This window comes from Citrus clementina, unplaced genomic scaffold, assembly GCF_000493195.1.
Source record: "Citrus clementina cultivar Clemenules unplaced genomic scaffold, Citrus_clementina_v1.0 scaffold_6, whole genome shotgun sequence".
Lineage (NCBI taxonomy): Eukaryota > Viridiplantae > Streptophyta > Magnoliopsida > Sapindales > Rutaceae > Citrus > Citrus x clementina.
In genome coordinates, this window is record NW_006262139.1 from 21918970 (window position 1) to 21988507 (window position 69538).

Here is a 69538-nt window from a genome sequence, read left to right on the forward strand (position 1 = left end):
AAAAATTTTAAAAAAGACATGAAAAGGAAAGTCTCCATTAATATGGCCCATCAACGATTGTGAAAGTGGCTTTTGAAATTAGATTTAGTAGTGAACTGGAAGAAACTAGAAAGAACAGCTGTGCGAGTCAGAGAGGCTTTGTGCCTGTGCCATAAATTGTTTTGTTTGCCCCCACGTGGCCACGTTTACAGCTCCAAGCCAATAATAGGCACACACTCACTACTCTCCACAACTGATTAACAATAATAATAATCTGCCAATAAAATAACTGGGGTGAGCTAAACCAGATAGAAGGCATGCTTCAATTGTATTTAACTAATAACCCATAAAATATCTCTCACATGCCAAGTTTTTTTTTTTTTTTTTTGGAACTGTACATGCCAAGTTCAAAGCAAGCACTCAAATATATTCTTCTTCCTAGTTTCAAGTTGTCAGCAATATATTATTTCTTAATATAACTCGAGGCAGAAGCATGCATAAAGTTCTAGCAAAACATGCTGCCACATACATCATTAAGTGTTTCACTAGTGCTTTTACCTGTTAGTCGAGATAAGTTTGGTACGAATGCAAAGTGATCAGGTGCTCGAAGAAGGTGGTGATAGCAGTAAACCTCCAAAATTCAGGGTTGCAGATGAACCGACAGCAGGCACCCGATTATCGATGGCTGAAAATTTAAGGCTAAAGGAGAATTAAAGGAGATTTAAAATCAAAATGCTAAGACATTAAATCTATGATTAAAAATCAACCCACAAAAGCAGAATCAAACATATGTATGTTGTGGAAACTATGTGTGCTTTGAGCAAATTCTCCCCCATCAATCAGCCACTAAACGTCTCGTATGGCAGGTTCTATGAGGATGGTCTTCCAAGTAAAGAAGCACATGTTTTCTAAAACCCCAAAAAAAAGAAAAAAAAAATGACCCTATGGAGAACATTTTGGAAGGAGAGTCAACGTTCATGCCAAGATATCGATCTTTCGAAGAGTTTAAGCAACTTTATGTCTTCTTCAGTGAACAAGATCCTTCTTTCATAGGTAAGTTTCCAGAAAGTTAAAAAGATGATAATGGTAACTGAAAATACTGCAGCATACATTCTGACCTCATTGAGGTAATAAGGTATTTGCTTAACCAAAATATCCGATTTAACAAAAACTATAACAGGAAGACAAAATCATACACCATTTACTGAGGATTACAATGGTAATAAGTAGCTCAATTAAATACTTGTGCACTTACTATAATTCTCATTCCCTAACTAGGATCTCCACTCCGTAATATTCTTCATTTCACTTCCTGCCCAGATTGAAAAATTTGTAAATTATGGAGAGCATTGAACACAGTTTACTAAAGATAACTCCTCGGAAAATTCAGAAACGTATTAACTGAAGAAGACATTCTGCTTTTGCCATTTCACATTTAAGAAATTCAACAACAGCGATGTAGCAACAAATATGTTAAAAGATTGAGATATTTCAATGTTCATGGGGCATGAATTGAATTTAGCATTCTCATAACATCAGAATTGCTCTGAAGATAACCCCTCAGATCAAGGGACTACAAGTCTTCTATGCGGTCACACAATGTACAACAAGTAAAACACCTCTACATAACACTGGACTAAGAAATAGAAGAGACTTCTAACAAAAGAGATTTTTGGATATTGCCAATAAACTCAGAGCCAAATGTGGAAATCAAGGATAGAAAACCGCCGTAACTAGATTTCTAGAGATCATAAAACAGAACCTGCGATCATTATTTATCTTCACCAGCAAGCTCAAAATTCAGTCAATTTGTTGCTCCAGCAAATCCACCACCAATGACGTTAAGAATCTGTTCCTGGTATGAAGACTCTGACATAAGAAAATGCAGCCGGTTCCCCCAACTACTGTGGCGCAAAGCAACTTCTAAGTAACCAAACTGATAACACATCACACGACCGTAACGATTGCTGCCGTTGCCGCCATAGAAAAGCTTAGAGGCATTCTTGTTGCCTAGAGTGACATCATGGTCATTATCCGTCACCAGAAGCTGACAGGGGACACAATAGACTCCTACTGACAAGGTAATTACACATGTAGAAGCCTTGCAGAATCGAAGGATATGACAATACCACAATCCTCTGCAAATCCTAATCAACATCACTAACAATGGATAACGTAATATACCCAAATGATAAGAGAACCAGAACAGATAAGTTTTTGGATCTGAAGATGCAAATCATCAATTTAGGCCCTCAAAACTATTGACTACTACCGAGATTAGTACCCATAGGCAATAATTAACAGCAACAGTGACAAACAATAAAACTAACCACCAAGTCCAATTACACAATGACCCAAAAGCTGAACACTGAAACAGAGAAAAGTATTAAATAAAAATTAACACCAATTCAATCATCCCCAGTTGGAAACAAAGTGAGAACCTTCCTGCCCCCGTTTGCAGACTCCAAATCCTCCACATAACTAGAAGGCACCGTACTGTGCACGGGTGCCCCCATCCTGTGGACTTGCTGCGGCTGAGCCTGCCTAGCAAATAAATGATGCTCAAATTGCCCGTTAGCGGGCGACCCAAAATGACTCATCTGCCTATGATACTGATGACCCTGCAAATGAGGATTCCCCACGGCAGCCGCCACTGCCATCTGCTGTTGGTGGAGTGCCGCCACAGGCACATACGGCAAGAAATGATCAGAATTCCCCCGAGCACCAGGGTGCAAGAAATGAGCCGGAACCGGTGAGCTTGCAAACAAGTGGTCAGTAGCCGGATCCGCGTTGACCCCAGCAGCACCGGAACCGCCACCGTTGACCCCACCGGCTCCGCCACCACCTCCGCCGGACAATCCCTGCATTCTTTTAAGATAAAGCCGGTATTTCTGTAGATGACTAGCAACGTTCTCCCTCGTCAACCCATCAACACTCATCAATTGCATTATAGTTTTGGGAACGGCATTCTTGATCCCCAAGTGAGCCACAGCGTCCACGAATCTTTTATGGAGCTGCGGCGTCCAGACGAGGCGGGGCCGTTTCAGGGTACGAGCGGGCTCGTCGCCACCCGCGCCACCTGAGCCCATCTCGGCCGAGTTCTCGGCAGCAAAATCAGACTGCCCAAGTGGGTTGTTGTTGTTGCTATTGCTGTTGTTGTTATTGTTGGTCGGAGTGAGTGGTTGTTGCTGTTGAAGTTGCTGGTGCTGCGAAAGGGCGTTGCCGTTGCCGTTGCCGTTGCCGTTGACGGGGTTTCGGATATCGAAAGCAACAGCGAGATCAGGACTGATTAGGGTTTGAGAGAGAGGTATAAGCTCTTCATAGGAGGGAAGATCTTCTTCCCATCTTGCGAACCAATTTGAGTCGTCCTCTCTCATTATTTGTGACACTCTTTTTATCTCGAAATTCAAAACTCAATTCAATTAACTTTTTCTCTGATTTATTTACTAAAAAGAAAAAGAAAATTAAAACAAAAACTGATGCATCAAAAATCAGCTAAAATGGTGAAAAGGGTTGGTTATCGTTACGGTGGTGGCGGTGGTGGCGGGGAGGAATTGAGAGAGTGGAGAGAGGATCGAGGTGGATCTTGTATTCTTCTTTTCAGCTTTTATTGAGGGCTACTGTTGCTGATGCTTTTATTTTTTTTTTCATTTTTTTCATTTTCCCGTTTCTGATGATTTTTATGTTCAAATTTATTTTATTTTTAATTTCCGGGATTTGGGGGTCTTATGTTATATATTACTTGAGAGTGAGTGTTGCAAAGATTTTTTAGATTTTCTCTTTTTCGTATGATTAATCATATCACACGGATTTTCCAATGCGCGTGGCGAACACGCCATGTCCTATTCAACATCTGCTGTCCGGTTCTGTACGATTCTGTGTTGGGTGCTGTTACAAGTACCCCGATATAATTTGATTCATGATTCCCCCAATTCATTCATGAACTTCAAAATGCAGGTGTACTTCGTTCACGGACTGACTGCGCGTGTAGGGCACTCGCTCCAGGGAGGGTGTGTGGCTGGAATTTATCGGAATAAGGATGAGTTTGTAGTCTGTACGGGGATAGGGTGGGGATTAGACAGAGAGAGAGAGAGAGAGAGAGAGAGGGGTGCAAAGTTTGGTGACTTTGTGGGTATTATTATTTTTAGTGTGTTTGATGGGGAATCAACCGAGTTAGTGTTTAGTTTTCAGGATAACTTTTCTTCTTTTGGGTGGAGAATAACTGGAATAAGAGTAACCATGGGCTTCAAGTTACTTTAATTATAATTTTTCTCAACAAATTCATGCAATCACCTTTGACTTTGAGCAGCCAAACATTAAATCATACCTAAAGAACATTTGTATTGTGGATGAGCTTCCAAGTGGACTAATGACATTTGCTTGTGAAAGAAACCATGATATGTGTATTTTTCATATGTAAAAATAAAAATTTTCATAATACAATGTGATTTTCTTAACATCGAATCTATAACTCCAAAAAAAAAATTGATTTTTTTATATAATTATGATAGATTTTTTGGTTAACTTTTTAATGTCAGTAAAATAACACATATAAATTATAGGGAATAAATGATAAAACTCGAAAATATTGGGGGGATCTCATCTTAGCAAAGTTGAACCAAGAACACAAAAAAGTCAAGAAGAAAAAATCAAGAAGACAAACTAGAAATGAGAACCTAGGGGTTGATTGATTACTTGTTTGGTTTAAAAACATGATATAGGGCAAGTAATTCTAAAAGGAAAGGGGAGGAGGTTGTTGCTGTTGTTGTTTTCCTAGGTTCGGCCAAAGAATATGCACAATTATTGCTTACATAAAGGGCATGTTTTGTTGTTGTGCTCCCTTTGTGAATATTGAATAGAATACTAACAACTCAGTAATAATATCAATAACTATTGAAAGGACTTGGTAGATTATGTGATCTCCATGTCTTTCTGGCTTATCCCCCAAACTAAATTGGCCCCCTCTTGCTGATTACATAAGATATGGGGTTATTCAATGCTTCATTAATGATTAAACCTATGTTTCTTGCTGATTACATAAGATATGGGGTTATTCAATGCTTCATTAATGATTAAACCTATGATTCTTTCTAATTTAAAATTCATGGGTATTCTTATAATTTCATAAAATTACGGGGAAGCTATTTCTGACCTTTCTATCAAATCTTGATTAGTCTCCTAAACATATTGACCTAATCAGATGTCTTAGATCATGAGAACCGTTAACCAAAAGTGGAAGGAAAAGGAAAAAGAAAATATATCAGAGCGTGATAATGTTGAGAGTCAAAGAGGAAATGATTCGCTTGTCCTATCCCAAAAGACCAAAACTAAATTGGGAAACGACATTATGGGCACCTAAATCCAGGTACAGACACAGCAGGCACTTTAAAGAAGATCCACTACTTTTTAAGGACCAATCCTGGCAAGCATCTCTCATTATCATTGATTGTTGATCATTGATTATTGATCATTTGATCATCAAACCATAAGATAACTTGTCAAGTGAATGATGAATTTTGTCATAACATGATGGTAATAATTCCTGATCAAAAATCAACAGTACCAAAAATTCAGGAAGTGACTGTACAAAGTGAGGGAGGAGGATCAAGACAAAATTCCTCGGATGAGTCAAGAAAGGCTTAGCCCCACATCCCACTTACCACTTACAGCGTCATCCTCTACTCACAAGCAAACTCAAGCGCTAAGTTCTGAGTGGGACCCGGAACAACCCATCGGGGACGTGTTGTTTCACCATGTTAGGGAAGGGCTCCCACTAAGTTTAGGCTCTATCTGTTTCACTTGGCAATGGGGCATCCAGGCACAAAGCTGGGGTATATTGAGGAAACTAACTCCACTTTCAAGAATCTTTACAAGATTCCAGCCTCTTTGCCAAGCTTTGGTTGATCAGGCAGAATCATGCATATCTTCTGAAACTAATCCCCTGGAGCTGCTGGTAATGTATTAGGAACACCGTATAAACTAACAGGACAACTTTAGCTACCCGCTTGAACCAGACTCTGATTGTGAGAGGCCTGCTGGGAAGCGACATAGGAACAGTGCAATGGATTTTATTAGGGACCTGCCACATCACAGTAATGGGAAAAAAATATTAAATATTTACACAAAAAAAAAGAAGCATTCTAAAAATAGAAGAGTCTCCATGGTGGATCTTCCATGTCTAGTTCAGCAAATCAATAGAGATTGTTGAAGGTTAAGATGATTAACAAAAATAGATGATAATGTGTGAGAATTGTTTACCACATATTCAATCCGATTGATTTACTCGGGCGCAGCTGATATCCTGATTCATCAGCCTCTGCATTAGAGTGTACAAGCCTTTGGAACTTAGCTGAGAGCTCCTTGTAAGAATGAATCTCCGATGGTTGTACGTGTCTAATTGCAGTCTTCAAGTGTTGCATTGTTATTCTTGATGCATCGAGGTTCTCCTAATAGCATCGCAAATAACAAATTAGTTAGAAACAAAAAGCTTAAATCAAGAAAGAAATTTCGGAATTCAACAAACCTCAATGGCTGAAATGGCTGCCTCTCGGCAGATTAATGATATATCAGCCCCAGTACAGCCTTCTGAGAGGCAAGCCAGTTCTCTTATGTTTACATCAGAGCTGCAAGGAATTTTACGCAAATGAATTCGGAATATTTCTTCTCGGTCAGTCTCATTTGGAGGTCCCACATACAGAAGCCTGTCAAAGCGTCCTGCACAATGTTTTATCATTATTTTCAAAGTTATCACGTTTGCTGTAGTAGACATAGTATAACAAGCGGGTGCATGAATATGTGTGTGTGTCTTGAAGAGAAAGGGTAGGGGTACCTGGTCGCAACAGGGCAGGATCAATCTTGTCTGGTCGATTTGTAGCAGCAATAACAGTAACATTAACTCTTTGATGCAGGCCTATAGTCGGCAAAAATAATTATCCAAGTGGATGATCAGATACTGATGACAAAATTCCTAGAATTCAGAAATAGAAGAGTTTTTACTATCCCGGCATTGCTAAGTTTTAGCACACACCATAGATGCTTAAAAATTCTATTAACTATATAAATTGAAGCAACTTATATGATATCAATTACTTGAAACTAATTACTAACCATCCAATTCAACAAGAAGTTGACTCATAACCCGATCAGAAACAGAAACCCCATCACTTTCCTTCCCACGAATGGCAGCAAGACCATCAATTTCATCAAAAAATATGATTGATGGAGCATTGGCCCTAGCCTTTGCAAACAGCGATCGCACTGCTTTCTCGGATTCACCAACCCATTTGCTAAAAAGCTCTGGACCCTTCACTGCAAGGAAGTTCAGCCCTGCTTCTGAAGCTACTGCACGTGCCATGAGGGTTTTGCTACAACCGGGAGGACCAAACATCAAAATCCCAGTTGGAGGGCGAGTGCCAATACGCTTGAATGCTTCTTGGTGCTTTTGAGGCCATTCTACTGCTTCCATCAACTGGGTTTTGACCTCCCTCTGGCCACCAACATCTTCCCATTTGACCTTTGGAACCTCAAGTATTACCTAGAAGTTGATACAACTGGTTAAAAAGGGATGAATTTGGACAAATAGCAACTACAGCATAATCGTGCTTTGTTCATATAAGTAGATAATACTTCCAGAATGCAAATAACATCAAACTCGTTAGATGAGGTGGCAAAAAGAAACGAAATCAAGAGAGTTCAATTCCTATAGAGCACAGAAGCTGTAACTCCTAATCTAGCAGGACTAATTTGTACCAAAATTAAAGAAAAACTAGTGTAATAAAGCTTATAGGTCAAACTTATAACCCCAAACAGCGGATTGTTAATACAGTAAAACCTCTCTACAACAATACTCTATATAGAAATAACCTCCATATAGTCACAAAAATTCTAGTCCCAATTTGAGTTAGTTATAAATAAGAATAAGCTTCATATTATAGTAAGTTATAATTTTTATAGATCTCATGTAAAGAAACTTGCCTCCACATAATAATAATTATCTGTTTATTGCAAAATATACATGTTTTGTTATATTAAAGGTTAAGAACGGAGAAAATATTTTTCTAAAGTTGTTTGAAATAATGATTTATTCTTTAGAGTTGTTACCAAATCATTATATAGAATTTATAAAATTTACATTGAGAGAAAAAACATTAAAGAAAATGAGAGTGATGCTTTTGTAATAAACCGTGAGACGAAGGTATACTCCAGGTCGTCCAATGTATCGGGCATTGATAATATTGGACATGACCAATCATTTTATAATTATTGGATTTTTTGGAGTGCAGCCCCAGTGTTGAATAATCCCAATTATGTAACCCCAAATTTGGGAATCTAAGAATAAAAAATTATGAAAGTTCAGAATCATGTGATATAAGCTTATTTGAGAGCTAGTGTTTTGTAACCCTAAGTATGACAGTTGAACCCAAGATATTCACGGTAGCAGGTCGTATGGAAAAGCTAATACTGAGGAAAAATTATACATTAAGGCCTAATATGGTTGATCAAATAATGTCCTAAACAATATTGATGTATGAATTATACCTCTCGCATAGCACTGGGCCTCACTTTCATCCTGGACTTTTCAAAGTCAACAAGCTCCAATTTCAATGCACATCCTTTTTCTGACATAAACATCCCTCCAGAACTATCACTAACACCATTGTGAAAATTATCTGCAATTTCCGAAACTGTTCCTCTCAAGGGCAAAGATGATGAAAGCAATGAAGTTGGTAAATCTGAGGTACATGGAGATGCAGAGTCCAAACAATCCCTAGAACTTTCTGTTATATTTCTTGAGCAATCAGAGTCTTGCAGCATAGTATCAGAATGGCCTTCAAATTCAAAAAGTGTTCCAGTTGAGTGCAAGACATCAGAAGACGTTTGAATCTTAGAATAGCGCCTAAGACATACCAAGGCTGCCTCATTGCAAAGGGCAGCTAGATCAGCACCTACAAAACCATGTGTAGCCATGGACAGGTATTCAACTTCTGAGTCTAAAAGAGAGTGTTCCATGCCGCTGAGAAGTGCATGCAGTATCTCCAGTCGCTGCGCGGGCGAAGGCACAGCTGCAGGTGAATTTTTCAATAAAGAGAAGAGAAACGACATATCTGGAAAAATGATACAACCTCTGTGCCTCTCTGAGCATTTGAACCACTTGAGTGTGTGAAAGGAAGAACAAAAAACTTTAGCAGTCTACTTTTCCAACTTAAAGTACTGTTCTACACCTTTTCTAAGCTTAATGCACTTCTTCTGCATGAATATGAGATTTGTTATCACTTTCCATATTCATACAATCTTAATTGTTTCCTCCCATTTGAACTTCTGGTCTAAACACACACTCTACCTGATACATGCATGTGTTTTTCTCAGTCTTCTACACGTGTTTTTTCTCAGTCTCCTATTAAGTTGTCACTGAAGAAAATACATATATTCAAATATTTCCATCAAGTCACTTCATATTGGAATCCAACCAACAGGCTTCTAGACGATTACTCATCATGGACAAATTGCGTGTTGTTTCCATAATTTTTCCCTAAACAAATTTGAAACGAAAAAGACTCTTCAATTCTATTCAGTGCGCTTTCAGCTTACTGAAAACAAATTTCCGAGGCCAAGAATTTAGTGAGAGAAAAATTCTTTTTTTCTACCTTGAATCTATCACTCCTGATAAGAAGAATACTGGGCATGCAGACCCACTACTATGAACACCTGAAAAAGTTAAACTAGCAAAAGAATGAATAACAAAGAACAAAACTCTCACACTACCTATCTCAATTTCTCTGTCAAGTCTTCCTGGCCGCCTGAGTGCAGGTTCAATACTATCAGGTCTATTGGTAGCAGCAATCACAAGAACTCCATCAGTTCTACAAACCCCATCCATCAAATTCAACAATGTAGCAACCATTCTCTGAGATAGCTCTTCACCTCCATCTTTACGAGCAGGTGCTATGGCATCCAACTCATCAATGAACACCTGGAAAAGAAAGATCACTAAGCAGGAGACCTGGTAATAAACAACCAGAATATCTAACCAAGAAGAAAGGGGGGGGGGGAACTTTGCAGCAAAAAGAATTAGGTTTGGAGAGATTCAGACTAAAGCTAAATATGAAATGTTAGTATAATATCTGATACAGAAGACGAGTCCTAACATTATAAATTAACTTATAGACTAGGAATAGTGAGGATAAAACCCAGAAAAAGTAATCAATTCCAACCATTATGTGAATTTCAGAAGGTATAAATAAAGATTGAAACTTGAGTTAGTGTGCATCTGCAACATCTGACAAATGGTATTATTATTTGCAAATCAAAACCAAAATATATGCACTGTCAGATAATGATAATGACCATTCAGATGAAGAAGAAGAAGAAGAAGAAAATATGCAGAAAAGCATCAAGAACTAAGGCTTCTGAGAGAGAAGGCAGCTTACCACAGCAGGGGCAGACTGGCTAGCTGAATCAAAAACTTCATGCAATGCCTGCTCACTTTCTCCATAATTTTGACTGACAACCTCAGGTCCATTTACAGTGAAAAGGTTGACACCAGAATCATGAGCACACAGTCGAGCCAATGAAGTCTTTCCTGTTCCAGGCGGGCCATGAAGAAGCACTCCCTTCGTAGGTCGTAAACCAAGACTAACATAGGTACATCAGTAATCAACATTTAATGTTTAATACATAAAACCATATGTAATTAACTTTTTCCTTTTAAGAGAAACTGTATAGCCTTTGTGGAATGTATTTTAATTAGTCGATGGCAAGAAGTATTGACTAGTTACTGCAAAAACTTACATCACATAAAGAGTCACTCATTTCCATCTTGAGGGCCATATGTTAATTCTTATCCTCACTGAAGGATGTTGAACTATTTAAAAAATTGAATGAAATCCATAAAGTTACCCTAAATTAAGTTCATGAATTATTTGAAGATCTTGGTTAAGATCTGCACAATGACCAAACTCCTGACAGAAAATTCTTAGACATAATACAAGCACATTGTAACAGCCCGTATATAACATACACATTGAATTCATTAAATATAAAGATCTAGAAAACCATGAAGAAACTTCATGAGATAAACTCTATATGACACCAAATTCTAAGCACATTTATTTACAATTGCTAAGTACTTGATATCTATATTGAGATTTGAAAAACAATCCAAACAGAAAATCATAACTCCAATACCAAGTCATCCAAATATTTCTTATGATAATTAGTAAACTAATCCTGAATATTCGAACATCATAACCCCAATTATTAATCAGTCACCCAAAAATTTCTTATGATACTTAATATACTAATCCTGAATATGCCAATATAATACATTCTAAATTAGTAGATAATTATTAGTATTCCAAAATAGTTTGCCCAGAATAAATAGTGAAAAGTAATCAAAAGAATTCTCATCCAATTTACTGCAATCAATGCAAAATTCATAAATACATACCTTGACAAAGTACTCTTCACAGATGAGGAAATAATTATATCCTTCAAAATTGCATATTCTTTGGATAGACCACCCAATTTCGAAATATCTTGTTCTACAGTGGCTTGCACATTTTGAAATTCAATTTGTGCATTTGGCAAAGTTCCTTCTCGTAGAGACTTAGAAACTGCATTCAACGGTGGATACAAATATACCTTCGTCTCATGGTTTATTACAAAAGCATTACTCTCATGATCCATTGATTCAGTTACTTGAGGCTGACTTCTTTCATTTGTCAAATCTGCTGGCAACTTATTAGCACCTATCACGAGGAATATTGAAATCTCCGAAAGCATTGGAACAGCCACAAGATTTCCACAGAGTAAACTACGAGAATACAACCACGAAGCAGCACAAGTCTGCAGAAGTTTTTTAGCGCTTTCATCTTCTAAGACTTCTTTAATATCAAATGCATCAACATTTAGACTATTCCAATTGAGTGATTTCGAAACTGAATCTTCAGATACTGGGGAAGCTAACTGATTAACACTTTGTGAGCTAAGCCTTGGCTGATACATTGGTGTCTTAGGAGAAGAATCTATCCCATTTCCAAGTTGATCACGACTTCTTTCTGCAGAAACTTTCATTTTAGAGAATGCAGCACCATTCATTTTCAATCTGCTCCTTAAAGGAACTAGCTCCAAGTGCAATTCTTGGCAGGTGCGGACTGAGAAATGATTAGCTTCCCCGTTATATGGTTTATTACTCCCATTTACTAGACCAGTAAGGAATTGACTTTGTATAGTGTAAACAAACACAGTCCTGCCTGAAAGTGGACAACCCATTGTGTATGAAAGACTTGAAGACAATCGCACTTCATTCTTCAAAACCTGAAAAAAGGGGTAAATTTGGCTACAATCTCTATGATACGACAGATCACTATTGCCAGCTTGTACAAAGAAAGGAGTTTGATTTAAGAACACCATCATGTAGTAGCATAAAATATAAAACCAAAATGGTGACACAAAGAATATGGAACTGGTCTAAACGAACGAAATGGGAGAAAAGTTAAAAGATGTGGAAAATTATTTGTTGGTGAATGTGCAAAGGAGGAATGCCCAAGATCCTAAGTTTTTCAACCTCAACAGAGGCTGAAAACAGTTATTCAGTCTACTAAATCAACATCACTAAAATTAATTTTGAAAGAGTGTAATATCATATGAGGACAATTATTCCATTCCAAGAAGGTGCCTAGACCAAGCCTTGGAGCAAAAGATCATATCTCGAAAGCCAAAGGAATTGTCAATCACTCAAAGTATTTTTCTCTTTCACTTTTTGGAATGCTTATTAGCTAAGAGTTGTGAAAGAGAGTGCTAAGGCGTGCTGAAGCCAAATGCTACTTTGTTGATGGTTCATAAAAGCTTCTGCTTCTTTTGGGACCCTCTTTTTCCCACTAATTTCATCATGACTGACAAATGTAAATTCTAGCAAAAGAAAAAAAAAATGCTATTTAGTAATAAAATTATTATTCAAACCTTACAAGAAGGAAACACTGTGGCAAGAGCAAAGTAGCTCCCCACTTGATTTGCAGTTTGATCCAAAGATTCATTCCCAAATTGTTGAACACATTCATCTACTAGTGAGCTGAGAGGAAAACCATTTGAAAATCTCTTGCCTGAAACAGGAAGTGACACCTGCCATTGGAATTACAATTAAAAGTACAGAAGCAGAAATTGATAAACAAAACTCACTCTCTCTCTTTTTTTTTTTTTTTTTTGGTCACAAGCAAAACTGGAAAACGAAATAAAATTTCTGAAAAATGAGGGTCATAAATAAATTTACCGAAACTAAGGAACCAGGGGCAAGAGAAGAAGCAAGCATGGAAGACTCGGAAAGCCAAATTTTACAGCCCCTGGAGTCGGTCTCGATGCCAGTGATTTGGCCAATAAAAGCAGATTTACCAATCAAAGTAGGGTATCGAGTCGAAGCATCTTCAAGGCTGCTCCGAAAATCTTCCTCCGAATCCCAAGCAGCGGACGTCAACGACGGCGTCCTAGGGGATGCAGACAGGTCAGAATTTGACAGCCTGGACGGCGCCTTAGACTGCTTCTTCGACTTTGAAGGCATCTCTTCCTCTACAATTCAAAATCTGCAGAATTAATTAATGAAACTTCAGTTTTTTTTTTTTCCCCTCCAGCGAAAACACTTGCAACCCGCACTTTTAAAACAGGCACAATTTACATAAATAAATATCTTCAGGCTTTTCATGAAGGCATTTCATCAAACAAGTAGTTGAACTGAGAAAAGCTACTTACCTTTCACCGATTAACTTCAGTAATACAATAACCAAATAATTCTGTTTGTGAAGAGAGCAGGATGCGTCAAGGACTTGTTAAACCCTTGAACAAGGTTTTATTGAACTGCCCCACTTTCATTTTATAAACCAAAAAACCTCCCGCAGTCCCGCTCCCATCGCATGCATGTTCTTAGATTGGGCTCAGAATGTTTGGCCCAATAACATTTGGATCCAACATCGTCACTGAACAGTTGAATTTGGCAACAATATTTGGATTTAGGAATTTACTCAGGGCTCAATCAAAGACCGTCTAGGTAGACCAAACTAATAATATTCAACATTAAAAAACATGAACCATTTGCCGGTATATTTATCTAATTAAATTTGAGTGTCCTTTTTCCCTTGAATTTATATGTATTTCCGATGTCATTAATGACACACCATTGCGATCAACTTGAGATAAAACGAGTCAAGAAAGCACAGTTTCATTGGGCATTACCAAATAGAACTAACAATTTAATATTCTCTGTATAACAAATATCTTAGTTTTATTGAACTACAAATGCAACATCAAAAGATATCTGTTTCCTGCTTAGAGAGAGAAAGACAATATGACGAATGAGGCACCCCACCATTTGCCTGAATCATATCCCATGGTCGGAGGAGACCTCCATCTCAGCATAGCTAAGCATTCCTCCTTTCAGGTACCATTAGCATTTATTTCATTTAATATTTTTAATATGTGGTTAATTTTATAAGCTTATTTTGACTTGGTAGCGCACTACTTCAATTTCATTAGTGTGTTTGTACGACCCAAGCCTTGTGGCTATATATGTATATTTAGGAAAGGGTAGTAATGGGTGTTACAGAAGAATAGATACATGATGCCATTGAAAAGCTTGCTTGGGAAATTTTTGATAGCCCCAGCGGCAAATTTCAAGTAGCAGACTTGGGTTTCTCTATTGGACCTAACACTTTCACTGTTGTGCAATATATCAGAGAAGCTGTAGAGCAAAATACCAAGCTGATCAACACCAACACTCTTCAAGCGTAGAATTCCAAGTGTTCTTTAATGATCACATTGATAATGACTTCAATACTCTGTTTAAAACCCTCCCATCTTCAAGAAACTACTTTCCTGCTGGAGTCGCAGGTTCTATTCATAGCCGATTATTTCCGAAATCCAGTCTACATTTTATACCCTCATCACATGCAGCACACTGGCTCTCCAAGGTCCCAAAAGAAGTTGTGGATGGTGAATCCACCGTATGGAATAATAAAGGCAGTATAACAAGCATAGGATTTGTGAAAGAAGTTGCTAAAGCATATTCGAATCAATTCAAGAATGACACGAAGTCCTTTTTGAATGCTAGAGCAGAAGAACTTGTGCCTGGAGGGTTGTCGGTCATTCTATTACCTAGTTTACCAAATGCAGTAGCTGTATCTCACACCAGTGAGGGTAAACTTTTTGATCTTCTGGAATCTTGCCTTGTCGACTGGGCCAAATTGGTAGTGTTGATGCGAGATTCTGGTTGTCCTCATTCTACGACCAGGGTCTCTGCTCGATCAACTTCACCACGACCAGGATCTCTCCTCGTAAAGCTTCTTTTCCAGAGGTTCCTGCGCACACAGACAGGTCAGAGTACGCCGGTTGTTTTCCCGGCGCAAACCCTCCGACGCTCAAGTCAGATATGAAGGTTCGGGGAACGCTTGCCATAGATCTTATAGCTTTTGGGTAGTTTTCTCTTCTTTAGAATTTTTTTTATCTCTCTCCTAATCTCAAAATTGCTAACCCTTTTACCTTTGTTGGCTACCTTTTTATAGGCTTCCTCTGAATCCCAGTTTTTCGCAGTCTACGCTCGTTATCCTCCCACCTCTCGAACGTGGATTCCCCATTTCCGTAGTCGTGGGTAGTTGCGTGGCCTTCGTGCCTAGATTCTCGGGCTGGAGAGCTTGCCTCGCTAACTGTTGACCGGGTCTCCTCGAATCAACCCTTAGCAAGAATACAGCAGGAATGGCTTTATGCTTCTTACAGGAAATTGGCCTCGCGGATGACGTGCTCGTGGATGAGCAGGATATTCCTGCCCCTGTTCCCCTGCTACCTGGCTCTTACAGGACACACCTGCTCGCAGACTTCTGCCACCAAACATCTGCTCATCACGTCTGGTCTCGTCGGAGTATTTCCCTCAAACACCGATCCCCCAGTTTCTGGTGTTGGGTAATGTAATGGACCAGCAGTAGAAACTTAGCGGTTCTTGGTTGCGTGGGACTGGAAAGGGAAATTCTTTTTTGCTGGGGGTCCTTGGGGTCAAGTTGCACAAATAGACGGGAAGGATTGTCGCGTCCCACCCCGTTTCACGGTCCCAGGTTGCCTGCTCGCTTTAGATGTCTTGTATCCATAATTGTTCTTGCTTTATTGGCTTGTCTCTAACCAAGTGTCTGTTTGTGTTGTAGTTTCTTGGGGTGTTCACTTCCCGCTCTAACCTAACCAGCTCAAACAGGTCGAGGCTGTACTCGCCAATTCCTGCTCGAGCCGAGAACTGCTAACTACTTACAACTTGCTCGAGTCTCGCTTGATACTTCCTGGTCATAAGATGGAGGACGCTGTGATTGGGGCTCTGAACAGGAAACGTTCTCGACCTCAAACCACGAAGAATGACCAGAATAAGGACGCCCCTACTGCAAAGCGGGCCAACATCGTGCAGCAGGTCTCTCCTTTGAAGACTTTACCTCCTACTCCTGCCAAAGTCGGGGAAACTAGTGGAGCAGCCATCGATCCTGCTTCTTCTTCTCCTCCTGTCGGGCCTTGATCTCGCTTACCTGACAGCCGAGCAGAACACTTGGTCCCCTATCTCAATGAGTTATCTAAACTCGTGAGCAAGAAGGACCTGGAGGACTTTGATGGCTGCACTCTGGGCGAGCTGGTGGGAGCCATGCAGTATATCGCTTTCCATCTCAGCTGCATGACCACCTACTATAAGGCCAAGGTCGGCCGTTATGACAGGAAGATGAAGGAGGACATTCAGTCAGCGATGACCAGAGCTGACGGCGCAGAGAAGAAAGCAGGAGCGCTGAATGTCGAGAACCTGAAGCTGATAGAGCAAGAATCTCTTGCTCAAGCGAAAGCCATTACCCTCGAGGAGGAGCTGACCAAGGTCAAGGAGGATCTTCAAAGGCAGAAGGCTATGTATGAGGCTCAGCTCGAATCTCTCCATGATTCCCACCGGGTTCAGGTCGAGAACTTAGAGAAAGAGGCTTACAACCAGTACGACCAGGGACTTCGGCATTCTTATCGTTGCATCATGGCCGTCCTCGGGAAGCAACACCCTGATCTGAAGATGGATGACCTTGCAGCTGGTGTTGCTCAACATATGGACGAGGAGGCGGCCAAGGAAGACGCTGAAGGGGTAGAGCCGATCGTGATTGAAGAGGAAAACTCTCCTCCTCGTGCAGTACCTGCTGATGTTGGCGAGGCGAGCACCCCCCCGGACGCAACTGGTGATACCCCCCTGCACCTGAGGAGGTCCAGCCAACCGATGCTGCTCCGCTTACTGATCCACCATCTTCTTGATATATTTCTTGTATTGTAATGAACAATGTTTGTGAAGATTATCTCCTCCTGTTAATTATTAACAAATTAATAAAGATGTTTTTGATTACTTTCTTGTGTTGTAATCATGAGTTATTTTTCGTTTGAGAATCTGCTCGTCTTTGTCTGGTCGAGCAGGTTCTGGCTTGGCACATGGTTTTGCCACATGCCTTTGAAAATTCTTCAATGCTTGGGATTCTGCTCGCCTTCGCGTGGTCGAGCAGATCCTGGCATGCTTGACTTCTGGTCTCGCCATAAGACAGGCTTTGAGACTTGGTGAGCCTTTGCATGCCTTAGGAATTTTTTCGAATGCTTTGGAGTCTGCTCGCCTTCTCGTGGTTGAGTAGATCCTGGCACGCTTGGCTTCTGTCTCGCCATAAAACAGGCTTTGAGACTTGGTGAGCCTTTGCATGCCTTCAATTCTTCAAGGATCGGGATTCTGCTCGCCTTCTCGTGGTCGAGCGGATCCTGGCACGCTTGGGTTCTGTCTCGCCATAAAACAGGCTTTGAGACTTGACGAGCCTTTGCATGCCTTTGATTCTTCAAGGATTGAGATTCTGCTCGTCTTCTCGTGGTTGAGCAGATCCTGGCACGCTTGGCTTCTGTCTCGCCATAAAACAGGCTTTGAGACTTGATGAGCCTTTGCATGCCTTTGATTCTTCAAGGATTGGGATTCTGCTCGCCTTCTCGTGGTCGAGCAGATCCTGGCACGCTTGGCTTCTGTCTCGCCATAAAACAGGCTTTGAGACTTTGTGAGCCTTTGCATGCCTTCAATTCTTCAAGGATTGGGATTCTGCTCGCCTTCTCGTGGTCGAGCGAATCCTGGCACACTTGGCTTCTGTCTCGCCATAAAATAGGCTTTGAGACTTGATGAGCATTTGCATGCCTTTGATTCTTCAAGGATTGGGATTCTGCTCGCCTTCTCGTGGTCGAGCAGATCCTGGCACGCTTGGCTTCTGTCTCGCCATAAAACAGGCTTTGAGACTTGATGAGCCTTTGCATGCCTTAGGAATTTTTTCAAATGCTTTGGAGTCTACTCGCCTTCTCGTGGTCGAGCATATCCTGGCACGCTTGGCTTATGTCTCGCCATAAAACATGCTTTGAGACCTGCTGAGCCTTTGCATGCCTTAGGAAATTTTCACAGTTTCAAGCGAATGAAATTCCTCGATGTTCCATTAATTGCAGGATTTGATTTTACATGAACTTGCTTTGACATAAAACATAAAAAATGAAAGATAAAGAGCACGAGCAGAAATTGCTTTAAAATGTGAACAAGTCTTACTGGAAGTATTTTCGGAGGTGTGCTGCGTTCCACGGGCGTTTCACCTCGTGGCCGTCCGTGCGAACCAGCTTGTAAGCTCCGGGTCCTACTATCTGCTTGACTCTATATGGCCCTTCCCAATTCGGTCCCAGGCATACTGTCTCCAGATCCTCTACAGGCTCTTGTCTGTCATTCTTGTTTTCCACTCGGGTATCAAGCGATGTTATCTGCATTGCATCCCTTGCTGCCGAGGAGTAGCAGCTTCTCGCAATCCTCTGGTCTCCTCGTACCACTCCAACTACCCTATTTACCCGGTACTTCAGAGCCAGATAATGGTTGGACAGTACAGCTTTGCTCATCCTCAGAAATGGCCGACCTAGGATCATCTGGTAAGGACCTTCCTCATCCACTACCACAAAGTCCAGTATCATTGTCCTTTCTGTCGGGGAGCCCCCAATCGTGATAGGCAGCTCGACCACGCCCAGAGGGACCAACTTTCCTCCTCCAAACCTCTTCAAGGAGGTATTGGTGTAATCCAACTTCAGGTCTGCTATTCTCATCTCGTCCAGGGTTGACTTAAACAACACATCAACTGAACTCCCTGTGTCAACCAGTATCCTGTCAAACTTCTTGCTAGCAACAGTGGCCTTGATGACCAAAGCATCCTCGTGGGGGTATAGAATCCCTTCCTCATCCTCATCTGTCCACATAATTGGCACTTGCCTGACTCTTGCACGTTTGGCTGCTGGGGTGTTGAAGAATACCTCTTTGCTGGTCATGGCGTATCTAGCATAATTCTTCCTCGACCTGTTGGAATCTCCAGCCAATGTTGAGCCCCCAGTTATCACCCTTATTGTAGGCTGCTCGCGCCTCAAGTTCCTGTCACTCTGCTCCCCCTCACTTGTCGAGGCTACCATTGGGAAGGTCCCATCTATAAACTCGTCCAGATACCGATTTCTCACCAAATCCTCGACCTGGGTCTTGAGATCCCTGCAATCTGCTGTGGTGTGGCCATGGGTGCCATGGAACTTACAATAGCGCCCCTTATCCCTCCTGCTGGGCAGCTTTGTTATTGGGGCAGGGAGGTACAGCAGCCCTCGATCCTTTATGGCCTCGTACACCTCATCCAGGGACATCTTCAAGGAAGTATACCGCCCATAGTCCTGGTTCTGGTCGATCAGGTGCACTGATCTTTCTCTGTTTGCTCCGTTTTGAGTTGGGGGCGGTGGCAGTACTTCTGGTCTGCTCCCTCTGCTACCGTGGGAATGTTGATGAGGGCCACTATATGCCGAATCATGCCTTCTCCAAGGCTCCCTAGCTGGGGAACGAGGAGGTTGCGCCCTGCTGCGCTGATACTGTGGTGGCCTCTGATGAGGCTGGTAAGCAGTTACCCGACCTCCTGCTCCACTACCCGAGGCCTGGTGGTCCCTCCTCCTGATCGGGCCATTCCCCGGTAATACTTTCTTCTCTTTCCTCCCCAACCCTTCTAACTGGTCTGTCTTAATCCGTGCTGCCTTCTCCTCTTCAATCTCAATGTCTCTCTTAGCCTGCTCGTATGCGGCCGCGTACGTCTGAATAACTGGGCTTCTCAAGTTGTACCACAGCCTTCCTATCTTCACCCCTTCTTTCAATCCCCTTAACGCCTGAGGGTGGTTGAAGGCTCCCAAGTCGAGGACAGCACGATGAAACCTCTTGATGAATTCCCGAAGGGTTTCTTGCTCCCCCTGTTTCATGCTTTTCAGCTCCATCATGTCATCTTCTGGTGCCATTGCCCCACTAAACTGCTCTGCAAATTCCTGGTACATCTGCTCGAAGGTTTTAATGCTGCCCCGAGGAAGCTTCATGTACCACTCTCGTGCACGTCCCTCAAGGGATAGTGGGAACACCCTGCACCTTTGGGATTGAGATAATCCTTGTACCCCAGTTATGTCGTTGAAGCGCTCTATGCGCACCAGCGGATCAGTTCTTCCCGAGTATCTAAGGTTTGGGAGGCGGAAGTCTCTCGGAATAATTGCCCTCATGATCTCTGCTGCGAGCGGTGATTCTCCGTCCAGCATTATCCTCCAACCAGGAGCTCTGCTCCTTCCTTGCATGTCGTCAATTATCTGCGCTAGTCTGCGCACTTCCTCCTCCAGCTGCACTGCACGACCAGGGTCACGTGCTGCAACTTGATCCCTCTCTTGCTCCACATCATGCAAGTGTTGCCTCAACTCTGTTTCCTCTGCATTCGCCACCCCGTCGTCCTCGTCAAAAATCTGTCTTACTGGGGATTGCTCTTCCTCTCTATGAAAGTCTCCCCGCAGAGGTATGTTACCTCTCTCACCACCAAATCTCCCGGTGGTTTGACTTCTCCTCGTACTATCGGGACCTGGAGCCACTCCCCTAACTCTCATCCTTTCCTCCTAGGTTACCCTTCGTTCACTCCGCAGCTCATGCAGGATGGTTGTCAGGGTCTCCATCTGCTTTTCCATCCGTTTCATCCGGTCGAACATGGCTTTTTCCCGTGCTTCACTGGCTATCTCCCTCAGAGTCACGGAATCGTTGAGCCTCATATCACCCCCTTGTGCACTACTTCCTCCCGTCTCCATTGCTTTTCACTTGCTTCACTCCTCTTCTTGCTATCAACAGAAGCTTTTTGATCAGCTCCCCACAGACGGCGCCAAAATATTGATGCGGGATTCTGGTTGTCCTCATTCTACGACCAGGGTCTCTGCTCGATCAACTTCACCACGACCAGGATCTCTCCTCGTAAAGCTTCTTCTCCAGAGGTTCCTGCGCACACAGACAGGTAAGAGTACGCCGGTTGTTTTCCCGGCGCAAACCCTCCGACGCTCAAGTCAGATATGAAGGTTCGGGGAACGCTTGCCACAGATCTTATAGCTTTTGGGTAGTTTTCTCTTCTTTAGAATTTCTTTTATCTCTCTCCTAATCTCAAAATTGCTAACCCTTTTACCTTCGTTGGCTACCTTTTTATAGGCTTCCTCTGAATCTCAGTTTTTCGCAGTCTACGCCCGTTATCCTCCCACCTCTCGAACGTGGATTCCCCATTTCTGTAGTCGTGGGTGGTTGCGTGGCCTTCGTGCCTAGATTCTCGGGCTGGAGAACTTGCCTCACTAACTGTCGTTGACCGGGTCTCCTCGAATCAACCCTTAGCAAGAATACAGCATGAATGGCTTTATGCTTCTTACAGGAAATTGGCCTCGCGGATGACGCTCGTGGATGAGCAGGATATTCCTGCCCCTGTTCCCCTACTACCTGGCTCTTACAGGACACACCTGCTCGCAGACTTCTGCCACCAAACATCTGCTCATCACGTCTGGTCTCGTCGGAGTATTTCCCTCAAACAGGTAGGAACAAAAGATTGTTTTGCTGACAAAGACCCTAGCAAGATATCTTTGCTGACAAAGCTTCCGAAGAATTCCATCACGATATCTTTGCTGACAAAGACCCTACCTTAATAACTTGGTTCCTGCCACTCAAAGCGCATCAACTGATCACTAGACCTATTTTTAAATTTGCTTCAAGTCCATCAATTTCTTTGACGTAATGAAAAAATAACTAAATAATTATCCCTCCCAAAATAATTACATTTCCTAAAATAACATCAACCTAATTAGCTTCTAATTGAATGCTTAACGTGCTCTGCGGTTGAATTTTGGAAGAGCATTGATGTTGTGGCAATCTAATCATCGTGCTCTTCTTCATCTTCACAATAACTAAAAGGTAGTGGTACTGATTTAAATGCCCGATACTTCCCGACATTGTTCAAATGTTCATTCTCCAACCTGCCCAGCCAACACAACGATAAGATCATAACATAGTTTTAGAGTATTAAATCTTGTTACTGTCACCATAATTCATATCTAATCAGGTCATATGTAACATATTCTTAATCATAAAAGCTAACTTCGCGCTTAAAATTAACCTGAAGAAATTCCAAATGCCGTGACGAATAATCTCCAGGCTTGCTACAATTGTTATTAAAGTTGGTCTACGTATGAATCTGAACCTTATGTTACAACACAGTCTGCAACCAGTCAAATCTCAGCAACACATTCAAGATCTGCATTTTTCAATCAATTTTGTTAGAAACTGCTGTGGCTGCTGGTTTCCTAACAGCCAACTAAATTCCAATATCTGTTAGTAGTTTATTAAATATTACTAAAAATACTTTGCTTCTGAGGTAACAAGATAGAAGAAAGACACATGGAGAATGTGTCACGTGCACAATTTGGACAAGCACGTGACTTATACTTAAAACAAAATCCAACTCAATAGCCGTCAAATTGATCCTGTGCCTAAAAAATTACAGTCAGATATTCCGAAATATTTTATTAACTTTTCCCCATATTTTTATTTCTTGTTTTATTTCAATCTGTCCAAATGTTAACTTGAACAGTTGTAAAGAGAAGAGAGATTCCACGATAAGAAAGCATACTACTTTCATCACTATGAAGGACCCTTGTTTTTAAAGGATGCTTTATTCAAATTTCATTTTAATTCTATGATCAAGAGTGCTCTAATAACACCTTATTTAATTTCCCACCTACCATGGCTGAAAACTACACACTTTTTCTGGGAACCAGTAGTTTGTCTCTCAGCCAGCGGTTCCTAGATTGGCGTTGCAGTAGTCCCCAGTCGACAACAAGGTCCCAGTAGGTGCCATAAATTGTTGCAATGGCTGAGAATATCCCGGATATAAGTTTCCATCTGAATCCCCTGTACAGAGTGCAAGCAGTCCTTGTGCTAATGGCTATGATTGTCACAAAGTATTTTAGCCCATTATATCCTTGCATTGGATCTTTCTCTTCGTAGAGGCGCCGAAGACACTGCAAACAGTTTTTTTATTTTAGTATGAAGCTCACACCAAATTAATCTTAATGTTGGGTAACCGAAAGAGCATTTAATGTGGCACCTGAAGGAAGCGAAACCAGTATGGAATCACAGCAACAATGAAATAGAAAGTGTTGTATACATCATCCGAGTGGCAAGTGTTTCGTCGGCGTTTAAAGTCTCCCCAACCATAATAGCAAATGTAGATCCCCAGGCTTCTGATGGCTTGGACCTGCGCGCGCGCACACAAACAATATAATGATGGATGCTCATTATCTTCACATCTATTTTAGTACTATCCTCACATCTTGTTTATCTTTCTGTAAATGAGGCATTTGTGTGCTTATTTTACAAACCTGGCTAGTTAACTGATCTGCCATGAAGAAATCTTGGAGGGTGACCTGAATTAGATAAAGAGAAACGTGCACAATAAATATATGCATCCCATCGTTTGTTCATTTCATTTGAGTATTTTTCCATTTTGGTAGTACTTGAATGTGTTTTAGACCTTGTGGAGAGGAGCAGCGATGCAATGAAACAGGCTTGCAAGAAAAAAGAAGCGACTTGATCGAAATATGATGTTGAATGGGCAGATCAATATGACAATTACAAGCTGCAAATTAAGATACAAAGTTGAGCATCATTTTTAGTTCATGTTTCAGAAGTTGGATTGGCAAAAAATGTTGTGGAAGTTGAACAATTGTCTACCAAAACTAAGCCTAAAGGGAGAAGCTCGGTCAGCGCTTTGTATTCTTTTATTTTGGGATCCATCTCCATGTCGAGATTGGAAAGCACACTTGTTAGGGCTAATGTTGCAAGGCCAAAGCTGACGAGAAGAACTTCCCTGTATCCCAGCTCTGTTCCTTGCTCGATATTAAAAATGAATGGATAATTGACTCGACACCGCCTCCAGAAGTATACATTCACAGCATACATTAGCATGCGTAGCACAATGAATGCAAATAAGCTGCAAAAGTTTAACACGACATGTCAAATAAAAGCTAGATGATTTTTCTCTTCTGCAATATGAAAAGCTGGAGCAATTTCTGTCACCTATAAAGGGGAAACATGTTTTCCATGTATTGGGCTTGTCCTTTCTTACCCATAAGATTTCGTTTAGATTTTTAGATTTTTCCTCCTGAAGGTCTCCTCTGTCTGTCCAGGAACATTGACAAGATTGTTAATGATTGAACTGGGAGTCTCAAAAGTTTCGTTAAGCTTCACTGTCTAAGTATTTGTAATGGAACTGCTTTAATGCTCCTGATAATAGTCGTCGGCTTCTGTTCTTCAAACTTTGGTTCACAATCTAATTCATCTGATGGCCCTTGCAATATCTCGGCTTGTAACCGAAAAGCAATCAAAGTATCCATTTGCTTACTCAGACTTTCAGCCTCAGCAATCGCTTCTTTTACTTTAGTTCTAGAAAACTTCTCAACTTTATTGAATTCCTCATCAAGCTTCCTAAAATACTCCTGCTCACACTCCCCTCCTTCCGCGGCAACCTGTAGAAACGTGATCTCATAACTTTCAAAGCCATTTTCAGTCACGGAATTTACAAGAATGTATTGGCTTTCAATGTCTTTTTTAGATGGACTAATGGGGTTGTTGTTCTGTCCCTGAACTAGACCACTGAAGGCTCGGCAAAGTGTCATTGCTCTGTTTACTCCAGCATTTTGCTTGTTTCTCTGCTTTATCCGTCGGACCTCCTTCAAAAGGGTCTTCAAGTTATCATAATTCATGAAAGCTTCTTGCCATTCGGGCACCATTTGGGATGCATATTCCTTCCCAAACTTAATCTCTCCTTCGATTTCTGGATATTAATTGCTTCAGCACCAAGTACAAGGAAAAGGACAGAGTAAGAAAAATCTTATTGTTTTGATGATCATTTTGATGATCATAAATATACACATGCACATACAAACAAACGTGCTATAGAATGAGGTGCTACAGTTTTTCTTATACAAAGCATTCAGAATTGGCCACCTGAACTTATGTAACAGTGAAAACATAACCCCTTTGGAATGTACTTATTTGTTCTCTTTTTTAACTGTTTCATTTCTTTATTTTCCTTTAATTAGTTTCCAAGTCATTTGACTGCTTCCTTAGCCACAGATCCACAACAGTGTACTAGTTGCCACCTAACGGTAGTGGAAAAATGGTTCTCTCATTTATTAAAATGCGGACATAGTTAAGAGGGAAAAAAATAAAATAAAATTGTATTAATGGATAAAAGAACACAGAATTGGAATGTCTTTATTATCTTTCAATTTACATCTCACTTTATTTAAAAGAGCTCCCTCATTAGATAATTATCTCTGAGTCAAGCTACAGTGCAGCATTTGTAATCTGTTTGAATTTGAACCTATTTGTACAGGTATACATACAAAATAATGCAACTCTGAATGGAAGAAGCAATTAAACCCCCTTTTTGTTTGGTTCAATTAAGCATTTTCACTTTTATGTTTCAAAATTCACAATAACCTTTAATTCTTTTTATGCTTGAATGTTGTCTGTGGTTGTGCAGGGTGTAGTTAACGAAGTAAAAGTCGATTCATTCAACTTTCCTTCATACTATCCAATCTCAAAGGTATTGGAGAATAACAAAGAGAGAAAAAATGGATATTTCAATGTTGAGACTTGAGAAAGTGAAATTCACAGCCCTGTTGATGACTTCTGATGTAGGAGCCGTGTTTTGAGAATGAGAGAGCATGCAAAATCCTTTTTCCATATAAAATGATATTCCTTAATCCTAATAATAAAATCTTCTGTTAAATCTCAATATATTAAATTCTTTTGAATTTCTCAGATTCATTGCAATTAGCATACGATGCCAATTCTCCAAAAATGCAAAAAGAAAACAAATAAACAAAAATGGACATGGGAGATATGCCATTAGAATCATAAAATACATATACAAAAAATGTTTAATAGATAAATCTCATAAGTAAGGTTACCTTGTCACAACCCCACATCTCGGAACAAACAGATATAACTGATTAAACCACCAAACACCACGCACCCGCCATAATTAAGAGTCTGCAATCAAGTAAGGGTATCCACTTTATAGTTCTGAGACCGTGACTCTGTCAATTTAATTCTAGAACATATCATCACTGGCATTATTACTCTTCTTCTTTTAAAACCTAGACTTAAGCATCCGAGGATTATCGCTCGACAAAAATATTTTTCTTTCCAGAGCAGGAGAGATTCGTCAGATAACTAACAGAGGTTACCTAGGTCAGGGACCAAGCCGAGGCCAACCTGATTTTTATGCTCTGCGGTACATAGAGTTCTAGTAGAGCATTAATTATCAATTATCATGGTCGTTTGCAGCTTCATGGTAAGTGAATGGTAATGGCACCGATTTAAACGCACGAAACTTGCCAACATTGTTCAAATGCTCATTCTCCAACCTGCCCAACCAAGACAACAATATGATCAGAAAATATAACATATGCATGTAAAAATTATTCTCAATCATAAAATTGCAAAAAGCTAAATTCATAGTCATTAGTTAATTACCTGAAGAAATTCCATATGCCGCGACGAATAATCTCCAGGCTTGCAACAATCGTGATTAGAGTTTCTTTATGTATGAATGAGACTCGTATGTTCAGCACAGTCTGCAACCAGGCAAGTCTCAGCAAGACATTCACCACCTGCATTTTTTCAGTCAACTTTTTTTTTAACAACCAGCTAAATTAACTCTGCTATTTATTTGTTTGAAAATTTCATGCTAATTATATGTTATTTAGTTTCCCAGTTACCATCGCTACAAAATAAACGCTTTTGTTAGGGACAAGTAGTTTGTCTCTCAGCCAGGGGTTCTTAGATTGGCGTTGCAGTAGTCCCCAGTCCATAATGAGGTCCCAATAGGTACCATAAATTGTTGCGATGATTGAGAATATCCAGGACGTAATCTGCCAATTGAATCCCTTGTAAAGACTGTAAGCAGTTCTTGAACTAATAGCTATGATGGCCACAAAGTATTTTAGTCCATTATATCCTTGCATCGGATCCCTTTCTTCCACGAGGCGCCGGAAGCACTGCAAACGAGGGAGTTAAAGATTTTGATTTAGTAAGAAGCGAACACCATATCTGTCCATCGTAACTAATGTTGGGTAGTTGAAATAACATTGAATGGTGTTTACCTGAAGGAAGCGAGACCAATAAGGAATGATAGCGACAACGAAATAGAAAAATTTGTATACACTGCTCGATTTGCAATGGTTTTCTCGGTGTTTAAAGTCTCCCCAGCCAAAATAGCAAATGTAGAACTCCAGGCTTCTGAAGGCTTGGACCTGGCTAGTGAGTTGATCTGCCAAGAAGAAGTCTTGGAGTGTGACCTACAATATAGAGATTAAAGAATGTGAATTATGCATAATTAATAAACATAATGTTCATTTCATTCGAGTCCTCTTTTTTTTAAAAAAAATTAAGTAGTATTTCAATATGTTTCATACCTTGTAGAAAGGAGCTGCTATGCAACGAAACAAGCAGACAAGAAAAAAGAAACGACTAGAGCGATAGATGATGTTGAATGGGCAGATCATTATGACAGTTACAAGCTGGAAGAAAAAAAAGGGAAAAAGAAAAAAGATCATTTTTAGTGCATATTTCAGAAGCTGTGTAGGCCTAAAATTTAGTGGAATTTGGAGAATTGTTTACCAAAACTAAGCCTAGAGGGAGAAGCTCAGTCAGTGCTTCGTATTCTTCTGTTTCAGGATTCATCTCCATATCGAGATTCGAAATCACACTTGTTAGGGCCAGTGTTGCAAGACCAAAGCTGACAAGGAGAACTTCCCTGTATCCCAGCTCCGTTCCTTGCTTAAAACCAAAAATGAAGGGGTAATTTACTCGATACAGACGCCAGAAATATACATTGCCAGCATACATTAGCATGTGTAGCACAACGAATGCAAAAAAGCTGCAAAGGTTTAACATGACTTGTCAGATAAAAGCTAGATATTTTGCTCTTCAGAAATATGAAGAGGTGGAGCAATTTTTTGTTACCTGTAAAGGGGAAACATGTTTTCCATGTATTGAGCTTGTCCTTTCTTATCCAAGAGCTTGCGGGCTTGTATGATGAGGATAAGGCCTAGAACTAGAGCTATTGAGCAGCCAACAAATAGGCCTGGAAGATAATTAATAAAAAGATTCAGACGAGTCAAAACAAGAACTGCATTGGGGACGTAAATGAAGCTGCATTGGATATTTATAGAAGTATGTCTCACCAATGCAAAATGATATCCTATGCCTTTCTATCTTAGTCTTTGGTCTTAAAATGTTCATGCCTTTTCTTCGGTTTGAATTGGCGAAATGCTTGATGAATGTAGCTTCAACTCTTTCCATAAGCTTGGTTACCTTCATTGTAACATGTCAGATCAATTGAAAGTGACTAAAGCTTCAGACAAAGCCTTCTCCTGATAAGAAATTTCAGAATTCTTACTTCATTAGAGCTGCCAAGATAGGATTTATCCACCATCTTCATGTAAGAATCCGATGCCTTCGTTGAGGTGATCTTCATCAATGATAAAGAAAGAAATATTAGTAAGAAAATTGCGAATCAAATTGCCCAAGATAAAAAAATACGAGGGATGTCACATAATTAATTGAATTGCAAATAGTTCAACAGGGAATGTACCTTATCATATTTCTTCATGATTTTTGAAAATGCTAAGATATTCAAGAAGCTGTTTTGACATACAAGCAAGAATCATGAGCAAAAGAACTTAAGAACTTTCACTATACAAATTGAAAACATTGTCTAGAAACTTATACCTGTAACTCTTAAGATGCCGGAGCCTGAGATAAAACTCAGCAAACGCCTCGTTAAGTTGCTTTTCAACTTTCTTTACATTCTCCTTAATGTAGTCCTCCTCTGTCATCCTAGAAGCATAGACAACGTTTCTAACCATAGAAGCCGGAGTTGCGAAAGTTTGGTTAACCTTTACCTGGCCAATAATATCTAATGGAACCGTTTTATTGGCATTAACAGTCTTCAGCTTCCGTTCTTCAAATTTTGGCTCAGAAACATCTGATTCACCTGATTGCCCTTGCAATATGTCAGCTTTTAGCCGAAAAGCAATCAAAGCATCCATTTGCTTACTCAGATTTTCAGCCTCATCCATCACTTCTTCCACCTTACTTTTATAAAACTTTTCAACTTTATTGAACTCCTCATCAAGCTTCCTAAAATACTCCTTCTCACATTCCGCTCCTTCCTCAGGAAGCGGTAAATACGTAGCATCATAACTTCTATCTCCATTTTCATTCATAGAATTTACAAAAATGTGTTGGCTTTCAGATTCTTTTCTAGATGGGTTGATGGGGAAGTTGTGTCTTTGTACTAGACCACTGAAAGCTCGGTAAAGTGTCATTGTTCTCTTTACTCCAGCATTTTGCTTCCTTGTCTGCCTTATCTGTTGGATATTCTTCAAAAGAGTCTTCAAATCATCGTAATTCATGTAAGCTTCTTGCCATTCAGGCACCATTTGGGATTCATATTCCTCTTTGAATTTCATCCCTCTTTTGATTTCTAGATATTAATTGGTTCAACCCCAAGTACAAGGAAGAACAAACTCACCTTCTATAGAATTAGGTCCAGTTTTTTTCTGGAAGTTTTCATACAAATTAAGCTCTCTCAGAACATACGTTTTAAATTTTTTATTCCTTTTTTTTCTTTAATTAGTTCCAACCTTTTTGACTCTTTCCTTAGCCACAGGTCCGCAATAGCGTTTGTTGCCACCTAATACTAATGTTTGGTTCTTGATTAATTTCATAATTATAAACATTACCGCAACAAAAACAAAACAAAATCATGGAAGGTACATACCTACCTAATTCATTCTAGTCTTGATTGTAGGTTCAATCTTCTTCTTTTTTTCTTCTTATGACAGAGCTGATATAAGAACCATAACGATCACCAGTCAGCCACAAACAGCTCAAATTTTAATAGTATAAATAGATGCTGCATTTTTAGAAAATATGTTTTGATATTAACTTTAATTATTCCGTAAATTGGGGAGGTTTTCAGAGTTTCTTTGCCTGTTTCTGTTTTTTCCTCCGTTCAGCCGTGGAATCAAAACAGCATGGAAAGTGATTATCATATTTTGAGCTCTCTGCTGTAATTTCTTGTGAATAATGCTAAAGCTGTAAATCAAACTGAAAGTCGGTAGTAATTTTCTAGAAAATTTGCAAATGATCATACCAAAGGCATAACAATCATATTAAATCTCATTGAAGCAACATTAGCCTTCCAAAAAAAAAAAAGTCAATGGACCTAATCATTTGGGGAGGGGGGACTATGTAATTAATTAATTATTAATTTATATGAAATTTTAGAAAACTACTAGAAATTTTATTTACTTTACCTTGTCTTTCAGTTAGTTGGTGTGGTGGATACAAATTTTGGGCATCACCACCACTCTTGACTCGGGCTTTTTGCAAACATGACCGAGCATTAAACTTAAAAGAGTAATATTAAAGTCACAAGGTAATTTTTGATAGATTGAGGTAGCATATTATATTATTGTATAGTTGTTTCTTTTGTTTTGATCGGCAGGGAAATATAAGGGGAAATTTACATCAATAACCATAAACATTTTGACTTTTTCCATCTTAACCCGCCAAACAAACTTCTATCAACATTAACCATAAAAAGACCTTTGAGACTAAAATACCCCTCTCTCTTATCTCTCCCCCAACAATCTCTCTTTCTTCCATCTCTCCCAAACCGAAGAACCTCCCATCATCGGCAGCCGTCGCTGGGCAACAGCGGGTACACGCGCGCCCGTGCAGTCGCACCAGTTCTGTAGTGATCTTCCTAACAAGGCTGGGCCTCATTTCTGCAGTGATCTTCCTGTCGATGCCAAAAACATTGTTGTTCATATTACCATCATTTGTTCTATTCAGGAAGCCGAGATATTGAGATGCAGCAGCGCCTTGGATGCCTGCGGAAAGCATGAAGATGAAGACCAGCCATGGCCTGCAATTCTAAGTTGGCTAGCAGTCTGGCAATATATAGCTGCTGCTGCAGCAATAAATCGAAATTTTCTTCAAACATTAAATCCCAAACTAGAGAGTTAAGGCCCCATTTGCCCCAGTTTCTAACTTGGCTGCTGCATGGGAAGAAATGAAAGTTGACTAGTAGATAATTAAATACGTTTTGAATGGTAAGAGAATACCAGAACTAAAATTGTTAGCATGATAAAGTATGTATCAAGCTTAAAGGCTCGTAGGGATCAACACGATACTTGGCAACTTCAGCAAGGGATATCCAACACATTCCTCCTATTAATCACATAATAAGATACTGTCGTTTCTCCAAAATAATTTATGGCTAATAGTGAGCTCCACAAGAATGGCCCATAACGTAGAAATTACAGTTGCCGAGTGGAAAGAAAAATACAAGTGATGAATTGCAAATAGATTTTTCAAGTTTTGGTGCGACAGGCACCTGTCGCACCAAGCTTTGTGCGACAGGCAGCCTGTCGCCAAATTCACCCACGATTCGCAGTTCATTGAAACTCTCGAGTAAGTTCAGAAAATAATTCATACTACTATGTGATGCCGATTAGTGTTGGATTCGGATAAATTATGTTCGGATTTCATTTTTATCGTTACCTTTTGCCGTCGTCGTTGGTTGATGATTCAAGAGTGGAAAGCTGGCTTTGGTTTGACGAAAGAGGAGAAAGAAAGTTGCTTTTAGTTTGTAAAAAAAGATAATTTGGAGAGAAAAGCGTGTGTTTAGCTAATGTTGATAGAAAAAAGTTGAGAGGATTAATTGTGAAAATAGCAAAAGTTTTATGGTTATTTTCGTAAATTTCCCAAATATAAGACATGTCCAAATGATATAACGCCGATTTGTATAAAATGCATACAAGAGTTTATATTTATTTATATATATGTAGAGAGAGAAAAATGTTCCATTTCAAAATTTTAAAGTGTGCGATTAAATTGTATTTAGCAGAGCATTGATGAAGTATATCATTCTATTCATTATGGTCTTCGTCTTCTTCACAATACGTAAATGGCAGTGGTACTGATTTAAATGCCCGATATTTCCCAACATTGTTTAAATGTTCATTCTCCAACCTGCAACAAACGAACGTTACAGTATATAAAAACCAAACAGAAGATTCATGAGAGAAATTATAAATCATAGAAGCAAAATTCGTAGTAATTACCTGAAGAAATTCCAAATGCCGCGACGAATAATCTCCAGGCTTGCAACAATTGTAATTAAAGTTTGTCTATGTAAGAATGAGAACTGTATGTTCAACACAGTCTGCAACCAGGCAAATCTTAGCAACACATTCAAGACCTGCAACAAGTTTTCATTCAATCAACTTTGTGACAGAAACAACAACGTCCCTTTGTTATTACAGTATTCATTTATTCAATTTTCACCCACTTACAATGGCTGCAAAATAAACACTTTTACTAGAGATAAGTAGTTTGTCTCTGAGCCAGCGGTTTTTAGATTGGCGTTGCAGTAGTCCCCAGTCGACAACAAGGTCCCAATAGGTACCATAAATTGTTGCAATGGCTGAGAATATCCCGGATATAATTTTCCAGCTGAATCCCATGTAGAGACTGTAAGCAGTTCTTGTGGTAATGGCTATGATTGTTGCCAAGTATTTTAGCCCATTATATCCTTGCATTGGATCTTTCTCTTCACAGAGGCGCCTTAGGCACTGCAAATGAGAAAGTGGGTAGCTGTTGATTTAGTGCGAAGGTAAAGCAACATGGATCTTAATGTTATGTAATTGAATGATGTACCTGAAGGAAGCGAGACCAGTATGGAATAACCGCAACAATGAAATAGAAAGTGTTGTATACACCACTTGATTTGCAAGTGTTTTGTCGTTGTTTATAGTCTCCCCAACCATAATAGCATATGTAAAACTCCAGGCTTCTGATGGCTTGGACCTGCAAACCCAGAATATAATGATGGATGCTTATTATCTTCACATCTTGTTTATTTTTGGGGAAAAGGAGGCATGTGTAGTTCTTTAACAAACCTGGCTAGTTAACTGATCTGCCAAGAAGAAATCTCGGAGCGCGACCTGTGTTAGATAAGATAAATATGCATAATTAATGTATTCATCCATAAATGTTCATTTTGTTTTGAGTGTGTGTTTGTAATATTACGATACGTTTTATACCTTGTAGAGAGGAGCACAGATGCAATGAAACAAGGAGGCGAGGAAAAAGAAGCGACTTGATCGATATATGATGTTGAATGGGCAGATCAATACGATTATTACAAGCTGAAAATTAAGGTGCAAAGATAAGCATCAGCTTTAATGCATATTTCATAAGCTTTGTGTGGGCGAAAAATGTTTGTGGAATTTGAATAATTTTTTACCAAAACTAAGCCTAAAGGGAGAAGCTCAGTCAGCGCTTCATATTCTTTTGTTTTGGGATTCATCTCCATGTCGAGATTCGAAAGCACACTTGTTAGGGCTAATGCTGCAAGGCAAAAGCTGACAAGAAGAACTTCCCTGTATCCCAGCTCTGTTCCTTGCTTGAAACCAAAAATGAAGGGGTAATTGACCCTATACTGCCTCCAGAAGCATATATTGGCAGCATACATAAGCATGTGTAGCACAACAAATGCAAAGAGGCTGCAAAAGTTTAACATGACTTATCAACCAAACTCCAAATATTTTTCTTCTGAAATATGAAAAAGTGGAGCATTTTCTGTTACCTGTAAAGGGGAAACATGTTTTCCATGTATTGTGTTTTCCCTCTCTTATCCAAGAGACCGCGGGCATGTATGATGAGGATAAGGGCTAGAATAAGTGCTGCTGAGCAGCCAACAAAGAGACCTGAAAGATTACTTATATACTGATTCAGATGAATGGAACCAAGAACTACACTGGGGGCTAAAAAGAAGCTAGATTGGAAATACATCTCACCAAGGGAAAATGAAATTCTATGCCTTTCCTTCTTAGTCTTTGGTCTTAAATTGTTCATGCCTTTTCTGCGGTTTGAATTGGAGAAATGTTTGATGAATGTATCTTCAACTCTCTCCATAAGCTTGGTTACCTGCTAAGAAACATGTCCGATCAATTAAAATGAATAGAAGCATAGGATGAAGAGGTTTCTCAGCAAGAATCACAGATTGCTTACTTCATCAGAGATGCTGAGGTAGGAGTTATCCACCATTCTCATGTAAGATGTTGACGCCCTTCTTGAAGTGATCTGCAACACAAGACAGAAACGCAAGTGAAAAGAAGACCATAATTAAACTTTGTCCAAGATAAAACAATAAGAGGTATGTCACATAATTTAGCAGGGGGCATACCTTATCATATTTCTTCATGATTTTTGAAAATGCTAAGATATTCAAGAAGCTGTTTTCAAATGCAAGCAAGAATCATGAGTCAAAAACTTAAGAACTCTCTTCTTATAATTACAAATGCTGTCTAGAAATTTTACCTGTAGCTCTTAAGATGCCGAAGCTTGAGATAAAACTCAACAAACGCCATCTTAAGTTGTTTTTCGACTTTCTTTAGATTTTCCCTACTGAAGGTCTCTGTCTGTCCAGCAACATTGACAAAATTTTGAATGATTGAACCAGGAGTCTCAAACGTTTTATTAAGCTTCACATGGCCAAGAATTTCCAATGGAACTGATTTAATGCCGCTGCTGGTGGTCTCCTGTTTCTGCTCTACGGGCTCGGATTGAGTAGAATCCTGAAGAACTCCTTGCAGTTTCTCAACTTTTATCCGGAATGCAATCAAAGCATCCATTTGCTGACTCAAACTTTGAGCCTCAGCAATAACTTCTTTCACTTAAGTCCTGTAAAACTTGTCAACTTTATTGAACTCATCATCAAGCCTTCTAAAATACTCCTGCTCGCATTCCCCTCCTTCCTCAGCGACCTTCAGAAATGTAGTCTCGTAACTTTCAGACCCATTTTTGCTCACAGAATTTACAAGAATGTACTGGCTTTCAATGTCTTTTTTAGATGGACTAATGGGGGTTTTTTCCTGACCCTGCACTAGGCCGCTGAAAGCTCGGTATAGTGTCATTGCTCTTGTTAACCCACCATTTTGCCTGCTTCTCTGCTTCATCCGTTGGATATCCTTCAAAATGGTCTTCAAAGAATCATAATTCATGTAAGCTTCTTGCCATTCAGGCACCATTTGGGATGCATATTCCTTCCCAAACTTCATTCTCGAGTTCTGGATATTTCTTGAACACCAACAGATTATGAGTGGTCTTGAATTGATAAAAGGTGTATATATTGTATTATATGCAAACATACCAGTTCACGTGCTATAGAAATTAGGTACAGTTTCTTTTTGAATGAACGTACGTTTTCCATGTGAAGCATTCAGAATTGGCAACCCGAAGGCTGAACTTAATCAACTTATATGATCTATAATGAAAATATAATTAAGTTTTGGATGTTGTTATGTTATAATTCCTCTTCTAAGTGAATCATTCTTTATTTTTTATTTTTAACTAGCTTTCTATTCACTTTCCGTAACCAGAATTGTGTAGTAGGGTTGTCAATGGAATGAGATGGGATGAGATTTACTAATCTCAGTCCTATCCCGTATATATAAATAGGATGAAAAAACGTCACAGTTTCGTCTTTATATTTTTTTAAGATAAAAATATATTTTAATCTCGTCTCAAAAGAGATAAAATCCTGCGGGATAGTTCAATTTTTATTGCTCCACTTTATATTCCAACCATATATAGTTCAATTTTTATTAAACAAAAGCATTAAAAAAGAAAAGGAGAATGAATTAAAAAATTTAAGTTTTGCATGATTATCACGTTATATGGCACATAAGAGTCTTAGAGACAAAAGTACATAGATTATAGCGCCGTTTAGTTGGTAATTATCACTTAGCCACAAGTATTTATAAAGTATAACTGATATGTCCAGCTAATCTATACAGGCTAGCCTATATCATATGCTAGGACGAAAAACACTTCGGCGGAACAAATCAGCCTTTTAATAAAGCTTCCTTGTCATTTTCCTCGTAAGGTCCTTATCATCATTATTAAAAGCGCGGAAGTGGGCAAGTGGCCGCCCAATTTTGTGTCCACCATTATGCGTGTGGGCTGGCCGCCACTCAATCACTGACCCTATTCAGTTTTGACGCTTTGGGCAATTTACGGGTCTTACATTGTTTGTAATTTACACCAACTCAAAGTTAATATTTTTTAATGACTGATTTGTTATTTATCAAACAATTAAAAAATCATGAGAAATTATTTTTTGGGACAATTACAAATTCCAGGTAATACAACTTAACAATAACAAACATCTTTTCGGGATTATTATATTATAGTATAATATTATTGTGCAGATATTCAGTGGTGCAACTACTTTATGCTTGGGGCTGCGCAAAATTTTAGATTTTTTTTTTAGTACTTTATATTTTAAAGTAAAAGTTGGAATAATAATAATAATAATAATAACCGGTAGTCCTTAAACTTCGAAAACACTTTAATAACTTTTCTCTATTATAATTCTTATTTTTTTATTTATACAAAAAGAAAATTATCTAATCTTTTTCTATCCCATCAAAGAGGCGTAACGGTATCTTAAGTTCTCAAGATTTAAAATCGACATATTCGTCTTTTACTACTTTTTTTTTAAAATTTATTTGACATAACATAACTAAATGAATCAGTTAACTTCCTTATTTTTTTTTAATTTTGTTATATACAGATTGTTACTGATATTATATCAGACATTACAATTATAATATTTACAATCGTACTAAACAACTGGGACCACCGTCATACATTAACCCATTGAAATACTTGTCCAAATACTTTAAACCATTTCTAATATTTGAGAGGTGCCTACTCCACTCACATTTCGTAAGGGAGAGACTGTCTCCACTCAATTAGTTGATAACTGAGGAAGAACTGAAACTAACCTTCATAATGCTCTTATGGAGGCTCGAACCATTACACTCAATATTATAAGTGCAAGACTTCTCCCATTAGACCAAAAGTCCATTGGTTCCTTGTTAAGTTTTTTTATTATCTCCCGAAAGGACTGCAACCACCAACTGTACCTCAATATTCAAGAGTATAAAATTCATTTTAAATATATGATTGAATTAGACACTGTAACGTACAATTATTTTGTAGTTTCAATAATTTAAGATTTGAGTAACACATATTTTATTTTTGCTACAATATTTTTATATGCATTTCGAAGAGCCCAAATCAAAATGCAGGTTGCGCCCTTTGCAAACATTTCTCAATATTAATGAAAAAATAATAAAAAAATTATTTATACACAAAAAATATATGTATGGGTTATTATTCTAAAGTAGGGTACATCCGTTCATGCATTAATGCAATAGTGTACTCTCAAAACTATTTTAGAAAGATGTTCCGAAATTGTGCTTTAAAAAAGATGTCTGTGTTTCGTAATAATCTATTGAATGTAGTTAAATTCTGAAACTAAAAATAGTAAATACGTATTTCGAGTTGTTCTAAAAATAAACTAATCAGTGGTTTAATTGTTGGGGAAAAAAAAAGACAATCTCATTTAGAGAGTTTTTTAAAATACTATTTACTTATACATTTTTTTAAAGGATAAATAAAATCTCATTTGAAGTATCTTTAGGTGATGCTCTAAGCATCTAAATTTTTTCCAATTAATAGGTACGGACAGAAAAAAATTTTAAAAGAAAAAAAAAAGTATAATTTTGACAGAAGAAGCATTTAAAAGAAAAAAAAAATAATTTTGACAATATGTACAGTCTGTGTTATGTATAACTCCAAAAGTTGATTGCAACTCAACTAATTGAGATGATTTTTCAAAGTTTGCACCAAAGGCAATAGATGATGAAAGGAAAAGGGAATTTCATTATAAACCTCTCACCAATTTTCAATTTATCCAATTACGGTTAAATCTTTAATTTTTCATTGATTTGACCATCAACATATTTAATAAACAAACATATCTTACAATCTGTGGTTAATCCTTCACTATTCTCTCTAATTCATTCGTTGTTGTCCAAGAAGGACGAGTGATGAGCAAAGAAAAAAGTCAACAACTGAAGGGGAAAAAATTTAGAAGAAAGATGATTACGGTAGAATGAGAGTTAATTAGGTTGCGAATGAAAGAAGGGTTGTTTTTGGAGTTTTGAAGGGTGTATAGAGTAAAATTTTACTTTTAAAATCTATTTCATCGATTTGTTGCGTAACTAGTTATAGAGGTAAAAATTACGGGTTTAAAAAATTGAAATTACATCCGATCTAATTTGTTACCATATATATATATATATTTTTCTGAGGGTTAGGCCTTTGCCTTATTAAGATCCAAGGTTAACGATGACAAGGCCCAAGCAACAAACTACAGAGGTCAAAGCCCTCAATAGTTTAGTCAAAGTTGCTTGCCTGGTCAACTCAGTCAATATCCACTCCTTTGTTGTGTAATAGTCATATTATTCAACAAGTTATAGCACGTAACATGATTTTTACGGTGGGTGGGGGAAGGGAATGTAAAATACCGGGACTTGCGGATCATTCGGCAGCGCGTAATTATAGTCTTCTTAGATTTTATGTGTGTGAGATAAGATAAGTCACTTTATTTTATCTTTTTAGCGCTAAGTATAAATTAGAGAAGTGAATATTTATTATTAGAGTAATAATATAGTTATAAATTTTTGTATAAACTGATGTGACATGATAAAATTGGTTGAATTAAATATCTATAGACCCACATGATCTATTTTTATTATTTTATATTTTCATTCAACCAATGAATTAATGTCAAATCAGTTTGTACAAGATAAATTTGTATAAGAGTTTGTGGCTGTATCACCACTCTTATTATTAATATTTAAAAACCACTTGAAAAATGTATTTATAATCTACTTTGACACACGGTTTGTCTAAGATTTGTCCCGCTTATTTCAGCGTTGATCATCGCTAAAGTAGACGGACATTACCAGGACTTGACGGCTGCTTAAGAAACATGCTACACATGGGTTAGAAAAGTAGACGTGTTATATGTGTCTTTTGATATTTGTGTCCCAGATTAATAAAGTCACATTATCACATCCGCTAGTTCCAGGTTTGAAGATGAATAAATGAATATACATTGATGAATTCTTTTCAGTTTATTTATAGTGTTTTTCTTTTTCCCCCATTTCTGAGTTTATTCATGGGAAGCAAGAGCATTTGGTATTCATGGGTGTGTGCAAGTGTATACTTTTGTATCTGTTTTCAAAGACGTGGTATTTTATTGGCATTTATTAAAATTTTAAACAAATTACAATTGTTTACAGCTCTATAACTCAAAAATTAAAAATAAAAATAAAAATTGTTCCCCCTACATTCTTGCAGGTGACTCTTAACTGTAAGCCAGCTTCTTCTGGAAAGCAATGCCTGAACAAATTGAATGATACACCAGACAAAGTAAATAATATCTACAACAACAACAAGAAATGTACCGCTGGAAAGAAAAGTTTTGCAAAGATAATTTAAGCAGCAAGCCATGTGTATGTGCATCAATCAGCTGCTCACCACGATTATCTTGCATTGAGACTGGTCCAAATTGCAGATCTTCTCTGCAATGCTCTGTAACATCTTGTATTAGCTGAGGGTCTTGATGCAAAAGCGGTTCATGACTGTTACAGAATGTTTGGTTGGTTCCACCATTCGAAGCTATCCCACAGTGTGCTGCTTGCAACCTTTGGGTCCATAATGCTGCGTGCTGCGCCTCACAATCTTTTTGCACAAATAACAGTAGTGAATTTGGCATGCCCAGCAGAACATGTGATTGTTATTGCCAACCTGTTTTGCAGAAAAAAAGTACAAAAGCCTATGTTAGGTTAAGCGAGGCAACTCATAAAATCATGAATTAACACAGAGAGACTGGGTACATTTTGTTTACATTTTATTTTTGAAAAGAAAATTTTGTCCTCTCAACTTGGAGATGTGTTCACCTAAGGTATTTGTTGAACAGTTCCCTAGAAAACTGTATCTAATATCCTGTTCTGAATAAAACTTGTACCTTGTTTTTAGGTGCTTTTAAAACTGGTTTTGAAAGTCCAATAAGAAGATAACCAAAAGATATCAATTTGTATAAAAGATATAAAGCAGCAGCAGAGAAACCTGATACTAAGAGATATACAGGTGCTTAGAAACATAAGAAATCAAACAAATCCTAAAATGATCTAGTATTTAAATATACATCACAAATATCTGATATCCTCGACATATCTAATCTTACACTCACCTTTGCATTGAATTGACGACAATTAGGGCACGAGAGACCATGTTCATCAAACATATCAGCTTGAATCTGAGCCACAACCTGACGGGCATTAAGTCGCTCCTCCCAGTCCCGAATCATTTCTAGTGGGAACAGCTCACATGTTCCCGTTCTACGTTAATGCAAGATAATCAGATCCATTTATAGTTGGCAAACAGACATAGAGGAAGGAAGAAAACATCAACGGCCTTAGGCAGCAGATCACAAACCTGAAATGATCATAACCATCAATCGCCTTGTTACATCGATAGCAAAAGTACTGCCCGCAGTTGTTACATACAATCTTGTTACAACCTTCGGTTCTTGAGATTGCCATCTTACAAGATGGGCATTGCTTAGCATCACGAAGTATTTCCTTCACACTAAGAAGCTCATTGATCATTTCACGTTCCCTTTGTTTTTGCCCTTCCTTTACTTGCGATGAATTTTGGCGCTCCTGCCAAACGGAAAATTAAGGGCATTGAACTCATAAGAAACCAGGAAAATTTCTATGGTCCAAGAATAAAGTTCCTAAATCACTAATGAAGAGGCTTCCATGAAATATCTCTGAAAATAGAGCAACATTTTTGGTAAGTCAAACACACACAATGTTATGCGAATAGGCAAAACATCAACAACACTAAAGCCCCAGATTACAGAAGATGATCCTAGCAATCCTAAACTACACCAGAACAATAATATAAACCTTAAGGGCTACTGAAATTAGACTGACATAATGTACCTCCCCTCACAGGCCAACAGAGATTACAGATGACTTAATTAAGTAATCTTTTGAACTTCAATTTTGTGAATTATATACTTTTTGCACTTAAAAAGCAAAATTATTAGGAAAACTACCACAATAATATATTATAGTGGACTGTCTAGCTTCAACACATAGGTATCAATTTATGGTAAATTTAAGGATACTTGCCTCTTTTCCAATTAAAAAGTAGGACTATGTTGTTTTGATTGCTTTTTTACTTGCTAAAGGTTATTTCTTCTAAATTGGGAGAACATGCATAAGCATTTGCTTTTTCAAGAGGCTGGATGGAGCAGTCCTTTAGAATTACCATTGCCTTAGTCAGTATGTATCAAGCACCAATCCCATCCTCACCCATGGCTAAGGAATGTATGAAGAGCCATTAACTGCACAGGTTGTATTGTGATGATACTAGTTCGCTAGTAAAGCAATACAATAACACTGTAGTCTCAATATTTTCTCACTACCTATATGGCTCTTTCTCTCTCTACTAGCATTCCCATACACCCCAATAGATGAAGCAAAAAGGATGCCAAAGGCCAAAGAATATCAAAGATGCATCTACGAAGTTTTACCTGCAAGATGTGAAGCTTTATCTCAGGTGTCATACATACTACGCCAACATGACGCCGCTCCCTACAAAGTGTACAGAAGCTATAGAAGCACTTAGAGCACTGTGCATGCTGTTCTTCATCCTCAATACAAGGTGTTTCACATCGTGGGCAATATGCAACATCAGACATTGATTCGAGTGTTTTCTGTAACATTAAGGACTCCCAGCGTTCGAACTCCTCATCACCAAGTAGTTTTTTCAACAAACTAGGAGGAACCATACCTCCACATTTTGCATCCGGACACTGAAGCTTGCTAACAGTGCCTTCAGATATATGTATATCCAAGTAAGTCTTCATGCACTTCCAGCAAAAGAAATGATGGCATGGCAGTCTAACAAAGTCAGTACCTGGCAAGATAGGAGAGCAACCTTGTAATCAGCAAAATGGTCCACTAGTGGTGCACCATAGTAAATGCTGGTCACAAGACCTTCTGCATACAGACAGCAGCTAACGTATTGAGATTATCATGACAACAATGATTAGGATGACACAAGAAAAGCAATGCTACAAGAACTTAGAGATCCTCTAAAGTCTGTTGAAATAAAAAAGAGGCACTAAGTTCTACATCCACCATAACACTCATGTAATGATAGTCACTCAACATTATAGATATATACCAGAAAAAGCTTCCACAACTCCCTTTGAAGTTTACAACAATCTTCGGGTAGTTTACAAAACTTTCTTACAGAAAGCAAAACATTCAGATAAAGCTAAGAACATAGCTCTGAGTTTTATATATGTAGGAAGGAAAAATGTTTTTCCAACTGTAAAAATTATAATTATGCATGAGAGATATTTGAGATTGCAGAAAGCGCCTGGGACTACCAGAAACACCAAAGAAGTTTTTACTTGATAATCCTCAACAGCAATTACCTGCCAACTCGCTGAAACAGATGCGGCATTCATGAAAGCTTTTCAGAAAGTTCTCATGGCATCTCTCATCATTGTAACTCCTAATTGAAGGAATATCAACATCGGGAGAGACACTCTCTGAGATTGCACGCCTATCTCCAATACGTGCAACACCATAAGGACCAAGCACTATTTCCTCACTGAACCCAAGATAAGAAAGAGAGGAATTCTGTAGCCACTCTATCCACTGATATAAAATTTCTTGCCCAGGTTGGTCGATCCATATTGATTCCAGCATAGAGCAAAGATTGGAAATCTTTGTGGAATTCAACCACCGAGCAGAGATGGTAAAATAAGGAGGGAGATGGCTTGGGTATGATTTAGGTAATAAGCAGGTTAACACAATTGGTGGAAGATACTGGACTTTGAAAGAGTACGAAAAGTCATCTGAACTTTCACTTCTGGCATCAAGATCAGTTGATGAATTAAGCTTAGCAGTTACAGTAAGTCCATCAAGAGTTTCAACATGTACATGAATCTGCAAAATGACACACATGTGAGACAGTTCACTTCCTTACGAAAGAATAAAAGTCAAGTGATTGGATAATTGAGTTACCTGACAAGATCGTAGGTCTCTTTGTCTGTCGAGGATGAAGACATTGTCCCCATAAATTGACTCCAGTGCAAGCAACTGAAAAGCAAATTAAAGACGAGAACACAGAAGGTAAGAACAGTAAAAGGTTTCCCAACTCACAGACAATGGCTGCACATCATTTTTTTCAGTTGAAGAATTTATCAAAAGTCTTTATTTGGTGACTACGCCAAAGAATTCATTTTTTTATTAGGCACCATTTTGATGGAACATTTTGCAGTTATGGCCATCTTTGAGGAGTTGTGGCTAGAGAGAATAGAAGAATTTTTGAGGATTTTGCAGTGGAAGAAAAGCAAAAAGAGAGATGCTACTTTGATTTCAAATTTTTATCTATATTTCATACCTCGTATACCAGCAATTCAACCATAACCAGAGGATGAGCAGTAAAACAGTATCATAGCAAACAAAAAGTGTTTCCATGCTAACCCAAAAATTAAACAAGATTAACACAGCTACCTATAATTCAACATTTTGTGGCACAAAGTAGCTGCTCTGCTATAAGGATTTGAACCCAGCCTAAAACTTATAATTCACTACACATACAACATTATCCAAAGAATATAAAACTAAAAGATTAGAAGTTTAGAACAACAGAAGGCGAATTCCAATTCGAGATTATTAGAATTACCTCATCCCCTTGTGATTGATCATTTATCCTTAGCTGCTCAGCTTCCAACTCCGGCTCTTCAAAACTTGAATTCAATTCTCTCAGTATGCTCTCCACATCATTAACATTACTGTTTGAAGGCAAGCCCTCTTCTTCATCTTGCTTCTCCTTCACTTCCTCCCCAATACTCAAAGACCCCACTTCATCATTCAACAATTTCTCTTCACGCGACTCAGTTTTCTTGACAAATTTGGGTTTTGCGACGCGGGCACGTCTTCTTCGCGACACCCACCTGAGATTTCCCTGGTATTTTGGGATTGGTTCATTGTTTGGTTGATCAGAAGTTGATGGAGAATCGAGACTGTGCTGTTGATGTCGTTTTTGCTGTGATGGTGGTACTGCCGGCGGCGCATCGTTGAGAGGTTTGACAGTCATATCTTCGTCGTTTTGGAGGTGGTTCCGTGGTCTACCTCCTCCTCTTCTGGTTCTTCTCATGGCGATTGGCATCGCTGATGCTGCATGCAGTTGGCTCACGGTGGACTATTGATATTTATTTATGGGATTTTAATTTTATTTTTTTTTTTTCAAGTCGGTGTCATGGACTTTAAATAAAAAAGAAAAATATTAATATGCAATATTTTAATTGAATTTTTACGTAACAAATATTTATATTGAATATTTGAATGATTATACTGTTCAAGTCGAGTGATCATAGAGTTGAGGTTATTTAACTAAAACCTTTTACAAAAATTAATTTTGCGTCATTAATTTAATATAATCCAATAGTAAATTAATTGAATATTACTTTGACTTTCAAAATTTTGTCATTAGATTACATAAAATCAATATTACTTTGACTTTCAAGTTTGATTGTGAGACAGAGACAAGTCTCTGGACTCTGGAGAAATCTTCATCGCATCTGAACAGATGCTTGACACAGTCTATATCGTGGACATTGGCAAGGAAAGGCAAGGCAAGGCAAGGCAATTGCTCAAACCACGCAACATCCAACAGATCCAAACAAAATATATTATCTTGATATATCTAAACTTCATCAGAATCATATTTGCCTGACAGATTCAATCTTCACTCACCTTTGTGTTGAATTGACCACAATTAGGGCATGGTCTAGTTTTAAGCTTGACCTCTGGGATCAGTTTGCACTTGCCATTTCTTCATTGGAAATCAAGGTAATTAGTTCCATATAAAGTTAAAAAGCATACATTCAAATAGTTAGAAAAATAAATCAATTGCTTTGTCACAGCAGTTAATCACAAACCTGAAATGATCATATCCCTCTACTGCCTCATTACATCCATAGCAGAAGGGCTTCCCACAGTTTATACATATCATCTTGTTACAACCATCAATTCTGGAAATCGCCATTTTACAAGTTGGGCATTGCTTAGCATCACGAAGTATTTCCTTGAGACTAAGAACCTCATAGATCAGTTGAGGCTCCTTTCGTTTCTGCTCCTCATTCAGTTGCCAAAGAAAAAAAAAAACAAAAACAAAAAAAAGTGTTACCAGAAATGGTGGTAAAACAAACAAACAAACAATCAAACAAAAATTTAATTACCCTCATCATCAAATTCAAAAGGGCCAACAGAAATACGTATGACTATGATTTAGTTGAGTCGGCTTATAAAAATATGCGAGTTATAAGCTATGCTGTCAAATATAAATTTATTGGGCAAAACATGAGACAGAGAAAACAATAGAATTTGAAAGGTTTTTATATTAAACATGAGAAAATCAACAATAAACATATCTCATTTATACTTTTACATACAAACTTCAGGCAAATTCAAATCTACTCATAATTTAAAAAATAAATACTACTTTAGTGTGTTCACAGGAGGAAGAGAGGCTTCAATATTATGTAAGTATTGTGAATTGATAATATTTTTTTGGTTATTTGGTTCAAAAGGAATACAAATGTTCACAAATTTAGCCCAAACGCTTCTCACTTCTAATGTATGACAAAGCCAAGATATCACTAAAAAAGAATCTTAAAAAGAAGTCTAGAACAAAATATTCTTCCTTCAATAAGGACAACAATGCCTATTGAATTCAAGATCAAGAATTCCCCCTTAACCTCTTTTCTTTTCTGACTTGAACAAAAGTAGGGTGTTTTTGACTTTGTTAATACTAGTTTGATAGTTAACATTTCTATCTTTTTAAGGGGCTGGATGGAGCAGTCTGTACAGAAGTAAATCCACCTTCTCATGCGTCTTCATACCAATGGATTATAAACCCACCTTCTCATGCGTCATACCAAATGCAACAGAACAAGTAAAAAAGGGGTGCCACACTATAAACAAGTAAAAAAGGGTACCACACTATAAATAAGTCCAAGGATGAACTATACATTTTACCTCCAACATTTGAAGCTTCAATTCAAAAGATAAACATTCTTTGCCTACATGCCATTTCTCCCTGCAGACTGTACAGAAGCTGCAGAAACACTTGGAGCATTGTGCATGCCGATCTTCATCCTCAATGCATGGTGTTTGACATCTTGGGCAATATGCAACATCAGTCATTGACTCAAGCGTTTTCTGTAACATTAAGTACTCCCAGCGTTCATACTCCTTCTCATCAAGCAGCCCTTTCAGCACATTGGGTGGAACCATGCCTCTACATTTTGCATCCGGACATTGTAGCTTGTTTACGGTGCCTTCAGAGACATATATGCCAGAATAAGTCTTCATGCATTTCCAGCAAAAGAAGTACTGGCATGGCAGTCTGATAAACTCAGTTCCTGGAGAGACAAAAGAATTAAAGTATTCTATCAGGCCTACTAGTAAAGCACATTAATAGATTTGGCATACAAAAGAAACATATATTATGCAAGAAGTTTTTCCTATATATATATATATATATAATAACCAGATGATTACAAACATTTAGGACTTGTCTGACTTCTTTCTATGCAGAAAATAAGAAAGAGGTAAACATTATGGTCGTGAATGTTCCATAGAATCTCTCTAATGATAAAATAATATTATCAATAGATAAAATTGAACACCCCTTCTTCACAGACTATCATTAGAGACAAATTTAAATATCTGTAGATAGTTCTCAGAACTTCTAGAAAGAAAGACTATCAGAGAAAGTGGCTGAGTAACACCAGTTAGAACGAAACAAGTTCAAACTTCATAATCTTTTATTGCAATTACCTGCATAATTATTAAAACAAATGCAGCATTCATGGTGTCTTTCAGAAAGTTTTCGCGGCATCTCTCATCATTGAAACTCCTAATTGCAAGAACATCAACATCAGGAGAGACACTTCGTGGGACTGCACGCCTGTCTCCAATATATTTGATGCCATAAGGACCAAGCACAATTTCCTTGTCAAGTCCAAGATATGAAAGAGAGGAATTCTGTAACCATTGCGTCCATTGATAGATAACTTCTCGCCTGGGTAGATCCATCCAAATTGAGTCGAGCATAGAGCAAAGATTGGAAATCCTGGTGGAATTCAACCACTGAACAGAGACAGTGAAGTAAGGAGGGATATTGCTCGGATAAGATTTAGGTAATAAACAGGTTAAAACAATTGGTGGAAGATATTGGACTTTGGAAGAATATGCCAACTCGTCTGAACTTCCATTGATGGTGTTAGGATCACTACGTAAGTTTAGCTTAGCAACTATAGTAAATTCGTCCGGGACTTCCATGTGTATATGAATCTGCAATAAGGCACATGTCAGACAGTTTGCTTCTTTACAAGAGTGGTAATATTTTTAGATTATAGGATAATTAAGTAACCTGAAAAGATCTTAAGCCTCTTTGTCCGTCAAGAATGAAAAGGTTTTCTCCATATATAGACTCCAAAGCAACCAACTGAAAAACGAGCTAAGGGTAAGAAAAGGTAATAAAAAGCAGTAAAATTTCTGCGCTGAAAATGGCTCATCAACATCCAGGAAAGTTGTTGAGATAGCATCTAGACTTCGTTTTGATGTCCTATGATAAGTTATAAATATTAATTCTGCCTAAATGAATTTTCTTAGTCACAGAATTAAGAAGAAGAATTTGCTTGCATGATCTCATCATTTAATTAGATAATATATTTTATAATGAAACACAATTTTTATAAATGCATAAAAATAATTTTCATGAAAAATATAATAAGAGTGATATCATGTATCTCATAATAATTTCTATTCTAACAAAGTAGGTACCGATATTACAATTAGGGTCGATATGAGTTTAAATTTATGTGAAAATAACATAACTCAAAGGACTATCATGTATGACTAGAAAATATGTTCCAATAAAAATCAATATTTACTCCCATTTAGTAAAGGAGAAAACTAACTCAAAATTTTCATCCGAGCAATTATAGCTAAGAAATTCACACTAATAAAGGCGACATCCACTTTCATTTTATTAAAAAGTATTACATACCAAAAATACACTTGTGGGGAGGAATGATACCACACTAAAGGTAATTTTGCCATAGCAAAAGGGTGGCTTCTAAGTTCCGCATACATATTTACAAACCCACAAAAGACCATTAAACTATAACTTGTGAATGAAAAATACGATTAAATTCAAGGCTCTTATTTCTAATTATACCTCGTACTCCTGCAACAGGTCATTGATCCTCAGCTGCTCAGCATCCAACTCCGGCTCTTCAACACTTAAACTCAACTCTCTCAATATACTCACCACATCACTACTTTTATCTCCTTTCACTTCCTCGCTAATTTTCAAAGCAGCAGCTTCAACACTAAAGGAACTCACTTTGTTTTTGAAGAAATGCTCTTCATTACTCGCGGAGCCCATAGCTGTAGCCTGTAGTCACTTGTCTGCGTAGTGTGGATGTCGTGACAGTAGCAGGCAGCAGGCAGTCATAATGGGGCATCAATTGAACCTATTTATAGGTTCGTTTCTATTATATAAAACTTGGGAATTTTGGATCCTTCACAACAACGGGTCGGATCCAGAAAGCCCTGGGCCCAAAAGGAAGCTGGATTTATGCTTGGCTTGAGCAACAAGCAACACTTCGTTTATGCGGTTACAGCATCAAGATTAGACACAGCATCAATACTAAGGTTTCTTTTAAAAATAATAATAATAACATTATATGACAAATTTTCTCTGGCTTATGATATAACTGGCTTATTAATAACGTTATCATTCTTTAGGCTTGTTATTGACAGTACCAAGTTTCCAAGTTTGGAGCCGTCTTAAAATACAGTTGCTAAAGCCTCAAAGACAACTGCAACGCAATCTAAAAGATATTCCCAGTCTACTACAATTAAGCAATGCATTGTGTTGTGCTCTTCACTTAATCGATAAAAAACCCCATTTACCAGATAATACTTTTGCCCACTAAGAATTAAAAGTACTTTTTGTACATAACCTAAAGTTTGTCATGCGGAGCTTTCTCGGTATACCAGAAAATCTACGTGCCAAAAACAAGAAAGATACAGGTCTACTACATTTGATCAAACACCTGTTTGCGCTACTGCAAGAAAGTAGAAACAGATTATACAACTTACATCAACTACATTTACGAGAAACATGAGTGATGTTTAAGAAGCTTGGTCCAAAAAAGGAAATCTCCACGATAACTACTACTTAGGTAGCAAGATAGCGAGAACATTAAGGTTTCTCAATAGATCATATATCTCTACGATACCAGGCTATCCTCCTGTTTGTGATCTACCATGTCCCTGAATCTTACTACAGTCACTCTAAAAATTTTTAGGAGCCATGCCCTGCAATAAACTACCGGTCTGAGCTAAAACAGGGCGCTCTCTTTAAGTGTCCAACCTGTCTGCAATGGTAACATTGAGGGTGTCTGCGCATACCATCATATCTACCACAAGACGTCTGACTTCTAATACTACTTCCAACTGACTAAGGTGCCGAACTCTGACTATAACTTTGTCTCTGTCCACCCCATGACCCTGGGAATTGACTATATTGCTGACAACCCGAGCACTCAGCAAAATCTGACGGTTCCCTGGGCACCCTGCTCCTAGGGCATCCAATTGACCTATTCGGACTTCGTTTATGCCTCAGCGGCTAAGTTGCGTGGGTCTATACCAAGCTTCTTTCAACTCTCATGGCAGCCTCAACTAATTTACCAAAGTCCGTAAATCCCAATCCAATCACTACTGTCCCGATGCTACACTGAAGGCCCTCTTCAAATCTTTTACACTTTTCCCTCTTGTCAGGCATTACCGAATGGGCAAACCTTAACAACTCTATAAATTTTTTTCATATTCCTGACAATCATGGATCCCTGTTCAAGCATTAGAAACTCACTCCTTATATCATCCTGATACACAGTGCAGAAGAAATAATCATTGAACTCTTTGCGAAAATTACTCCATGTAATTGTTCCATGTCCTGAATACTAGGCCTCCAATGACATTCACCAGTGGTGGGCACTACCTCAAGAGAAAATGTGGCAAAAGTCACTTTTTCCTCATCAGAACACCCCATGACTCAGTGCTTACCAGATTTGTAGTGCCCTCAAAATTGTAGCACCCAAATAAATAATAACACATGTTGAGTACATACAAGCACCAGGTCGGCCAGGCTACTACTTCCGCCCTGGTACGGCTCACCTCAACCGAATGGTGCAAGCGGAGCGTGGAGGCGAATGTTGCCCGACCAGAAACGAGAGCCCGACCAGAGATATATGCCGAGCTGACACCCGTTTCCGAAAAGAGCGGAAACACGATTCCATAGACTCGTGACGCATGCGTTTTTCCCGGAACCGTTATGAGGCTTTCAATACTGACAGTTACCCATGATGTAGCAATTAAAGCTCGATAACTGACCATTATCCGAAAAAGGGGGGAGGAAGACAGAAGGGGAATGTAGAATAACGGCTATAAAAGGAAGAAAAACCGATGAAGAAAGGGGACGGAAAAAATGAAGAGAGGGAAAGCGCTGCCAAATTGAACCCAGACTTCTTGCAAACTGTGAAACAAAAACCCTTCGTATATTCAATTATTTTCCCGTAAAGACCTTATGCTAACTTAAGCATCGGAGGGTTTACGCCGGCAAAATCACCGGCGTCTCTGATCTGTTTTTGATGAACGCAGGTCGAGCAAGAGAACAGTAGTTGACAACTTAATCGTTGGTGGAGGAATCTGGTCGGTCATCAAGCGAACAGATTTACGCATCAACATTTTGGCGCCGTCTGTGGGGAATTCGAATAAAAAGCTACCACCAAACAAGTAGTTACTGGAGAAACAGGAGACGAGTGGGTATGGAGAACGAACCGGTGGAGACAAGCACGCTCCGGGACAGTGCAAATGAAGCCCGTGAGAAGGTGACACAAGATAGACTGGAGCGGATGGAAAGACAAATGGAGACCCTTACGGCTGTGTTGTTTGAGCTGAGGGATGAGCGGAGAAGGGATTGCGAGACCCCCGTGGGAAGAAATGAGGTTGGAGCAGAACCCAGCCATCGGAGGCGAAGAGTCGAGGAAATCCTCTCGCCTGCAGGACAGTCTAATGAAGTGCCCCTTACAAGTGTTGGACGGGTTACAGGGGAACATACAGACGAAGCAAGAGATCAACCTCGTCCCAGGCGGGTATCGGAGATAAATGGCCAAAGGGCCAATGTGGATGAAGGGGAACTCAGACAGAGGTTGCAGAACACCGAGCAGGAGCGAGATCAAATTGCCGCACGCGATCCTGACCGTGCTTTAGAATTGGAAGGGGAGGTGCACAGATTGGCGCAAGTGATAGAGGAGATGCAGGGCAAGAGAAAGCCCCCAAGCTGGAGGATAATGCTAGATGAAGAATCTCCGTTATCAACTGCGATCATGAGTACCGTTATCCCAAGGGAGTTCCACTTCCCCGACCTCAAGTATTCCGGGCGGAGTGACCCGCTGGTGCACATTGAGTGTTTCAACGACATGACGGGTGTGCAAGGGTTGACACCAGTTCAGAGATGCCGGGTGTTCCCATTGACGCTAGAAGGACGAGCTCGGGAATGGTATCGTAAGTTGCCTCGAGGAAGTATAAAGGGGTATGAGCAGATGTGCCAGGAGATGGCCGAGCAATTCCGAGGGGCAGTGGCCCCAGAGGACGATATGATGGAACTGATGGGGATGAAACAGGAGGAGCACGAATCCCTTCGAGAATTCGTGAAACGGTATCACCGAGCAGTGCTGGACCTGGGAGCTTTTAATCACCCGCAGGCATTGAGGGGATTGAAAGAAGGAGTAAGAATCGGCCGGTTATGGTATAACTTGAGAAGCCCCCTCATACAGAGTTATTCGTCAGGATATGAACAGGCGAGGCGAGATATAGAAATTGAAGAGGAGAAATCGGCAAGACTGAAAAGTGAACAGATGGAAGAGCTGAGGCGAAAGGAGCGGAGAGCCCCGAAGGGAAGCGGGTTGGGAAACCGAACAAGAGAGTCTTCTGGGATGGGCGGAGTATCAGCTCGGTCCAGACCGTACCCCGTAGCCCCAAGAGCACAACAGTTCCAACATAGCCGGGTTCAACCTCCGGGCCCCCCGATCCCAGACCGACAACGAGAATTCAGGCGGATTGCTGCCCACCCTTATCACAACGCTCCTAGGGCGTTAAGCGCAGATAGATACAGGTCTGGACGACCAGAGCAGCAACTTGTTGTAGCAGCCCGAGCTGACATGCATGATAGCCGAGCAGTTCAGCTGGTTGACCAGAGCAGGGTATATGGACAGTACACTCCATTAAAGATTTCTATGGAGGAACTGTATGAACGGATTGAAGGACGGGGTCTGTTGTATCCTCCGGCCCCTATAACAAAACCTGCTCACCGACGCGATAAAAGAAAATTCTGCAAATTTCACAATACTCACGGTCATACTATCAGCCAATGCCGTGACCTAAAAATTCAGGTGGAAGATCTGGTGAGGAACCAATATTTGGGTGAATATGTAGCTGGAGTGTCTCCCGTTATTGAAACACAATATGCACGGGATGAGGAGGTTGAAGGGGGATTGGAACGAGAGCAGCCGACCATCCGAGTGATAGCAGGAGGGCCAACATTGGCCGGGGATTCGAATAGGGCACGAAAGAACTATGGGAGATATGCCATGGTTGGCAAAGAAGTGCTTTGCAATTTGCCAGCAGCCAAGAGGGCGAAGGTGCGGCAAGTTCCCATTATGTGGACAGAGGACGATGAAGAAGGCATTCTTTACCCTCATGAGGATGCCTTGGTGATTAAAGCATCGGTGGCAGGTACAGAGTTGCGGCGGATATTGGTGGATACAGGCAGCTCAGTGGATATTCTGTTCAAGTCGGCTCTAGATGGTATGGGGATCTCAGACTTAAAGCTGGAACGGACAAATACATCTTTGAAGGGATTTGGAGGAGGACAGCTTACACCCGTGGGGATCATCGAACTCCCAATTACTGTGGGAGTGAAACTGTTTGAAAAAACGATGATGCTGGATTTTGTAGTGGTAGAAGAAAAAAGTCCTTATCAGATGATATTGGGGAGGCCGTTCATGAGGATCAGTCAATGTGTAATGTCCACACATTATCTGGTGCTGAAGTACAGAGTAAATGGAGTGGTTGGTGTGGTTAAAGGTGACCAGAGAATGGCCAGAAGCTGCTATGCAACAGCGGCCAAGGAGACACTGCAGGTTACCTCTCTAGATAACCGAGGCGATTCAAAAAATGGTCGTCAGGAACCTGTTGAAAAGCTGGAAGAGGTAGTTATAAGCGAGAATGACCCGACCAGAATGGTGAAAGTCGGATCAGAATTGGACGAGGCACTAAAAGGCGAGTTGGTGAGGTGTCTACAGTCCCATGCAGACATATTTGCCTGGTCTCATGAGGATATGCCAGGTATTGATCGCGGGGTAGCTTGTCACAAGCTGGCAATCAAAAAAGGTGCAAGGCCGGTGAGGCAGAAAAGGAGGTGCTTCAATCAGGAAAGGTACGAGGCCATAAATGCCGAGGTGGAGAAGCTGTTTAAGGCAGGATTTATCAGGGATGCCAAATACCCGGAGTGGATTTCCAATGTGGTACTGGTAAAAAAGGCCAATGGGAAGTGGAGAATGTGCGTGGATTTCACGGATCTCAATAAGGCATGCCCGAAGGATAGCTTTCCCCTACCAAAGATAGATCAGTTGGTAGATTCAACCGCGGGTCACAGTTTGCTCAGTTTCATGGATGCATTCTCCGGATACAACCAGATACCCATGGACGAACAGGATGAGGAGAGCACCACCTTCATAACTAACATGGGTTTGTTTTGTTACAGGATGATGCCTTTTGGCTTGAAAAATGCAGACGCAACCTATCAAAGGCTGGTGAACAAAATTTTTAAACCTTTGATCGGTCATACTATGGAAGTGTATGTGGATGACATGATCACCAAGTCGAGAGAACCGAGAGATCATGTGAAGCACTTGGAAGAGACCTTCGAATTGTTGAGGAGGTATGAGATGAAGCTGAACCCAGAGAAATGTGCATTTGGGGTCGGCTCAGGCAAATTTTTGGGATACCTGGTGAGCCATCGAGGGATTGAGGCCAACCCGGAAAAGATAAGGGCGGTGATGGAAATGAGGTCCCCACGAACAGTTAAGGAGGTGCAGAGCTTAACGGGAAAGTTGGCAGCATTGAACCGATTCATTTCGCGAGCCACTGATAAATGCCATCCTTTTTTCCAAGTCATAAAGAAAGGGAGGAAGATGGAGTGGACACCGGAATGTGAGGAGGCATTTGGACAGTTGAAGGAGTACCTGGCCCGCGCCCCGTTACTGTCAACTCCGAGAGGGGGTGACCAACTGCTTCTGTACTTGGCGATCTCCAAGTGCGCCACCAGCTCGGTCTTAATCAGGGAAGAGGAAGGAAAGCAGTATCCGGTATATTATACAAGCAAGGCCCTGGCAGATGCAGAGACCAGGTATCCACTAATGGAGAAATGGGCACTAGCTCTGATAACAGCAGCACGCAAACTCCGACCATATTTCCAAGCCCACCAGATCATGGTAATGACTGACCAGCCCCTCCGGCAAGTGCTTCAAAAACCGGATGCGTCTGGACGGTTAGTAAAATGGTCTATAGAGCTGAGTGAGTTTGACCTTTCTTATAAGCCTCGAGGAGCAATCAAAGCCCAAGCCCTGGCCGACTTTATGGTTGATCGTGCTCTACCAGGGGAAGAGATTCCGGAGGCACAACCAACAGAGCAGGAGAAACCAGAGGGGATGTGGCTGGTGATGGTCGACGGGTCATATAGTGAACAAGGATCCGGAGCAGGAGTTGTAATCCGAAGCCCAGAAGGAGTCGAGGTATCCTATGCAGTAAAATTCGAGTTCCAACTGACGAATAACCAAGCTGAATACGAAGCCTTCATTACTGGACTCGGGCTTGCACATGCACTACGAGCAGAAAGGGTGAAAATCCACGCAGATTCCCAGCTAGTATGTAACCAGCTCAGCGATCAGTTCCAAGCAAGGGGAGAAAAGATGGGTCTTTACCTAAAGAAAGCAAAGCAAATGGTTGGGCTTTTCCAGGAGGTGGAGGTGAAGCAGATATCCCGAAAGGAAAATTACCGAGCTGATATGCTGGCTAGAATGGCTGCAACAGCAGACCCGAAATTACCTAAGTCGGTTCCGCTAGAGATAAAGACCTCGCCGAGCATAGGAGAGGAGGTGGAGGTGATGAGCGTAAACATTGGAGAATCATGGATGGACCCGATTCGTGTTTATATCCGGGATGGGATCTTACCAGAGGACAAAAAGAAAGCAAGGATATTAAAATGCCGAGCAGCGAGGTACACACTACTAGATGGTGTACTATATCGCCGAGGGTTTACCTTACCCCTGCTGAGATGTGTAGATGATGAAGAAGCAGATTACGTACTGAGGGAAATTCATGAAGGGGTATGTGGCAATCACTCAGGAGCAAGAGCTTTAGCCTTCAAGGCACTCTGTCAAGGATACTTCTGGCCAACCATGCATCAGGATGCGAAAAAAATGGCAAGAAGTTGTAAAACTTGCCAAAGCTTCTCTGAGGTTCCTGCACAACCCCCAGAAATGTTGACCACTATGACATCCTCGTGGCCTTTTGCTCAATGGGGAATCGATTTAATTGGTCCGTTACCTAAGGGCCGAGGATCAGCAACACATGCAATTGTAGCGATAGATTACTTCACCAAGTGGGTGGAAGTGGGAGTCCTTAGCCAAACCACGGAGAAGAAGACAACGGATTTCATCTGGAAAAATATCATTTGTAGATATGGGATCCCCTATGCCATTATTACAGACAATGGAAGACAATTTGACAACGGCAACTTCAGAGAATTTTGCCAGAATTTAGGGGTGGACCTGAGGTTCTGCACCCCCGCACATCCCCAGGCGAATGGGCAAGTGGAAGCAGCCAATAAAGTCATAAAGAAGCTTTTGAAAACTAGATTGGGGGAGAAGAAGGGAACTTGGGTTGACGAGCTACCAGGAGTATTATTGGCTTACCGGACAACTCACAAAACCGCCACAGGGGAAACCCCGTTCGCCTTAGCTTTTGGTCAGGAGGCAGTAGTCCCCGCAGAAATCGGGGTGGGAACACATCGAACGAAGTATTTCGCGGACGAGCAGAACGATGAACAGATCTGCTTAAACCTGGACCTGCTGGAGGAGAAAAGGGAAGGGGCTTCACAGAGAGTGGCCCAGTGTCAACTACGGGTCAAGCGTTATTACAACAAGAACGTACGCGTGAGGCAGTTCCAAGCAGGAGATTGGGTACTTAGAAGAGTGAATCAAAACACCAGGGATCCCAACCATGGTACTCTTGGCCCAAAATGGGAAGGTCCGTACAGGGTAATGCGAGCTACTGGACTAGGAGCTTATAAGTTGGCCTACCAAGATGGACGGGACGTGAAGAGGTCCTGGAATGTCGAGCACTTGAAGAAGTATTTCCAGTAAGCAAAGTGCTCTACTGAATCTTCATTTTGACAAATTGTTTGTGTTTATTGCATCATGGCTTAATGCATATGTATGTATTCAATACTTTTATAATACATTCAAGTTTCAGTAAGGATGAATTCAGCATGAAATTCCCCGGCTAATAGGCCCATTAAAATTTCGCTAAGGCAAGAATGTGCCTGCCTCTGCTCGGTCATTGAAAGACCAGCAGCTAAATATTCAAAATTTCGCTAAGGCAAGTGCCTGCCTCTGCTCGGTCATTGAAAGACCAGCAGCTAAATATTCGAAATTTCGCTAAGGCAAGTGCCTGCCTCTGCTCGGTCATTGAAAGATCAGCAGCTAAATATTCAAAATTTCGCTAAGGCAAGTGCCTGCCTCTGCTCGGTCATTGAAAGACCAGCAGCTAAATATTCAAAATTTCGCTAAGGCAAGTGCCTGCCTCTGCTCGGTCATTGAAAGACCAGCAGCTAAATATTCGAAATTTCGCTAAGGCAAGTGCCTGCCTCTGCTCGGCCATTGAAAGACCAGCAGCTAAATATTCGAAATTTCGCTAAGGCAAGTGCCTGTTTCTGCTCGGTCGTTGAAAGACCAGCAGCTAAATCTACGAAATTTCGCTAAGGCAAATGCATGCTCCTGCTCGGTCAACGAAAGACCAGCAGCTAAATTTATGAAGTGTTCACTAAGACATAGTAAGGGCCTATTCTTGCTTGGTCACCGAAGACCAGCAGAAAATATTGCGAAAATTTTACAGCGGCAAACGAACGCCTATTTTTTGCTCGATATACTAAAAACCAGCAGATAAAAATCAGGTAAATGGTAAAGTTTACTTGCAGAAACAACCACAAGAGGCCGGACTGGAGCAAGCCCAGATATTTTAAACCCGCGCTTAGGCGACCTGAGGAGAAGCCCTGGGCTGGTCGGCTTCGACTATCAGTTTCTACTCTTCTCTCATTACACTCACAAGACCAGAAACTGGGGGACTGGTGTTGAGTACATACAAGCACCAGGTCGGCCAGGCTACTACTTCCGCCCTGGTACGGCTCACCTCAACCGAATGGTGCAAGCAGAGCGTGGAGGCGAATGTTGCCCGACCAGAAACGAGAGCCCGACCAGAGATATATGCCGAGCTGACACCCGTTTCCAAAAAGAGCGGAAACACGATTCCATAGACTCGTGACGCATGCGTTTTTCCCGAAACCGTTATGAGGCTTTCAATACTGACAGTTACCCATGATGTAGCAATTAAAGCTCGATAACTGACCATTATCCGAAAAAGGGGGGAGGAAGACAGAAGGGGAATGTAGAATAACGGCTATAAAAGGAAGAAAAACCGATGAAGAAAGGGGACGGAAAAAATGAAGAGAGGGAAAGCGCTGCCAAATTGAACCCAGACTTCTTGCAAACTGTGAAACAAAAACCCTTCGTATATTCAATTATTTTCCCGTAAAGACCTTATGCTAACTTAAGCATCGGAGGGTTTACGCCGGCAAAATCACCGGCGTCTCTGATCTGTTTTTGATGAACGCAGGTCGAGCAAGAGAACAGTAGTTGACAACTTAATCGTTGGTGGAGGAATCTGGTCGGTCATCAAGCGAACAGATTTACGCATCAACAACACATTCAATCGTGTTCCCATTCCCTTAGTGCCCTTGTGTCTGCTTCTGAACAATAGCAGCAACGAGCTGAGCAAGTTTATCTGTAGACTGCTCTACACTAGATTTGACTTCCTTCCTCTGTCCTACACAAGGGTCTGGTGTCTGAAGTATAGTTCCTCATACTCAGCTACTTTTTCTCCAATAGGCTGTCCGGTTTCCTCACATGCCGATGGTAGTTTTGCTATTGGGTTTGCGGGAGGGTGACCAGGTTGACGCATGATGATGCCTACAAAACACAATCATGTCAGTTATATAGGTTAGCATTTAGCATTCTGCTATTTCCTGTTTCCATGTGTTCCTAATCATTACTAAGCGTAATTCATAAAATGAACAGAAAACATTCTCATGCCCCCGCTACAACAGGGCTTAAATTGGGAAAATGTACACAATAAGTTGGGAATAACAATAATTCATAATGTCAAATGCTAAACATAATGAGTTGTTATTCAGATATGAAATCTTAAACTGTCATAACATCATTTCTCAAGTTATCATAGTGAAGCAAACATAATAGTATAATACTGAAATGTCATACTGAAAACTACACAAAACTAGCACCCAGGTCACACTTAGGCGGAAATATCCATGAAGAAACCGAGTTAAAAAGTCATTGCCACTGCACTGAGGGCAAAGCACCTACACACACAGCTCAAAACCTACATGTTTTAAGGTGTTAAAAGACACGAAACTATTACATTGTTTTAAACTATTTCTTGCTAGTGTGTGACATTATTTATGTGCGTCAGTGTGCGTCAGTTTGACAGCTTTGTAGCAAAAGTACAAGTTACAAGGAAGCATCGAGGATTGCATTTTGGTTGCACTGGAGAGGAGAAGAGATTGGCTTTCTTGAGAAATTTGATTCTTTGGATGCAGAGACCCATAAATAATTTTCAATCAAACAGAACCTTCATTAATAGAAACAAATGAATTTTTATAGAAACAAAAGAATAAGGACCAGCAATTACGAATTGCTGATTACGTCACAATGTAGCAGCAAAATACCAGCAACATTATCACTTACTTGCTGGTCTAGTTTACATCAGTATAATCCTAAAGGAAATCACAAAGAAAGTGGCTTTCTGAGTTTTCTGCACTCTTAAAGAATAAAGAAAATCTACTTAAAGAACCGGAGCATTCCAGTAAATGAGAATTTAAGCCGTGTTCTTCATTGGGCCACCCGCAGATCTATCACCAGATAAGAGACTTTTGGCCGGTGGAAGTAGTGAAACGGATCCTCTCTGAGTTCTTGAGTACTTCTTGTGAACGACCTGGAGTCTATTCTCTGATGCCTTCGAGTGAAAGTACACCAGAAGTCTGGCGCAATCCCTGTATCAAAAACAAATAAAAGACATGGGTCAAAATAACAACATCAAACACCTATTTGCACTTGTACTAGAACTATATGGATAACTTACATCAACTGTGTTTCCGAGAAACCAGTATGAAACCTTAGAGTATCAGTCCAAGCAGGGCTCCTGTTCAGCGTGCATCGAGCAGCATAGACTGCTGAGGCAGCAACCATTGATGGGGAGAACATTAATGTGTCATAATGCATCATGCCCAACTCAGCAAGAAAATACACCGTGTTCTCCATGTCCTGATCAGGAATAGATGCTTTGATGAATCGAACGAGGAACACGTAATATGTAGGAACAGTCAAGGTCCATTCCAACTTTCTCAGAATAGTTTTCTCCATGGCCAGTACTTCTTGATGACTGTAAGCATTATCTGCAATGCGGACTAAATCATTGACCTCAGGTGCCCAGATTTCTTCATACTTGGAAGCTATAAGCATGGCTCCCATGCCCACCAATTGTAATTCTCTTCTAGACACGACCTTCACTGAAAGGAACCGATCAATTATATTGATGGTGAGATAAAGGGTCTCCTGAGAAAGCTCAAACTCCTGATGCACATCAATCAACCAATCCACCAATATAGCTCTCATCCTCTCAGTAATCTCGGTCTGTGTATGGATGTAGCTGCATGGCCGGCTCTCATTCTGCATCACCAATTCAACAAAATGTCAATATTGACGCTCCATTGTTACATAAAATATAAAGAAGAAACCGAACAACAAAATTACACCTCAACTAGCTTGTAGAACTTGTAAATGTCTTCTACATATTCAACACCAGCCAAATCATTGTTAGCATCTTTAGCATCAATATCAACAATCTGTTCTTTTGGTTTCTGGGCCAGACCACAAGCAGCTTTGCTTCTAGCAGTAAGAACTGAAGTAAGTGTCTGTGATTTCTTCTTGGCTGATACTTCTCCCTCTTTCTTCTTCTTGTTCGCAGCAACCTTCTCCTTCTCTGTATCAGGACTTAGCTCAATCACTTCCTGAGGCCGAGGCTGAGGCTGAGGCTGCTGAGCCTGAGCCTTTGGTTTAACGGTTACTTTCTTCTGAACTGGCTTTGCTGGCAGAGCTTTTTTACCTACTCCAATCCCATCAAGAAGAACAGTTGATTTGTTCATATTAACACAAGCCTGTTTCTGCATTTCAAAAGATACCCAGAAGTCAAAATCAGAACTTTTTTTAAAAAAAGAAAAAAAGATTATTAACATTTAAATCTTAAAAAAAGGGGTTTAAAAATTGAACCTTGTTGTTCTCAGCAGCTGCTTGTGCATTCGCAAGTAATTGAGCGCAGAAACTCCTGGTGATGGGGCGAGAGATCTGAGGCTGAGGCTTGCCATCAACACCATTGACAGTAACAAGATTGCCAATATCGTTAAGTGCATGGCGGTTTTTCCCCTCAGCCACCACCGCCCCGGCTTTCTTCTGCTGCTTAATTGCTACTCCTCCTACAACTGCCTCACCTATAAGAAACCAATTGATATCATTATGCTAAGAAATTTGATAACGAGTCTCAAAGAATGCTAAGAAAATAAACTGATCGACCCCCCCCCCCCCCCCCAAAAAAAAAACCTAAAGAACAGAAAAGATTCATGATTTTATTCAATAGAAAGAGGAAATAGATTTTCTTTTTCTTTTATTCGAGCTTTCTCATCATTTAAACACATATCAAACGTTACTACGAGGATCAAATCTCCCATTGCATCGAAACAAATTGCCCAAAACAGAAAAGGAACAAATGTGTATCAAATAAAAAGCAGATTGAAAGTATCAACGGAAAGTATTGTTCCCGAGAATCATCTATTGGGTTTTAGAAAATGGGAATTCAAAAAGAATTGGAAAGAACCCACAAGAAAGAAAAATGAACGCAATCAAATATACCTCTAGCTTGTCGTGGAACAATGGGTCTGGAAGCCATTTCTGATTCTTCTTCTTCTTCTTCTTCTGTTTCTTCTTTTAGATATCTCTTGTCTCTCTTTCTGAAACTTTCTTTGGATTGTGAGAAACAGGAGTTGAGAATTGAGAGAATTTGGTCTCTATATGAAGCTATACGGAGCCAACGATTCACTTCCAACGGTCGAATTTTAATCAATTCTGGATCGTTGGATCTATTTTTAATCCAACGGTGGACTGTGCGCTGGCTATTTATAGCCGTTAAGAACAACTGCCGAGTGCGGGCTAATAAGTTACCGTTCGTGTTAAAAAAATATTGGGCTTCAAAAGTGAGGCATCAGTCGTCACGTAGAGTGTCATGGAAGTTCTATCCTAATGCATGTTATATAGCGCCACGTGGAGACATGATGTTTTTTTTTTTATTACATGAGTCTATTTCTCAAATTACAACTCATATTACATGAGATTATAAGTAATATTTACAAATCAGACTATTACTGGGACCAACTTACATCAATGCTAATAGAGGCTACCCAGATTTTAACCCTCACAAATATTCAAGGGATGTCTACTCCTCACACTTTTTAACCCTCACAAATATTCGAGGGATGTCTGCTCCTCACACTACTGGGACCAACTTACATCAATGCTAATGGAGCGCTGCCCAGATTTTAACCCTCGCAAATATTCGAGGGATGTTTACTCCTCACACTTGGGTAAGGAAGAAGACTGTCTTCGGCACTCAAATTTAATTGAGGAAGGAAATACCCCACAATGCATTTGTGGGGGTTCGAACTGCCCTCCAACTTGGAGGGCAGCAACCCTGACCACTCGGCCTAAGGCCAAGTGGCATTATGTTGAAACAACTATTTATTATTTCGCCAAATTTATGTGATCTCTTGTTTTTGTTGCGCTATAAATAAAATTAGACATTAAAAAGCCCTCTACAGTCTACATTTGCTGCTTCCCGATTAACTCTCTCGTTAATCGACATTTTCGCAAGTTTTCACTCCTTTAGCTTATTATTAAACCAAGAATTCTTTCTTTTTTTTCCTTATTTTTTTACCAATTGCTTTTTCTCTATTCTAACTTATATTCATTTAGTTATTGATAATCAATTTTCATAAGCACTTTGACGTGCAATATGATATGTTATGTTTTTATTCATTAAAGAAAAGAATTTATAGTAGCTTTTGGGATGCCTGCTCGGTTTTATATGTACACCTACTACCTTGATCATACTAGTGAATGTTATTCAAATTGTTTCTGCTGTTGTTATTTATTTATTTGAGATGGTAAATTATATTTTCTTACATCTATGCATTCTCTCTTTCTCCCCCCCCCCCCCTTTATATATATAGGGACAACCTTTTTTTTTTTAAATTTGATTAATAAAGTCAATGTTTAAAACTAACATGTCTACATTTATTCTACTAAATCATAAGCTTAATAACGTATTCGCATAAAAAAAAAAGAGTGCACGCATATATATATATATATATATATATATATATATCTGTGTGCGTGTGTGTTTGACTTCCAATTAGGAGTTCTTCCAATAAGAGATCTCTAATCCTATTAAAGTCGATATAAACTAAAAGATAAAAAAAACATAGACTTTAATACAGTATATCATACCTTATAATATATTAAAATTTGTATTTTTTTGGTCTTTTAACGTATTCTTGATTTAATATAATCGAGTAAAAATCCATTGTGTGTGTATATATAAGCATTCCAAAGTGCAGTCGCCCTCATTTTTTTTAATACAAACACGTTAAGTTATACGACTTAATAGAGTCATTTTTTTAATGCACCATAAAACGTACGGTTTAATAGCATTAAAATTTGATTATATTAAATCGCATGACTTAAAAGCGTATGTACTATATATATAGTTTTCTAGTCCGAAATCTTAAAGTGCGGGAAAAATATGAGAAAACTTTAAAACCGCAGGGTTTTAAAGACTTTTAACTTGAAGCGCTTAAACCGCACGGTTTATGCGTTTTGTTTTCCCAGACGTTCCCACACTTTAAAAATCTAGATTTGAACATTTCTATATATATATATATATATGTGTGTGTATATATGTATGTGTGTGTGTGTAGTCGTATAGGGTTAATAGATTTTAATTAAAAATTCAACTTTAGTGAAGCATAAACAAGTTACCGGTCACACGAGAACCCTTTACAAGAATTGAAGCACAAGATCTTTAATAACAAATTGAATTGAAGCACAAAACTCGATTACAAAAGATGCTTAGGCAAAACAAAAACACTGCCTAAACCAACACAACAAAAATTAGTGGAAACCCAATTACACATTTTTATATGTGGCTGGCAAACACACACGTACATATTGCTCACACTATCAAATCCTCCTAACTTTAGTAGTACTCACAAATATGTTGGAGCTCAGTCAGTTAGACATTTGTCTTCTATACTCGATCGTCTGGTCCGGCAAGCATGATCTGTCAAATCAACAGTTCTTTTACATCAAAACTCTAATCAGTTTGTTTGGTTAGCCGATATGCTTAAATGCTAAAGAAATTTAAGCAAAAAATCATAGCTAAAAATGATGAAGACAACAGAATGACCATGTTAAAGCTTTAAGCTGTTGCCAACAATGAATGATACTCACATTGCAATCAAGAGCATGTTTCCTGGCAATCATAATGGCAGCATTTCTCTCTTTCTCTGATTCAAATGTTAATACATACGAGAGCCCCTTCCTTGCTTGCCAAAACAATGACTTGGCTGCAGCATTGCCGTCACCTCTAACTCCGCACAACTATTAGTGAGGAAAAGTGTAAGTGCATTAATTGCCTGTCCGTGCAAGTACTTCATACCCACTAATATAAAATAAAGAAGAGTGAAATAAAGCAATATTGAATACTTAGTTCAGCTAGCAGTTAGGCAGAGGCTTCATCAATTGAAGTGACAAAAGAAAAGGATCAAAATGTTTCCATTATAATTAGGTGAGCTGCATTATCCCTTTTGGTCACTAGTATTACGAAGGATACTTTCCTCCTCCAATTACATTACTTTCATTCCTTTTCTTTTTATATAAAAGTGAGGAAGAGACTAAAATTAACAAAAAAGGAAAGTGAGGCCCTCTTCAACTATAAATGGTCAAGGAAACTTCTCCATCAAAACTCAATGTCAAAGACAGCCTGGAATAAGGTCAAAACTTCAATAACAAAATTCAATCACATGAACTATGAAAGGGATTGATTGAATATCTAATGAATTCATATTAATTCCAATATGCTATCCCAGGCTTCATTAAATGCTAACCCAGTCAAAAAAAAGTACCTGCATTGATGTGTGATATATTTCTCTAGATTTTGTAATCCATCCTCTGCAGAGCTTTATCCTCAACTTTCCCACATTGAAACAATGGTTAGAATGCGACGAATAATCTTGTCCATTCATCTGAGAAATGACCACCTGTAAAACATCAAATGTCAAAACTTAATCAATACTTAAAATTACAAACATTCCCTTATGAAGATGTAAGTTTTGCTAGTATCAGTAAAATCAGACTGTTTTCGCATACAATGGTCCAGCCATAAGACCATATTAGGCTTCCCAATTTCAACAATTTCAAGAAGCTAACTAGCAAAAGAACTAATCATTAATTAAGAACCATTTCACTACATAGAAAATTCCCCCACAGAAACAAAAAAATCTGATGACATAAACAAAGAGGCCATCATTTTAGAATAATCAAAATTTCCCTGTTCTGTCTTTTTCCATGCAATAGAAACAAACCCAAAATGAAGAAATTCAATAGCTTGTTTCGCATATGCTTAGAGACTATTTGCTCAATCAATGGAGCCAAATTCCTTCCATACAAGAAATCCAATAGGTTGTTTGACATAGGTATTCTACTTTTACACTTTTCTCTTTTCTTAAGAAATTTTTTTCTTTAATTTGGACACAAGATTTCTCAATGTTGCTGCAAGATTACACCAACAAGTACATGACAGTGAAGTAGACAGAAATGACTAAGGTAACATACGTTGAATTCACTACTAGATTTTCGCAAAAGTGTCTCTACATAGCTTCCCAATCCTGCAGCTGTAAACAATAATTGAATTAGCTTTTCTGTTCCACTTCTATTCGCATCAATTTAGAATTTCTGTGCGTAAAACTATATCATAGGACAAGAATCAATAACAACTTCCAAGAGAAATCATATCAAACATTAATGATCAAAACCAACCAGATTCGATAGGACCAGCAGAGGTTACAGTGATTTTTTGGCCATTTGAAAGAATGTCAGCCTGCAAAACTCGTCCAACATCAAGAGGTTCTGGAGCATACGCTAGCTTACTGGCACCTGAAGAAGTTGCAATTAAATGAATAAAGATTAAAATGAAAAAGAACAAATCCAAAGGCTGAAGGCATAAAATTAACTTTTCCAGTGCTCATTTCATTGACAAACGTAAAGAATGCAGATAAGAAACAATTTACAACGTGGAACAGATGCTAAAATAATACCACATATGTGATCCCTTTCTTTCTCTCCAACAAAGGAGATCATGAAGTCTATAAAAGCATTAAAGGAAATGCAAAGCCGAAACCAACTATCCCCAAATCCTCATCAGCTGAGTGACTCTCTCCAGTACAGCAAACAAATAAAGCAATGAAACAACCCATAGGATTATATGCCAACAATCCCTTAAATACGAAAACAGTAGAAGTTAGCAAAAGATCTTTCCACAAAACTGTAACAGAGGTTATTTGTGATTGGCCTGATGCAACTAATGGTCAACAATTTTCATTTTTATTACACTAATCTCAGTTAAGCCTCTTCCAGAAGGCATGTCAAGCACCATTAAATCAACAATACTTTATGTGCTAATATGCCACACCCATCATTATATTCCGTGAACTAAATCAACTACATTGTCTGGCTTGAGCACATATATAAAGTCACGTACAAGTTTAAAAATATGATGAAACAAACACCTGAGATGATTTCCTTCTGGCTGCCATCAAGTGATACACGATACCATTGAATTGAACATTTTGAAAGTGATGGAGCAGTGTCTGAGCGAGGACGGATTCGCAGATGTGAACCCAGGGCTTCAGAACCATCAAAGACATACAAGCAAGATTTATTCTCCTCAGCCCTCTTATTCATTGCCAGCTGAAAAGAATTGTGGTGTAAGATAGCGCAGGAAAAAACTCCAACTCTACAGCCTTTTCTTATGTATAAGCAATTTTATGGCACAATTATTTACTTTTATAAAGAACAATATTTATTGAAGTTGCATAAGTATAACAAAATGCCCAAAGGACCTCTTTTTGAATCTTAAGCGATAAAACAGATTTCTCTCGAATCTGAGTTCTTAGTGCAAGAAGCTCATGTTCCATGTCCATCACCTGCAAAAATAATGCAATATCTAATAATCAAACTGAATACTTTAACATACAGCTAAATACAGAATAACAAATGGCTTAACTGAAAATCTCTGTAATGCAGCAACTAAATTATGTTCAATTCACATCATAACGATAAGGTATAAATAAAAAAATTTAAAAAAATGGCATCACCTTGGAAAACAGTCACTCCCTAGCATAATTGAACCCCGAATTGTAGGAGAGATATAATTTGATGAAATAAATGCAGCAAACAAATGAAGGAAAGTAAAACCTGCAACTCCAACCCAGAAAAGGAAATCCATTTGAAAGCCAAACCGGCACTAGCCACTATGTTCTAGATAGAGAGCACAATCGATAGAGGATGATCAGTAAGGCTACATATGATTTGGAGGGAGGAGCAAAAGGTAGTAATTACTTTTTTGAATGATATATTACCATGACAACAGTTTTTAGTTACATGCCCGAAACCCAGCAAAATGGTTTTATATCTTAAAGTAGAAACACTTTTGACAACATATATCATAGTTGTATTACTCACAGCCAACCTTTATAGAATTCGCTATCATGGTGAAGTAACAGACGGGATGTAACTCAAACATAGTCAAGATGCTCAAAACTAAGTTCCAAACACTTCTAGAAGACGATCACTCTTCTCGTGTACCATTAAATAAAAAGATTCCTTTTCTCTTATTTATACTAGGCAAAAGTACAACTTAAGAACAATGTCACCAATCACTTGCATAAGGAAATTATCCACATCAAAATCATAACAGTGGAGTGGTCTAGTTATTTGAAAATCAGAAGTTGGTGCAAAATCCTCTGACAATAATAAATTCAAACCTTTCTCACAGTGATGCCAAAAGTTTGTTTTGAAATCCTACATGTGACAAGAAAAGTAAGGAGACAAAAAATCAGTGCACCTTGCTAGGTTGATGCAATCGTTTTATTCTTCTAGCCTCTTGAATCTCGTCTACTAATCTCTCCACATCCTGCAGTATCAAAAGTTAACATGTAGTAATGAGAATTCCTATTTCTATGTCAATTCTGCTTGGTGGAACTGAAAAGCTCATCACAGTTAAGTACATCTCTATGTTTCTTGTTTCTTTCTTCTTCTTCTTTTTTTCCCCCCTTTCTTGAAATTGCTGAGTCAACGATTCCATAACACAAGGGAAATCATACATAGTAGCGACATGTATTTCATAGTCAAGTTCGGGCAATTTAACCATGAGGATAGAAGGTTTCAATTTAAAACTCTATGATTATGAGTGTGACACTTGAAGGTTCTGTCCGTATCAAGATCTTTAAGATAACTTTTTAAAATTCTTCACAAATATCACAACTGAGATATATAGTATACATGCAAAACCTCCCAAGTAAAATCCATTTTATCTGATAAACCATATCCCATATCTAGTCCAGGCAAGTTTCACTTGGCTATAGAATAACTTGGATGACACAAATGATATATTAATAATACATATATGCTATTTATTTGCTTCTGTGACCTTAATTTAATTAATCAATTAAACAAAAAATAAATAAGGTGAAAAGAGAAATAATCAGTGGAACCTGTGTTTTAGATTTTGGGGAGTTTTTCTCTTCTTCCTCAAGGGCCTCTCCAAATCTTTGTACCACTGCCCTAGCACTTTCAATTTCAGCACAAGCAAAAGATTTTTCTTGGTTGACCAACTTTTTAGCATCTTCAGAAGCCTATAGAAAAAAGATCACTCAATTTAATAAACAAGATAAAACATCCAAAGAGAAAAAAATCAACAAAAATTCTAGGAGGCAAAGTAAGACGAATCCACCATGAGTGCAGACTCCAACAAATTAATGGAACAAAAGACAATGATCAAGAAAGCCAGTTGTGCATCATTATTCTTTCCTTACCAATGTCAAAAAATAATTGTAGAAGAAAATCATTCATAAAAGATGAACAGCATTATTCCACTGGCCAAAAAAGTTTCATAATAAAAAATAAAGACACCAGAGCTGTAAACTTCCCGCTTTATATACCATGCGTCATAATATTATCTCATACAAAGACACCTATATAGCTTTAATGTCACAAAGACAATACAAATTATGCCATGTGTATATATGTGTGTGTGTGTGTGTAATGCAATACAAAACATTTTGTTTGGCACATTAAGAATAACTTGTAGGAAATTCATTCACTTAGCTTATGTAATAATAAGAGTGAACAAT

The 69538-nt window shown here is 39.2% G+C and overlaps 8 protein-coding genes and 2 pseudogenes across 15 annotated transcripts in view; 1 reads left to right on the plus strand and 9 right to left on the minus strand.

Annotated features, from left to right (window-relative positions):
* Positions 1-1376: 1376 nt before the first annotated feature.
* On the minus strand, positions 1377-3647 carry LOC18039995 (transcription factor MYBC1). Its single transcript, XM_006430448.2, has one exon. It carries the CDS (start codon positions 3354-3356, stop codon positions 2388-2390), a length of 969 nt encoding a protein of 322 aa, XP_006430511.1. The 5' UTR covers positions 3357-3647; the 3' UTR covers positions 1377-2387.
* A 1606-nt stretch (positions 3648-5253) lies between these two features.
* LOC18039880 (calmodulin-interacting protein 111) lies at positions 5254-13805 on the minus strand. 7 transcript variants are annotated; one of them, XM_024181592.1, is made up of 12 exons: positions 13720-13805; positions 13366-13553; positions 12940-13079; positions 11426-12294; positions 10407-10611; positions 9742-9949; positions 8518-9041; positions 7087-7513; positions 6809-6889; positions 6503-6693; positions 6238-6425; positions 5254-6058 (listed from the first exon to the last, which is right to left on the minus strand). In XM_024181592.1, the coding sequence occupies exons 2-12, from the start codon at positions 13529-13531 to the stop codon at positions 5977-5979; spliced, it is 3081 nt and encodes a 1026-aa protein (XP_024037360.1). In that variant the 5' UTR covers positions 13532-13553; positions 13720-13805; the 3' UTR covers positions 5254-5976. The 7 variants fall into 7 exon arrangements, with proteins under 7 accessions (XP_024037360.1, XP_006430512.2, XP_024037366.1 ...); XM_006430449.2 differs by having other exon boundaries at positions 12940-13098; positions 13247-13553; XM_024181598.1 differs by lacking the exon at positions 13720-13805 and having other exon boundaries at positions 12945-13079; positions 13366-13435.
* Positions 13806-14556: 751 nt separating this feature from the next.
* Positions 14557-16510, plus strand: LOC112097408 (annotated as a pseudogene).
* Positions 16511-22232: 5722 nt separating this feature from the next.
* On the minus strand, positions 22233-26409 carry LOC18039881 (annotated as a pseudogene).
* Positions 26410-26634: 225 nt separating this feature from the next.
* On the minus strand, positions 26635-29937 carry LOC18038791 (phosphate transporter PHO1 homolog 7). The gene is made up of 11 exons (XM_006430451.2): positions 29165-29937; positions 29028-29076; positions 28833-28904; positions 28618-28747; positions 28397-28517; positions 28052-28310; positions 27847-27951; positions 27535-27729; positions 27151-27429; positions 26906-27042; positions 26635-26796 (listed from the first exon to the last, which is right to left on the minus strand). Exons 1-11 carry the CDS (start codon positions 29905-29907, stop codon positions 26694-26696), a joined length of 2193 nt encoding a protein of 730 aa, XP_006430514.1. The 5' UTR covers positions 29908-29937; the 3' UTR covers positions 26635-26693.
* Positions 29938-31965: 2028 nt separating this feature from the next.
* On the minus strand, positions 31966-35626 carry LOC18038792 (phosphate transporter PHO1 homolog 3). The gene is made up of 12 exons (XM_024182048.1): positions 34832-35626; positions 34698-34746; positions 34523-34594; positions 34309-34438; positions 34098-34218; positions 33756-34014; positions 33553-33657; positions 33409-33453; positions 33167-33316; positions 32803-33081; positions 32572-32708; positions 31966-32479 (listed from the first exon to the last, which is right to left on the minus strand). The coding sequence occupies exons 1-12, from the start codon at positions 35143-35145 to the stop codon at positions 32377-32379; spliced, it is 1764 nt and encodes a 587-aa protein (XP_024037816.1). The 5' UTR covers positions 35146-35626; the 3' UTR covers positions 31966-32376.
* A 3995-nt stretch (positions 35627-39621) lies between these two features.
* Positions 39622-44676, minus strand: LOC18039299 (E3 ubiquitin-protein ligase RNF14). The gene is made up of 7 exons (XM_006430453.2): positions 44150-44676; positions 43486-43560; positions 42891-43407; positions 41979-42364; positions 40871-41097; positions 40626-40773; positions 39622-40180 (listed from the first exon to the last, which is right to left on the minus strand). The coding sequence occupies exons 1-7, from the start codon at positions 44633-44635 to the stop codon at positions 40052-40054; spliced, it is 1968 nt and encodes a 655-aa protein (XP_006430516.1). The 5' UTR covers positions 44636-44676; the 3' UTR covers positions 39622-40051.
* A 529-nt stretch (positions 44677-45205) lies between these two features.
* Positions 45206-48925, minus strand: LOC18039536 (E3 ubiquitin-protein ligase RNF14). Its single transcript, XM_024182637.1, is given in 8 exon segments — positions 45206-45301; positions 45408-45615; positions 45758-45769; positions 46500-46892; positions 47311-47346; positions 47349-47826; positions 47906-47980; positions 48716-48925. Coding segments are annotated over 8 exon segments (1506 nt in total). The 3' UTR covers positions 45206-45207.
* Positions 48926-59644: 10719 nt separating this feature from the next.
* Positions 59645-62075, minus strand: LOC18039537 (G2/mitotic-specific cyclin S13-7). Its single transcript, XM_006430456.2, has 5 exons — positions 61926-62075; positions 61290-61507; positions 60776-61183; positions 60103-60689; positions 59645-60013 (listed from the first exon to the last, which is right to left on the minus strand). Exons 1-5 carry the CDS (start codon positions 61960-61962, stop codon positions 59839-59841), a joined length of 1425 nt encoding a protein of 474 aa, XP_006430519.1. The 5' UTR covers positions 61963-62075; the 3' UTR covers positions 59645-59838.
* Positions 62076-64110: 2035 nt separating this feature from the next.
* Positions 64111-69538, minus strand: part of LOC18038733 (stomatal closure-related actin-binding protein 3) — an 8500-nt gene continuing 3072 nt past the window's right edge. For both annotated transcript variants that reach the window (XM_006430457.2, XM_024182326.1), the window contains exons 5-13: positions 68900-69040; positions 68251-68319; positions 67247-67330; positions 66914-67094; positions 66165-66281; positions 65961-66019; positions 65252-65386; positions 64578-64727; positions 64111-64407 (exon numbers count right to left, since the gene is read on the minus strand). In XM_006430457.2, the coding sequence (XP_006430520.1) occupies positions 64375-64407; positions 64578-64727; positions 65252-65386; positions 65961-66019; positions 66165-66281; positions 66914-67094; positions 67247-67330; positions 68251-68319; positions 68900-69040 (969 nt within the window). In that variant the 3' untranslated portion in view covers positions 64111-64374. The remainder of the gene's footprint in view (positions 64408-64577; positions 64728-65251; positions 65387-65960; positions 66020-66164; positions 66282-66913; positions 67095-67246; positions 67331-68250; positions 68320-68899; positions 69041-69538) is intronic.

Excerpts from the sequence above, each read along its gene's own strand:
- LOC18039995 (XM_006430448.2), bottom strand. The coding sequence starts at position 3,356 with ATGAGAGAGGACGACTCAAATTGGTTCGCAAGATGGGAAGAAGATCTT.
- LOC18039880 (XM_006430449.2), bottom strand. The coding sequence starts at position 13,531 with ATGCCTTCAAAGTCGAAGAAGCAGTCTAAGGCGCCGTCCAGGCTGTCA. Across the intron at positions 13,099-13,246 it reads CCCCTGGTTCCTTAGTTTCG|GTGTCACTTCCTGTTTCAGG; the intron begins GTAAATTTATTT and ends TTCCAATGGCAG. Across the intron at positions 9,950-10,406 it reads GCCAGTCTGCCCCTGCTGTG|GTGTTCATTGATGAGTTGGA; the intron begins GTAAGCTGCCTT and ends TTTCTTTTCCAG.
- LOC18038791 (XM_006430451.2), bottom strand. The coding sequence starts at position 29,907 with ATGAAATTCAAAGAGGAATATGAATCCCAAATGGTGCCTGAATGGCAA. Across the intron at positions 27,043-27,150 it reads GCGTTTATTTTGTAGCGATG|GTGGTGAATGTCTTGCTGAG; the intron begins GTAACTGGGAAA and ends GAAAAAATGCAG. Across the intron at positions 26,797-26,905 it reads GGCATATGGAATTTCTTCAG|GTTGGAGAATGAGCATTTGA; the intron begins GTAATTAACTAA and ends TTGGTTGGGCAG.
- LOC18038792 (XM_024182048.1), bottom strand. The coding sequence starts at position 35,145 with ATGGATGCTTTGATTGCATTCCGGATAAAAGTTGAGAAACTGCAAGGA. Across the intron at positions 34,439-34,522 it reads ACCTCAGCATCTCTGATGAA|GTAACCAAGCTTATGGAGAG; the intron begins GTAAGCAATCTG and ends GTTTCTTAGCAG. Across the intron at positions 33,317-33,408 it reads CAGATCAGTTAACTAGCCAG|GTCCAAGCCATCAGAAGCCT; the intron begins GTTTGTTAAAGA and ends CTGGGTTTGCAG.
- LOC18039299 (XM_006430453.2), bottom strand. The coding sequence starts at position 44,635 with ATGCCAATCGCCATGAGAAGAACCAGAAGAGGAGGAGGTAGACCACGG. Across the intron at positions 43,561-44,149 it reads ATCAATCACAAGGGGATGAG|TTGCTTGCACTGGAGTCAAT; the intron begins GTAATTCTAATA and ends TTTGCTTTTCAG. Across the intron at positions 41,098-41,978 it reads TAAAGCTTCACATCTTGCAG|GAGCGCCAAAATTCATCGCA; the intron begins GTAAAACTTCGT and ends TCCGTTTGGCAG.
- LOC18039537 (XM_006430456.2), bottom strand. The coding sequence starts at position 61,962 with ATGGCTTCCAGACCCATTGTTCCACGACAAGCTAGAG. Across the intron at positions 61,184-61,289 it reads CAGCTGCTGAGAACAACAAG|AAACAGGCTTGTGTTAATAT; the intron begins GTTCAATTTTTA and ends TTTGAAATGCAG. Across the intron at positions 60,690-60,775 it reads AGTTCTACAAGCTAGTTGAG|AATGAGAGCCGGCCATGCAG; the intron begins GTGTAATTTTGT and ends TTGGTGATGCAG.